Genomic DNA, 72,089 nt, shown 5'->3' with positions numbered 1-72,089 from the left:
AACAGGAACAGCTTTCTTCCTTTTTTTTTTTTTTTTTTAAATCTGTCACTTCATGTAGCAGGAAAAAACAGCATGGAATTGCAAGGAGATCTACTTAAAATAAACAAGCAAATAAACAAACTCAGGCTTCAAAAGACAGTTTGGAAACCTTGGGAAAGATTTGGCTCCTATACTCTCTGTGAAAAGAGAGAGAGATTCCTATTAGTTTGTTCATACTTGAACATGTGAGTATGAAAATAGCACTTAAATCAGAGACACGATTGAGGCAAAGGGGGTTTTGTTTGCTTGTTTGCTTGTTTATACAGTTTTGCTGAGGCTTCAAATACTTTCAAATAAAGAACACTTCAGGTCATTGAATACTATATATACTCCCTCCCACATTTTTTTATTAAGTCACACACACTGAAAGAAACTGCTTGCTGGAATGGAAGACTACTCTTGGCCCACTGCTCTGCAGGACAAACTCCAGATCTCTGAATCTCCAATAGATTTAATAAGACACCTCAGCTCTCTCTTGTCTATTTTCTTTTCCCAGCTGTAAAACTAGAACAGTGCAATTTCATTTGGCAGTCACTATTTACAGTCTAGACAGTAAATTTGAGTGGTCAGGGACTGCCTCATCCTATACATAGTATTAACATGATGGACTTTTACTCTCAGTTGCATTTTGTTTATGCAACAAATAAGTTAAATACTATTATTTCTAAAATAACTTGGGCTGGCCAATAATTTTTAGCAGTTGAACATCTGAAATATTAAAACAAAGAAATGTAACTTCCGATAGTGATGTGGTTACTAGTTATGTGGCTATGGGTGAATCCATTAGGTATGGAGAAATTCTGTGTTGTTAATAACTCTAAATGCCACATATTTCAGACTTAAAATGTTGCTCTGTTGCCTGTCAAACACATCTGCCAGTTTTTACATTGAATTTTATTTTCTCTGCAACCTCAGCAAATGACTTGTATGATAATGCAAATCTGAAAATTGATGCAAATCTGAAAATTGATACAATATGTATATATCATGTACCAACATTTTAGATCACCATTATGTTAGTAATGGTTTATTCATAAGAAAAATGGTGTATTATATCAGTATAAGGATTGGTTGATATATGTATATGCATCAGTATATGTATAGCATGGATAAAACTTTCATTTTCCATCTCAAAGGTCTTTTTATACAGAAAAGTGGTCCATCTAGTTCATAGAGTTCCTGTTCTTCCTGCTTTTTTTCAACGAATCTTTAATCTTAGGCATTAGGATAAGGTTTTACTCACAGCAGATCATCTATGTCTGTCAACTATGGGAGCTCCTTATTTCCATCTGAAGAATGCATCAGTGGCTAATGTCAGCATTAGGATACTGGAATAGATGTATCTACTGTCTTGTTGTATTAGAAAAATTTTAAGTTGGAAAGGTATTTTCCTATTGACTTAAAACATGTAAGAATTATCTAGCAGGGTAAGTAAATAAGTAGATGATGCCTTCTTACCCCACACTCTACTACCTCAGTGACCAGGTCTGACACTCACAGGGATCAGTCCTCATCCAGCTCAGCCTGTTCTGCTCCTGTTCAAGGGCAACATGGACTTGCTAAGAGCAGAGCATTTTCACCTCCACACCCCACATCCAGGCAACAGACACTGTCCTCTATGCTGCACAAACAGTGGTTTAAGAAAAGCGAAACGAGAAAGAAGAAAAACAATTTAGGGAAAGTATGGAAACTATGGAAAAGCTTGAGTTAAAAAAAGAACCTTTGATGCACTGTTTCTGGACACTTGACATAAGACATAACTAGAGAAAATTCACGGGGCAGTGTCTCATTTTTATTTTCTCTTGCGTGGTCTATAAAAGAGTCAGCTTAGTACTAAGCATAGGAAAAATCTGCAGGATAGGAGGAATGAAAGCAGAAAGAAAAAAATCATTTGTCTTGCTGTAGGAGAGATAATGGAGTGCCAAACCTGGGAGGAATAGCCATGTCAATCGGATCACAGATTTTGGAAGCTGAGAGAAGCTATAAACCGAAACCAGTTTGATTGATGGTTGGATAGCTGAAAGCACCTTGTGGCATTAGAAACTATGTAGGAAGTGTTTTAGCTGTTCCACAGTTGCACTTAATCCTGACAAAAAGTGTGATCTTTGTGAAAATTATTCAGAGAGGGTTACATTCATCTGACATTTTATTCAATCCACCAGGTATAATGATGAACTTTTATCCTCTCAGTAAGATAGGTAGAAATAGCAAGCAATTCACCCTAGGAAGGAGGCGTATGCTTGTGGCTATGAAGAAAGAGGGGATCTTGATTTTCAGTTGATGACATTATTCTTCTCATATTTATTCACATAAGGTTCCCCCATCCACTGCCCTTCAGGGGAAGCAACCTTTTCTGTTCTTATATGTCTAACAGGTGAATCTCAGAAGATGGACTGAAGAGTTCAAAAAGACCAAGCTGTCCTGCCCTTTCTTGAGGATGTGCTTCCATCTGGCAGCTGAAGTACAGTAGTTGGATGGGAGAAAGAAGCTGGAATTATTGCTACCCCTGCTGCTTACCGAAATACCTCTCAGAGGCATCAGAAATGAGGATCACTGACTTTTTGTAAAACTCCAGAGAACTAGAGGACTCCTGAAAGGGGGAACTGAGGATTTAGTCCACTGCCCAGAGTGATGTAAGAAGTGCAAATCAGAGCAGGCAAGTTAGCTTGGGTGTCCTACGATTTTATCTCACTGCCTTAGTAGGGGCCATGGCTCTATCTCTTCTCTGAGCAAACTGAGAATTCATTTCTTTCAGACTGTCAGCGTGACTTTGTGCAGAGGACTTGATTCCACACCCAAAATTTTCAGGGAAAAAAACCCACAGAGAGTCTGTACATAAAATCTTTCAAAAATAATAAAAATCGAAGTGTCTTTCTTTCCCCCTCTTTGTTTCCATCTCATATAGACACTTTAATGGGGAGTATTATTTTGAAAATACTGACATATAAATAATTTCATCCTTGAGTTACTCTGAGCTATGAATTGTCTGTGACCTTCCTTCTAGTGCTTTCTTTTGGACGGAGGAGTCTTTCCTCCCTTGCAACTGCTCTCATTGCAGAGGGAACCCCGTCAGATTTCCTGCCTCTCCGTGTCCTCGGCGATCCTTCCCCTGCAGCACTCACTGGAGAGCTCACCCCTGAGACATTCCCATGCTGGTGGGAGTGGAGGAGGGCAGTGCTCTCCAGCTCCACCCTCTTCCAGAGGAAATGTCATGAGAAAATGTTTTCTTGAGGTCTTTCCTGTTAACATGCTATGAGAATGCTTGCTATCAACTGTGCATTTTTATGGCATTTTGACTGGAAATAATGTGAGAATGTTCTTTCTCACATTATTTCCAGTAGAAATACCCTGAGAACATTGTTGTTTGTGATATTTCTACAAAATGTACTTAGAGATTGGATGTGACTAAATTTGCCTTTATAATTGTGGGGTTTTTTCTTTCTTCCAGCTGAAATTTGGTCAGCATCTAATGCCTCTCCATTTTAAACATTTCTTTTATCATTAAGCCTTGTCCAGATTTGTGCCAAATGAAGCCTTTAGCTGAAATAGCTGATTTGTTTCTTTTGTGCCCTAAGACCTATCCAAACTGAATCAAAGGTTAAGAAACCAGATTAAACTCCACAGCAATTACAGTATTTATAGGATTTCCTTCTGAGATGAAGTTGTTTCGACTGCCCTTTCTGTTTCAAAGTGGACCTACAATAGGCCTGAATAAAACTATGGAGGAGTAGAGACCTGGAAGAACAAAGACCACATACTGTAAAAAACCCATTCTAATTAAATCAGAATGAAAACACAAGAATGCCTTTGCTTTCAGAGAAACAAGTAAGTGACCTAGAGAACCTTATGACTCGGCAGTCTACACATTTCTCTTTTAAAAAGCAACTCACATCTTTAAAAAGAAATAAATCCTGGAAAAAATATAAGATGTGACAAGTCAATCATCTATTTATGCCATTTCCTCTGATCCTGATGTTTCTCTCATGAATTATGCACTTTCAGCTGCCACTACTTACATATGTGGGCCCTTGTGGCATGTTTCCCAGGACCAGCATGTGATTACGGATCATAAAAAATGAACATACACATTGCTCCTTCAATAAAGGCTGAGATGCACAATTCCAACTGCTCCATGTTAGAAATCTCTCTTCTATTTGAAAAATAGCAGCTGTTATTAAAAACATCTATAGCTATAATAGCTGCAGCCGTGAAAACTAATCACCATATTTTCATTTTAAATTGCAACAAAGGAATTAAGAAACAGATGCCCATTAAAAATGAAAAAGGTAAAGTAGCCAGGTAAAGAGTTTCTCAATAGCCAGAAGGTGGTGCTACATTGTAATATAGTCACAGGGGGTCAGGTTTGCATCTTTGATAACTTATGTTGTTTGATTCACTTTTTTAAAGTGAAACAGAAGGAGAGATTAAACCATCACAACTGCACTGCGGGGAAGTGTTCAGCAGAGGTAAAATGAAGCGCAGAATTTAGTTCCTGATATATTGAAATCCTGTGGTTGTGGTGATGTAAGACCGAGTCTTTTGGTGAAAACTTTTATCTCTCTGTGTTTCTTCATTGCTGGTTATATTAAACTCTCCTGCTTCCTTAACTCTTCCGTTTCGTCAGGATAGTCAACAACGTAAACCAGAAAAATCCTATCAATCATCCTGTGATGTGTTTCTTTGAAGAAATCTTTCTTCTTGTAGCATTTCACATAATTTTTACTAAGAAACCTTCAGCTTTTTCCTTTTGTTGAATAAAAGACCAGATATTCAGCCCCAAGTAGACACTGTTGACTTTGATGAAATGCTGACAGTTTTTGCCAGCTGAGGTGGTGCAATCACCTTTAACAGCAGAAGAGAGCAGAGCCTCTGTGACATCGTGTATATCTGCGCAGTGGAGAGAGGTGTTGTGTGGAGGTGGAGGGCTGGATCCCAGTGATTTAGCTCAGGTAAAGTAGCACGGGTGCCTTGTCTGCCTGGTTAGACTCCCTCAGCCATGCTGCTCCCCTGATCTGCATGGCTGTTTCTGCAGTACTGTTTTATTTAGGGCCAGGAGTGAATCTTTGAACCAAATATCTGGATTGCCCCCACTTTCTGTGCCTTGCTCTGCATTTTGGAGTAGTCTTGGAAAGCAGGTGCTGGATGACAGTAAATGGGCAGACACACTCCAGCAGCTCACCCAGTGCACTGCAGCTCCAAGGGGCAGTCAGGACACAGGATCCCTCCCCCCCTCCCTCTCCCGAGTGCTGCAGGTTTGGGATGTAGGGCCTCAGCACCAAATGTTTCTTTCCTACAGATTCGCTCCTATTGATCTGCTTTACTGGCTTATGTGGATATAGCTCATGAGTATCTCCGCATAGGCTTGGCGTCATATGGACAATTCCCCCATGTTCTCTGATGAGAAAGATACTCCAATTTGATGTGATTTTTTTTTTTTTTGGTGGAAAAAAAGGTCACTAAGAATCAGGCAGATGCCTCATGGGGATAAAGTTTTGACTGGGAGGAAAATGACCCTGACCATCAGAACAAATCATCTCAGGGACATGGAAAATTATTGCCAAGTAATGCCATCATTGTTGTTGTTTGCATTGCCAAGGCACATTGAAGTCACGGGCCAGCACCCACTTATACTAACTACTAACAAAAACATGATGCATTCCACAGCACGGGAATGACTCTGCATGTCAAAATCTTGCATGGATTAAAGGAGACACTGCAAGTTCATGGAACTGAAATCCATTGAGAATTAATGAGTACGTAGAAACATCTAGTTCAGGAAGGCACTGAGCTGAAAGTAGATGGAGGCTGGGAGAATAGTGAAGGGAATGGTCAGATAGACCTGCCCTCTTCTTACTCTTTTCTATACACCACCTTGACCACTGCTCAGACTGGTCCAGGACAGAAAAAAGAGCTAGTTGCCCATGAGGGCAACAGCCGCCCCTGTACATGAGATGGGCTTAGGGCTGAACACCTTCCTCCTGCTGAGGGGCCTGATGCTTCCTGAGGTGAAGCCTGTGCAGCTGCCCTGCGTTCAGCTGTAGCAGCCTCTGTGCCACTGGGAATCAAAAGAGGATTTGGTCCCCTGAACTTTCAGGAAAAAATTTTCTATTGACTCATTATTAATTGGGGCTAATTTATCCTTGGCATGACCTTTCTGAGTGACGGCTTCTCTCACATCAGCACTGAGCCTGTGGGTATGCAAAGGGTGAGGTATGCTTACGCAGCCATGGCAGCAATGGGGCGATTATCCAAAATGGAAATTACAGAAGCCCTTTTCCACAGGAGATGCCACCTTTGCACTTTGCATACTGTTTATGACAGGCTGTAGGACCTCTGTGGATCCACTGCAGATTTTTTCCCTATATTTATAGGGCCAGAAAGCTGCTTCCAGTTGGGTGGAAACATACCAGTTCTGCTGACTGGAGGGGTTCAGACATGTGCAAAAAAGGACACAGACTTTCTTCCTGGCAGAGAACGAACAGTATTTTCTTTCATATGACAGGATCATGTGGTTTGACCAGCCTTATATAGAATAAGTTCACAAAAACTTTGAGTTCCCATAGAAATAGATATGGCTTCATTTTTGGTATGCAATGCAAAATGATGTTTTTCAATGTAAATACAACTATATATATACATAGTTATACAGTAGCTTTTAAATTCACCAGATGCTTAATGACTGCTTTCAATCAGAAAAGTGGCCCATAGCAGATGGAATATGCCTAACCATTTCCAAAACCATAGAGTTTTATTGTCTTAAATAAAATGCATTTTGAACAATGAGGGGGAAAACTGAAACCTTTTTTAACTTACGTAATGACAAAATACCCAAGCTATTTAAATAAAATATTGTTTAAAACATCTATAGATCTAAGACCTGTACTGGCAGACATCATATTCAGCTTGGGATAAGTGCTCGTGTGAGAGTTTCCTATTGCTGGAAACACAGGCCCATAATGGAAGTGGTGACAGACCTTAAATTAGTGCAGTGCTACTGTACAATAATGTGTATTCTCAGTGCCATATGGTTATGATATGCAGCCGGTTTCCTATGCTGATTATAAATTTGGACTGTCTGGCAGACATTGCAGAAGGGAAAGACATCATTGATCATTTTATCCATCCACTCTGGGTCAATGAAAGATCATTCCTGATAGTCTCAATTTCTATTTTTTAATTATTTGCACTGCTGTAGTGCCCAAATTCCCCAGGCAGGTCAGTGTCCCCTTGTTCTGTGCATTATACATCAGGGTAAGTGTTGCTTGCTTTGAAAATGCAGAACAGCTAATGTGCAGATATAATCAGGGGCAAGCAGGAACTGAAGCTAAGGTGACACCATACTTAATGTAGAGGCTACAAATTCTGAATCTTTGCTGCTTCACTTTTTGTTCTTTTATTGTAACCCAGCTACCTTGGTTTGCTTACCAGGTCACTTTAATTGGCTGAAGTTTCACAAGCATCACAACAGACCTGGTGTGTGGAGAAGCAACTCCCTATGAACAAATGTAGTAGAGGTGTCCCAGAAACAAGGACCATCACAGGGAAACTTGAGTCATGTGTCTGAGAAGCAAACAAGACAGAATATCACAGGAAAAGCAGCAGAAAGGCAATGTTATGGGACAGAAGAGTGTGTAAAAACATATGCAGAGATGTGAAAGACCTCAATGTACAGAAATACTGAAAATTTGTCTATGCCATAAAATGGACCTGTGGTAGAAATCCCACAACTAGTGGAAACTCATGCCGTTAAGTCCAGACTGTATATGTAACACAGCACTGTGCCACAGTGAACTGTCACTGCATTTTCTCAGCACGGCTTATTAGCTTGGGCACAGCACTGTCTGATGTGGGAACAGTGCATCAGATGTGAACTGGCTCAGGTCCAGGCAGCTCAGTGCATCCGTGTATCACACGCCCCACCACACCAGCTCTGGGATTAGCTTGGACAGACCTCACTTGGGTCTGTTTTAATTGGTCCATAAATGATAAGAAGCCCTCATTGCTTCTCTTACCCAACTAATCTCCAGTTTAATAAAGGAAGTTCTTTCTGATGATCAGACAGGTCTTTTCCTTTAAAAAAAAATATTTCATCCCAGTATAAATTAATTGCCTTCCAAAACCAGAACAGAGTCCTTTGAAAAAGAGGCATCCTGGCAAGCCAAGCAACCATGTGTTTTGTTGCCATTTGAGGGGACTTGTGCTGAAATCCCAGCCTCTGCTGCGTTTCTCCTGCTAAGGAAGAAGTACCTCATATCACAAACCAGCAGCCCCTTCAGGCAATTGCCATTTAAAGAGTGGCATTGATGGACTCTGTAAGGAGTCCTATTCAGTGCTCTCTAGCTGGCAGCATGATGTCAGTGATGTGGGCGGCAAACCCCTGAATTTGCTTTGATGGTATTTGTGCTCTTTTTTTTTCATTTTTCACGAATGAGTGATTCATTTCTTTGAAACAATGTGTTTGGAAAGCCTGCCTCGCTAAGGAATTGTCTACGCAGTGGGGGAGGCTTGGAACATTGTACGTCCTCATGGAAGCACCAACAGGGGTTGTGCCAGATCCCCAGTGCAAGAGGTAACAGGGATGCTTGTATCAAAGCCAAAGCTTCATGAATCAAAGGCGCTGACTCTCGAGCACAAGTGCCAGCATTTGGGCAGATAACATAGCCCGTGCCAATTTAGAGTGAGAGGAATGCCCCAGACTAATCCTGTGGATTCAAAGAAACGCAACATAATCAATTTTAAGTATCTCACAGCCCCGAGAGCCTTCTTTTCATTTATAGATGTTAAAGGAAGAAATGAGGGTAATGATGTTGTCTCATTTCCCAAATAAGAAAAAGCAGAAAATTTTTGCACCATTTTCTACCAAAAAATGATGTTACCTTGGGTGGTTTGTTCTAAAATATATCAGGGTGGGTGGGAGCAGCAATGGAAGAAGAAATTGTGGATGTCAAATCACATGCTTTGCAAGTGGATCAAGTACAACTCAAATGCTCATGTGGCAGGTGACCAGAAGCAGATTTTGACCAGTATGAGGGCTGTTGAATAATTCTGTGTCATCTTCAGTAGTAATCACCTGATACTTGATGCTTACTAGCAGGGTGATTCAGACTGCTTAGATTAGGCTGTCTAAGGCAAAACATTATATGCAATGGAGAGAATAAGGCACCCATGAAAAATCATCAAATATCCCACATGCAGAATGGAGCTGGAGGCAGCATTAGATTAAACTCTAGAAGCAGAGTCACATCTGAGCTTCTGTCACTCTATAGATGAAGTTCCTGAATCAGGCTGAAAATTATGTGCCTGTGTTCACTCAGAAAGAAAACATGGAATCCCCTTCTGCTCAGAGGTGTGTAATCAAGCATTTCTCATTCTCTTAAAAAGGTAGCTAAAAAACCAAGTTGACAGCCCAGGTTTTGCATAACATTTTTGTGATTCTAAAGGGGAGTATGAACATAGCTTTGTAGCTTTGGACAAATACAAGGAGCTTAATTAATTTAACTTTGTATTTCATATATAAAATGTTAAGTACTTTGCAACAGCTGATCTCTACCTTACCGAAACAACAGGCTTCCTCTCCTAAGCAGCACTGCAAGGGGAAATCACCACGTGAAAACTGATCGCCTGACTTCACAGCACAACTAGTCTCTGATTCAAATGATTGATCCCAAACAGTAGGACAGAGGACTTCATATTAGAGGAGTCCAATGTCATCATATATCTAATGAGTGTTTCCTTCACTCTTTGCATAACAGCAAACTGCTTAGGTTACTTGTTCAGGAAGTGGAAGACCTGACTCCATCCTCTTCTGAAGTTTGAATCCATAACTCCTACATTACAGAAAAATGCTTTAACCCAACTCTGTGATATTCTGGATTGGACAGTCTTGATGCCTTCTGTTAAGAGTAAGCCACAGGGCAGGGGAGTGTCTTAAATTCAGGTTAATGTTGCTTTATTTCTGTTATGTGTCCTGGATAGAAATGGATGCATATGCACTTTACAGCACAAACACAGAGCCTGACCCAAATCATTATTAAAATGGCCTGTTACAGAAACCTAAAATTCACTAAGTCAGCGGTCAGATTCCATCTCTGCAATACAGGATGAAATCAGTGATTTTACAGAGACACTGAATTGAGTGGACTCTCCAATCACACAAGAGCAGAAAACATCCTGTTCTCCTCCACCCTTCTTCCCTCTCCCAGAAGACAACATATACAAGAAGATGCTATCCACAATTGCTGCAGTGCTCTAGTTTTCTAACTCAGTTTGTCCGTTGGTTTCCTTGAGCTCAGTGGTGCTCAATAAGAATAGAGAAAACACTGTTCTTGTTAAATGTTCAGAAGTAGCTCCCATTTGTCCTGCAGTTATGTACACGCCATATAATGAGTGAAGACAAGGAAATGCTTTGAAATCAGACCCATTTCTTATTTTTGGCTCTGGAACTTGGTATTCCATATGCACTGAGTAGATTTTTTCCTTCTGGTTTTGACAATAAATGCCATTACAAGTCTGAGAAATCTGCCTGGTTGAAAATGTTGTCAAAATGGCACATATAAAAATTGACTTTCTGACAATCATTTTGGTAGGAAATCCCCAGCTGGCCCCCTTTACTTACTTACAAAGTCATTTTGTATTGTCTAATGTGTGGAGGATTGGATTTTTCAGTGCAAATGATATAGATATTATTTTGAGTTACAGGAGAAATATCCTTTCAAGAGGAAATACACCTGGAATCATGCTCTTCCATGTTTTCTTCATAATTTCGATGCAAAAAAAAAGATCAAGTCCTTTGCAGAGCAGAAATTCTGAAAAAAATAAGCAAAAATTGTTGCTTCAGTGATATTGAATGACTATAATGTTAAATATTAAGTATTGAACATTTAATGTTTATATAAACAGTTTATTTTATACCTGTTATCAAATCAAAACAAAAGGACTTTCTTATTAAAAAAAAAAAATATTATGCCAGCATTGCCAGATTCCTGATGAATGTTTTTGTTTTAATGGAACTGCATTTCCTGGTGGAAGTCAGCTTAGCTCAAAAATTTTTAACCAACTTTAGAATTATGCATAAAGGAAAAGACAACTGAGGTTGTGATTTTCAGAGCACTAGTGGAAATGAAAAGCATATGGATTCTATTGAAAATTACTATGATTTGAGTGCCATGCTCCCAGAGGATTCTTTGAAAATCCTGAAGGAATGTGATTTCTCAAACTCAGTATGCATTCACTGCCTATTACTTGTTAAAAACAAAATGTGTCTGAGGTACATGTTTAGGAAACCTTGAAGCACTGTACACTGTCTTTCACTTTTAAGGAGTTATAAAACAATACTTTATTTTTTTTATCCTGCCAGATAGTAGGACTTCCAATACTGTAATAGCTGTTCTTGGTGGCTTTTGGATTTTTGTTATACACTTGTATCTCAAAAAAACCCAACAAAAAAAGCAAATATATTGCTCCAATGTTAAGCAAAGACAAACCACCATCCAAACTAGAAATGCTTTAGGATTTCATTTGAAATCTATGAAATGCTTCGAAATTTTATTTAAAGTCCTGAAAGTGATGTTAAATCATCAAATGAGATTCCCTGCATTAATATAACTGATTGCAATTCATTCTAAACTTCAGTTGTGTCTCCGTGCATACTAACTTCACAAACACAAAACTTCCCACTGCACTTTTATTCACAGACTTGTCAATCAGGTGCTCACCGTTCCTTTAAAGTTTAAGCCTTATTAACCTACACACTGGATTTGACTGATGATAGGCCACAACAAACAAAGAGCACCAACTCTCAGGTTCCAAATCCTGTCATCCTAGTACAGAGGGTCCCTGCAAACCCCCTGGAAGAGATGAAAGGATCACTCAAATGTCTGATTATTCAAACACACAGGCGATGAGGGCACATTGTGGAAAAAAAAAAGTTTGCAAAGTCCCCTGCTGATTGAGATATCTTCTAAAAAAATAAGTTGGTGCTGATCTTTGTACACAGATAGCGTTGGTTTCTAGCACAGGTCTTCATGGGTTATGTGAAATGCACACTGGGAACACCATGTGCAAGATCTGGATTGAACATATATTTGGCAAATACTGTTAAATTGAAATCACCCCATGCCAGTGTTGCCCAGATACGACAGGAAGCCAGTATATTAGCTACTTCAGAGGAACTGAAAATCACCATAATTCTAGCGATAAGAATTTTTATTTCATTCATTTTCATATGCAGTTTCACAGTTTAGGCCTTCAGTATAGGCTTATACTTATGCCCCACTTTGGTAACAGAGATTATTTTATTATGAAAATTTTGCTCGTTAATGGCCTGGCATGTTAGGTAAATGCAGTTCCTGCTGACTAAGCCTCACTTCATTTATCAGGATTTTCATTACTGTTAATTAATATTACAGCATTGCTCAGAGACCCCAGTCAGGCATAGGATTCTACACATAAAAAGTAAAGGTCCTTTCATGTTTTAAAGAACAAATCTAAATAATAGTTATGCATTGTAGAACACAAAGTAGAGGAACTGAGGGGAAGAGAAGTATAATGTTAACAAAGAAATCTGGAAGGTTGTTTTTTTTTTAAAAAAAAAAACACACCAAAACTCTGGACTTTAATATGAGATTGTTCAAGGGAACAAGAAGCAAAAAAGGGCCATCTACAATGAAGACAGACTATAAAATAGAAGCTGACCTCAAGTTTTCCCAAAACCATTCTCTTCTATTTCTGCTTTCTTGCTCTTTTTGATTTCACTTTTCTTCCAAGTAAAGAATAATATCTGTGCAGGATATCAAGAACTGTTGAGCCTGCATGCAAACAGCATTCTGCTTATGACCATGATGGCTTGTTAGCTTCCCACTGAGCTAACCACCAGTTAGTAAAATGTAAATGACATGATAAACAGAGGTGATGAGACAATCAGATCATAAGTACAACAATTTTATACAATACCTTTTGAGAAGGGGGAAACAAATGCAGGTTATAGCTGAATAGTGCAGAGAGCAAGTGTCAACAGTTCCTTTATTCTGTCTACCCAACCAAACTTTTGTTTTTCTGGGGGAAAAAAGGTATAACAAACCGATGGGTGAAATACCTCAGTCACTGAAAAACTAGTTTTCCATCCCAAAGTGACAGATTCAAAATCCAGCTGGCTTTACTGACTTGTCTCAATACATTCAAAAAGATATGTAGAAATGAGGGTGGTAAGAGAAAAACAAGGACAAATATCTCATAAGGATGTGACTTTCTCTTAACAAGTTGAGTATCCCACTTATACAGGATTAGGTCTTCTTTCTGAGCCATATTGGTATAAACCAGATGATTTAAGAATATTATATTTCTTTTTTTTTTTTTTTTTGGTATGGTGCTGTATCAACTCTTGGAGCTACAAAAATGTACGTTTTGCTCTTGTTTTCTGTTGTCATTGCATGTTTGACCATTTCTTTAGAAAATGATAACACTAAGATTTTCAAGTGTTTTCTGTGTCAGCTACGTCTTAATAGTTCTATCCTTTAATAAGATTCCTGCCCATTCAATAAGCATGTTAAATAAGGGGTAAATGTATGAATAAACTTGTTCTTATATGATTCAGAAGCTCACAGCAGAAAAGCAACCAAGCATATACAAGTAATACGCTGTTCCTCTGGGAATACAATACTTGTACCGTAGCTTTGGCTTTATGTTGCAGTGTTGGACCGAGCCTGAGAGATGAATGTAAAAGATAAAGAAGCATTGTAAGGTCAGTGACTGAGCTCCTCTTTTTGCTAATCGGCTTCCCTTGTTATCCATCTAATTTACTAGAAGGTTAACCTTTTCACTACTGCTAGAAACTAGCTACAATTTTCTATGAAATGGCCATGGTAACAAATTAAACTTACTACTGTTCATATAGATCTGTAACAGTAAACGACACTGTTAAAAAAAAAAAAAAAAAAAACCAAACAGCAACTCAGCAGAATTTTTCACTCCAAAGAGCATTCAAATGCAAATGGGTTTACATGAAAAGAGGTACCAGGCCTTCATAGGTAAAATATTTCATGGAGACAGAGAGCTTCCAAGGCCATGGAAAGAATGCCAGTGTCACATATTAATTAAGAAAGTATTTAAGATGGGCTGACCTGGAATTTTGCTAGGGAACATATTCCTGTTATAAAAACATTTTCTTTTAAACTAAAACTTTACATGAAGACTTAAAAAAACCCTGCTCCAGAAGAATTTTAAACATTAAATGCATAGAATATTGTATTTCAATATTTTTTAAATGTAAAGATTCATTTTCCAGGTTGAAATTATCACAAAAGTCAGAAAAAAAAAAAAAAAGAATAGTTATAGATAAGTGAATGAAAACTCATTATGTATCCACCAGCTTTTATGAGGTTTTTTCTTTCTTCTTGGATCAAGACAAACACATAACTTTGTTGAAAAAAATTTTGAAGTGCAAAAGTTAGTTTCTTTTTTAAGCTATATTCTGTATCCCAAGAGTACGAATGAAAGAAAAATTTGAATCAGGATGGGTAATCCAAAGCTCAAGGTTTTTGTCTGTAAACTGGAAGATGGAGGTTGAGTGTTTGGTTCCAACACAAGCTGTTTGTGTGCCTTTGGCCCAGACACTTCATTCCATGTTCATCTGTCCTAAATTCAAGGAAGCTGTTAAGTATCTAGATCTCCGACAGCATTATTTGTCGGCTAGAAGCACATACAAGGAATTAGCACTTCTGTTCTAGAGCATTCACAGAGGAATGTAATGGGGCAGATGGCTACATACTCCTTAAGAAGTGCTGGTCCTAGGAGAAGAATTGGTATTAAGTTACAATTCGGGACTTTGAAGAGGCTGACAAGGAATAAATGTCCCCAGAAGGACCACATTCATTATATATACCCTGGCTATGGCTAATTTACTTAGGCAGCACAAACTGCAATCACTCTGCATTACAATTTCTTGTATTAAGAAAAGAAAAGTGCTGTATAAAGGGCATCCTTTACTCAAAAGTTCACTGATCATCCCAGTGATTAGTGGGACTCTCCCGGTATCTCCTGCCACAAAGGATCAGTCTAGGGATTAATATCCTAATTAATGCAGAGACTATAGTGATGGAAGGGAAGGATGGAAGTACCCTAATTCAGAAAAAGTCTGGGAGAAATGTCTAAACTTTGCCTTTCTTAAAATATATGTATCAATGCAGAATATTAGGGAGGAGAACATATGAAAACATTCAAACTATTGGAGGAGCGGAGCTGCAAGTGAAAACAAGAGAATTCAGACCAACAATGATTACATGGCATATTAAGCAAATTCAGCTCTAAAGGGGAAGCAATTGATGCAATGGCATCAAATACCAAAGAATAAGAAAACCTCAGTGGCAGTTCCAGGCTGAAAACTGAACTTTCAATGTTCTAAAAATGTGATCTTTACACTAATAAAGATAATAAGACTTCTTAAATCCAAAATATATCTTTTCTAGGAAAACCTCCAGGGACAAAGTCTGTGTGTCATATTCTGTCTCAGTAGTAAAAGAAGAAAGTTGAGAATTTTTCTGAAAATAGTAGCAAACCATTGGATTTTAGACATAACATTGACTTGTCTTGCATCGTCAGTCCATATGCCTTCACCTTCTCTTTGTCCTTTAGTTCTTACTATAATACAAATAATGTTAGCTGCATCTTTGAAAATCTTTATTCTTTAGGCCAGGTTTGCTTTTAATTATTCTTCTTAGAATATTATAAAATAGTGGTGAAAAGAAATGAACTATTCTGTCCTTTAATTGCAAGAGCAATTTTTAGGCATTTCAATAGGCTTATTATTTTCGAAACACAATTAACTATTAAGATTATAAAATACAGAAGAAAAAAAAATAAAACAAAAAACTATTTGTAAGTTCTGTATCAAGTCAAGAAGATCCTTAGGTAGAGGAAATAGGACAGGTTTCAAGAGAGACAAAAGGGAAGGATAGAAAGACATTGCAGGAAAGTGTTCAGAAGCTTCAGTTTAAGAGTTTAGCATTTGATAAACTCTCCCACACACTCCAGGGCTTCACAAACCTTTGTACATTCTGAGTGCACACACTTTTAATCAAGAAATCGTTTTGTGGTCTTTGCATAGTCAAAAATTTGCACCAGTTTTGAACTTTTAATTTTAGGATTCCAAAGTGCAACATTTAAGGATAGGTTTTCATTCTAACCTCAGTATGTATTGCAGGTGCTTGACATCTCTAAGTACTGCGACTCATCATCTCAGTTTGGATCCCCAACAGTTTAGCCTTACTATTTTGACTTAATGTTGGCATTTATTATAATCATGGATAATTATGTATAATTATAATTAAGCTCTAATCCTCCTCAATTACACTGACATAAATTAGGCATAAGGCATAATTTAATCAAAATTAATGGACTTGTGCCAGTGTAGAGCTGACACAAGGATAAACCCAGATCTTGTATCTTCTTATGAAGTATAGCATTCTAAATATGCCAGAGTAAACCTGTCTTATAGGTGACTATTGTTCAATTACATGAAATATTTGTTATTCATTGACTGTCATTGTTAACAAAAAGGGAAAAATGAATTAATTCAGAAAATAAAGCAAAAATTGCAAAGGAAGCACTGAAATCTGAAAGAATTTCAAATCTTTTACATAAGAAAAAACATTCGTAAGATCATAAGGATGTCTATAAGGATTACTTTTGTTAAAAAAAAAAAAATCAAAGGAAAATTCATTCCCTTGGGCGTTTTAAATGTATGTGATAGAAATGCTCACATCCAGATGCTAACTTTTCTAACTGACCAAGAGTGGCCTTAGAGAGGCTGGTTGGGGAAATGATCCTTTACAAAACATGGGATACAAAGCTTATGTTGTTGAAAGGAGAAGCATGTAATCAGCTAAAGAATTCCTGAGAAAGACCAAGGGCAGCAGATACTGAAACCTTGAACTTCCTTGCTTCAATGCATTTTTTGCATGCTTCCTGAAGAAAGGAGCAACCAAGTGAATTTATTAACTTTTAACTTAATTAGGTAGATGCCAAAAAAAATGTTCATTCTTGGAGTAGTCTATTTAGACATTGCAGCCTTCAAAAAAATTGTAGCTCCACTCTAGGGCTCCAGTGGAGATTTTTTTAAGAGGCTACGTGAACCTTTTTGTCTTCTAAATATAACACAAGAAAAGTTTCAAATGAGAATATTAAGTGCACAATTGCATTGAGAACACATCTAAGGCCACAGGCAGTGTGGTGTATATATGTGTGTATGTTTAATTGAGACATTCCATGGAAATCTAAAATAAACCTTTACAAAATAATATAACAATCAGTTCCTGTGAAATCTGATCTATCTATCTATCTATCTAGTTATATATACAAACATACTTTTTTTTCTAACTATGATCCCTATTTATTGCTCTCTGTGATCTTGTATATAACCTAACTCTACCTTTCCCAAGCAACACTCTGGCAAATCTATATTTTAATTTAGTTATGGTCTCCCTTGGCTTACTTGTATAAAACTTATTTCTTTTTAATTTTAGTTGGCTCTTATTGTGAAATTATTGATAAAACAAAAAAGGGACATTATTTTAAACTTCTCTCCCAGTTTATGCTCATAAACAATTGCTAACAGAAGCAAAAGCCCCTGAATGTCTACTGTCTTTATTTAGAATTGTGCAAATGTACTCAGATTCCCAGTTTCCCCCTAAGCTACGACCTCTGTTTCACATGGTTTCTTCTGTGTCAATCAACAAAGATGAGGAGACTGGTGCAGTCTCCGGCAATGGAAACTCAGTGCTGGCATTCCAGCCTGACAGCAGCCATGAACTGTGCATGACTGTGTACAGGGCTAAGAAAGAAAACACTATTTTAGGAACCACTTTTACAGCAAAAAACAAGCTATAGGTGCATAACAATCACTGTATGCTAAACCATAATCAGATAAATTTTATTCACTGGGTTGATTTAGAGTATCAGCATTGCAAAGTAGGTTGAAACAAGTTCTACTGACAGAAAGTGCCTAATTCACTAGCTACTGCTAGTGAATTCATTGGACTACTTCCAAATAAATTAAAATGTGTTTGAATTAAGAACAGACTAATTACAGTAAAGCCACCAGACTTCCTCAAAGCCAAGGCCTAGAACTCCGAGGCAAAATTTTTAAATAATAATTTCATTTTTATAATAGATTCTTAAATCCATTCACAGGTATTCTCTGTTGCATCCCTTTTGAGGCATAAATATTATACAAGGATCAAGAAACAAATGAAGGACCTATATCACAGTACTTGGATAATAATAAAAAAAACCAACTGTAGTATCTCCCATGTTATCAGAACTGTTGGTAAAGTGTGGGTTTTTTATTATCATTCATGGTGGGTGCTACAGTCTTGGCACCAGTCTTGTATCTCCACTAGCAAAACCTACTCTTTGCTATCAGTGTTGCAGTCCTATTAATATTGTCACCAGCTGTATATTCAGTCCCTGAATCAATAGCTTTAATCATCTCTATGGTTGCCCTTTTATTCATATCTATTGATTACAGTACCACAGTATAAAACAGCAGCGAATGAAATGACAGAGGACTATTGAAAAAACAAAAAACTAAACAAAACCAAGAAACCTTTGAAATTGAATAATTCCTCCAAAATGCTATCTCTGAAAAATTTTGATACACCAGGCATTGCAGGCAATTCAATTATTTGTCTAGAGGCCTTGGTAAAGTTTTATATAAACTATATTTCAGTAAAGTAAAAATTAATTTCATTTTAGTGAAAACTCATATACATGATGATTTTTATTAACCATGGAAAAAAACCAGCAGATAGTAACTGAAAAGTTGAATGAGGTTAACCAGCATAATTGACGGATGGCTTCTGCTCACTTTTTTCTGTCACCAAACTGTTAAGATGCTCAAATACCTCCTTGGTTATTTTTAAACATAATTACTTAACATATCTGAAATCCTTCAGTAGACTACCCATCTGACTAGAACCACATGATTGTGCATCACTTAAACAATTCCTGAGTTATTCTACAGAGATTATCCTGACTTTGGACTTAGGATCACAAAAGTAGAACATACTCATGTGTTCATTTACTCCTTTGTTTAACTCCTTTTTTTTAAGTTAACTAACTCCTTTGTTTTAGTCCTGGGGACTGGGGGAGGCCCTTTGCTCCAGCTCCTTACTGTCCAGTTAGGAGAAAATCCTGAGGACATGACAAAAATTTTAATTTTCTGCTTCTGTAAGCATTACAATACTATCCTCGGGGAGGGAAATAATCGATAATGAAAAAAAACAAACAGGAAAGACGTTACATTGCAAGGATGAGTCTCAGAGCTTTGATAAGATCTGGATTACCTTTGGGCTAGGAGAACTTCTACAGTAATCCTTGCTTAAGGCTATGTCTGAGCAAATATGAGTCTGTTAGCAATTTCACATGGGTGTCAGGAAATACTAGGTTCAAACGCTTAGAATTTACCTAGGAAAGCTAGCAGTTTCGATAGAATAAAAGATTTTAAGAAGGAGATACATGCACATGCATAGAGCTTACAGATGATATCCCTTGCAAAGGAAAGTGAAAGAATGAAATCTATTCTGATGTTCTGGAAGTCAAAACAGCTTCCTGCATGTGATTCATCCATCTCTGTTACATTGCACAGAACTGGATCAAAACAAGCTTTCATTTTTTTTTCCAGATTGAAATGTGGGCGTCAGGGGGCTAAAAGAACAGTTTTCTCTCTTTTTTTTCCTCAAACATTTTTTCCCCCTCTTCTTTGGAAACATAATGCTGTCAGCTGTCCCTGCCATCTTCCAATTTCAAGTACTCTCTCTCCATCTGTGTTCATACTTTTTTTTTTAACTCTTAATCAGGTCCTGCCTTGTCTTTGTATAGGAATTCATCATCATATGGCACCAATTCAGACCTGTAACATGAATAAAGGTTGGTATTTATCATACCTGCTGTAAAGGAAGTGCCTTTAAAAGGAAAGGGAGCATGTAATTCCCTGCCCTTCGCTTTCTCCTCAACCTTTCACCTTTTAATCAGTAGCCATAACCCAAGGAGATCTCACAATGGAAAGTTAATTATGAGGTCATGAAGATGAAAGCATCTGACTTGCATTTTCTTAAGGTACTTTACTTTTAAATTATGCCTGATTTACCTGCATAAAAGGAAAGGAAGTTCCCAAAGATTATTCTAAATAGACCAGACTTTCAGATGCCAGCATTTCCAAGTGGAAATGGAAATGCAATCCTGTCAAAATGTCCTTTGAATATTTCTTATGAAGGAGTCTTGCATTTACCAATATGACCTGACTCACAAATTGGAGATATGTTAATGGGCATGAGGCCATGGAGCACTCAAGGGCAATACTCCATGGAGACTCCACAGCTGTAAGACCTGTGTGTAACTAGCAAATAGCAAGACGTCTGGATGCATTTTCCTAGGAAACTCAGAAAACCACAGAATTTAAGCATTTGTATCTATCAGCTTTGAGAATCCAGTATGTACTGTTAAGAACTGCAGGCAGAAGTGCTGGCAGAACATTGTCCCATTCTATGCTGAAAATTCCACTTATTCTGTCTTAATAATTGTATACGTTGAAGGCAGCAGGAATAATTGCAGAAAAAATATTAGTTTGCTTTATAGCATCTCGTATTCAGGATAGAAAGATGGAAAGTTTGCCCGTTGTATCAATGGCTGTAAATAGTAATAACACATATTTAAAATAGTCTTTCATTACATAAGAATGAAGATACTCTGTTCAGATAGTGGTTAAGGCTAAAACTGCAGAGAGAATCAAATTGTTAAACAATGTGTTAATTTTAGAGCTATCCAAACTGAATTATCAGACTATTGAATACATGGTATCCACCTGACCTGAGCCCTATCAAAGTTGAATGTATCGTCTTTGAGAAACGAGGACTGCTAGAGAGAAAGAGGGGCTCCGTCAGACAAGAGGAGGCAAGAGCACCTTTGCCAATGGGCCTGTTAATCTAGAGAGAAGACTTGTCAGCGCATGATGGCCAAAGCATGAGGAGAAGTGGAGGCAGGGAATAGAGAGAGGCTACATGGGGGCCACTCACACTTACCTGGGGAAAGCAGCATGACTGGAGAGCCATGTCCTCTGCACCCAACACATGAACACTGGAAAGGACAATGTCCTTTCCTTCTTGAGGATTTGACATTTTCTATAGGAAACAGTGTCTTTTCATTGAGTTTTCGTATGAATTACTGACTAAGAAACAGACCATATTTCCCTCTTTGGTCATAAATAGTAGAGAGATACCAGCTTTCTATGTTGTTATTATTGGCTCCACTGTTCTTCTCCTAATACTGCTTTAAATTATGTCTACTTGGCTATTAATACTTCTTAAGTTGTTTTTGTTTCCCCTAAGGAATGAACAAAACATTTTCTTTGGACTTTTCATGACAGTTAATGGTAGAGGATGAATGGAAAAAGAGAGGTTATAATTTGAGTTGGCAAAAGATTAATTATATATTGCTTCTGCTGAAATAGGACTTAATTCCAAGAACTGAAATCAGCAGTTAGTAGAAATCTCAGCTCTTCCAGGATCAAGCCCAGAGTGTCTACATTTGATAAAGTAATAGTCTTTTAGCAAGTTTTTTAACACGAACAAGAAAATGTTTTGTGAAAAATTTTTTTTCCTTATAATGCTATAAACCATGAGGTCAGCTGCAATAAATAAATGAAAAGAAGCACAAAGCTTAAACAAGAGTCTCATGTCTCTGGCATTTCCTTGAAATGCCTTGAAATTGTCATTTGATAGCACTACCTCATATCCCCCTTCTGTAAAATGCAGATGCTGAGTGTATGTGTGTGTTCAGAGAACTGTATCTAAAATGCTATATGAGAATCACGGAAGATCTGAACTAATAAAAGGATGAAACAACTGCACAAAAACAATCCCAATCTTGTTAATATAATTTGCTGTATGATATTACCGGTCCATGAAGAAACAGAATGATGAAACTCCTTTTTCTTACAATATTATCAGTACAGCTGTGACAAGAAGCCCTCTGGATACCATTCACACAGGCTTCTTGTTCACATTTTCAGATAAAGGGAGTTTCTGATAGGTTTTGAAGCTAGGCATGATTATTCAAACCAGAGTTTGCATGAATAAGCAATAGTGAGTTTTTAATCTATACAGCTGGTAATCCATGCCTGTATCCCTCCAAACAGAAACAAGCCTCTTAAGTTCACCATGGAACTTGGATGTTTAGTAATTTAATAGGCTTAAGCTTTATTCCTTCAAGGTAATTGTGCAGATACCTTTAATAAAATACACTCAACATTGCCAGCAAACATTCTAGGTAAATGAACACAAGAAATGTTAGATGCAACTTTATTATACTGTTAATCCTTGCTGGAAGGCTTCCTGGACTGTTTGAGGGTAGCGTTAGTAGTGATGATAAACTAATTTGCCATGGCTCTTAAGTTCATGTTATCTTTTCTTATCAGCCTAAGGCTAGGTCAGGAAAAAAAAATTGGAAACATTTGCCAGAGATGGCAAAGTGGGTAATTCCAATGGCATTGCAGAGTGTCAATCCATCCATGTCTCCATAACGGATAGTTTAATGGTCCATTTAATTCTTCAAAGCAATTGAATTTCCACCTATATCCTGATAAGGTGATATACCACGGTAGGGTTGCCAGAATTTATTTTTTTTATATGCAAGGCAAGTTTTTCACAGTCTAACTTCTCCAACACAGATTGAGCTAAGAGCAACAAATTACTTGAGATTTTTCCTTTCAGGTTTTCAAAATCAAATAACATCTAAAATGGTGGGGGTTGTTGATTTGACTTGTTTGTTTGGGTTTTTTAATTGTCTCAAGCTAGTAAGGCTCAAAACTATAAATACATTGTGGAGTAAGACATAAAGAAAAACATTGCAAATCACCAGCTCTTTTAGGAACAATTACTTTCTAAACTAAACATATAGTTATGTTAGAATGTATGTTCAACTCAGTGATAGTGAGGCTGGTAAGTAAATCTCATTACCTTCACCCTGTGGTGTTTGCTATACCCAGGACCTCTCATATCTTCCACTGTTTGTACTGGTCTGCAAGATAAAGGATCCTGAGCCTTCTGCTGCCTTCTATTTCTCCTTTCTAGGTCACTTCACAAATTCTGCTCATGCTCATACTGTCCTTGTGAAGTCAGTCCGTTGCTTGGCTGTAGCTGCCTTGATTCTTCTACTGTATTTAAGCCAGGTCACCTTCCATGAAATCAAATGTACCAGATTACAAACTACCAAAAATGAATGAAACAAAACTTCTAGATGAGGTTCTTGAGTCTTCTGCCAATTTATAGTTCCCACACAGTCCTTTCATTCCTGTTGGATTTGCATCTATTGCGTGTCAGGATAACATACTTCCCATAGGCTGTGATATTTATTTCACAATTATCTTCACTTATTTATGTTCAAGTGCAGGACCAGGTGAATATAGTTTCCAAAAACAGATGACAGACAATTTCCAAAAGATTTAACATAAAATATTATATTGAGCAGAATTGGTACAACTGCAATAATTGCAGATAGACCTGCCAGAATGTTGTTGTCCTATGTGAAAGCAGAAGGACTCTTTTCTATGTAAAACTTCTATAATGAATGCTTTTGTTTACATGACCTTCAGCTGAAGTACAGTTAATAAATATTCACTGCATTTTATCAATCAGCACAAAATTATAAGATTGTGTGCAATAACTTTGAAAATACTCAAATATATTATCTTATATATGTTGTTACATATTTTTAAATTGTATAATATCTGATTAAAATCACACCAGTAATGGTACAGTAATAGCAGTCCATGAATATAAAAAACCTTTCCCAGATGAAGATACACTAAGAGAATGATGTTATTTTAAAGAAAAAATTACATTGCACTCAAAAGTTGACAGTGGTGAAATTGAAAATAAAGTTACTTTCAAGTCAATATATATGAAAGATTTTTTAAAATGTTTTTAAGATCTGTAATTAGCAGTTAAATTATTTTTGAAACCTGGTCAGAAAGGCATCCTTCACACCTCAGTGTTGGCTCAGCAGAACTTTATTCAACCTGTGACTTATTGTTTTCAATAAAAGTAAGAGGTCAGACCCATAGAATCATAGATTCATAGAATCATTTTGGTTGGAAAAGACCTTTAAGATTATCAAGTCCAACCATTAACCTAATGTTGCCAAGTCCACCACTAAACCATGTCCCTAAGCACCACATCTACACGTCTTTTAAATACCTCCAAGGATGGAGAATCAACCACTTCCCTGGGCAGCCTGTTCCAATGCTTGATAACCCTTTTGATGAAGAAATTTTTCTTAATATCCAATCTGAACCTCCCCTGGTGCAACTTGAGGCCATTTCCTCTTGTCCTATTGCTTGTTACTTGGCAGAAGAGACTGACCCCCACCTCGCTACAGCCTCCTTTCAGGTACTTGTAGAGAGCAATAAGGTCTCCCCTCAGCCTCCTCTTCACCAGGCTAAACAGCCCCAGCTCCCTCAGCTGCTCCTCATAAGACTTGTGCTCTAGACCCTTCACCAGCTTCATTGCCCTTCTTTGGTCACGCTCCAGCACCTCAGTGTCCTTCTTGTACTGAGGGGTCCAAAACTGAACACAGTACTCAAGGTGTACTCACCAGTGCTGAGTACAAGGGGACGATCTCTTCCCTAGTCCTGCTGGCCACACTGTTTCTGATGCAACCCAGGATACTATTGGCCTTCTTGGCCACCTGAGCACACTGATGGCTCATGTTCAGGCGGCTGTCAACCAACACCCCCAGGTCCTTTTACGCCAGGCAGCTCTCCAGCCACTCTTCCCCAAGCCTGTAGTGTTGCATGGGGTTGTTGTGACCCAAGTGCAGGACCCGGCACTGAGCCTTGTTGACCCTCATACTGTTGGCCTCATCCCATCGATCCAGCCTGTGCAGGTCCCTCTGTAAGGCACTCCTACCCCCCAGCAGATCAACACTTCCACCCAACTTGGTGTCATCTGCAAACTTACTGAGGGTGCACTCGATCCCCTCATCCAGATCGTTGATAAAGACATTAAACAGAACTGGCCCCAGTACTGAGCCCTGGGGAACACCACTTGTGACTGGCCACCACCTGGATTTGATTCCATTCACCACCACTCTTTGGGCCTGGCCATCCAGCCAGTTTTTTACCCAGCGAACAATACATCTGTCCAAGCTGTGAGCAGTCAGTTTCTCTAGGAGAATGCTGTGGGAAAAGGTGTCAAAGGCCTTACTAAAGTCTAGGTAGACACCACCCACAGCCTTTCCCGCATCCACTAAGCGGGTCACCTTGTCATAGAAGGAGATCAGATTAGCCAAGCAGGACCTGCCTTTCATAAACCCATGCTGACTGGGCCTGATCACCTGGTTGTCCGGTAGGTGCCACGTGATGGCACTCAGGACGATGTGCTCCATAACCTTCCCCAGTACCAAGGTCAGACTGACAGGCCTGTAGTTCATTGGATCCTCCTTCCAGCCCTTCTTGTAGATGGGCGTCACGTTTGCTAACCTCCAGTCAACTGGGACCTCCCCTGTTAGCCAGGACTGCTGATAAAGGATTGAAAGTGGCTTGGTGAGCACTTCCGCTGGCTCCCTCAGTACCCTTGGGTAGATCCCATCCGGCCCTTAGGCTTGTGTGTGTCTACATGGAGTAGCAGGTCACTAACCTTTTTCCCTTGGATTATGGGGGCTTCATTCTTCTCCCCATCCCTGTCTTCCAGCTCAGGGGGCTGGGTACCCCGAGAACAATTGGTCTTATTATTAAAGACTGAGGCAAAGAAGGCATTAAGTACCTCATCCTTTGTCACTATATTTCTCCCCACATCCAATAAAGGATGGAGATTCTCCGTAGCTCGCCTTTTGTTGCTAATGTATTTATAGAAATATTTTTGTTGTCTTTTACAGCAGTAGCCAGATTAAATTCTAGTTGGGCTTTGGCCCTTCCAGTTTTCTCCTTTCATAACCTCATGACATCCTTGTAGTCCTCCTGAGTCACCTGCCCCTTCTTCCAAAGGCCGTAAACTCTCCTTTTTTTCCTGACTTCCAGGCAAAGCTCTCTGTTCAGCCAGGTCGGTCTTCTTCCCCACCAGCTCATCTTTTGGCACATGGGAATGGCGTGCTCCTGCATCGTTAAGATTTCCTTCTTGAAGAATGTCCAGCCTTCCTGGACTCCTTTGCCCCTCAGGACTGCCTTCCAAGGGGCTCTGTCAACCAGGCTCCTAAACAGGTCAAAGTCGACCCTCTGGAAGTCCAAGGTGGTAGTTCTGCTGACCCTCCTCCTTACTTCTCTGAGAATCGGAAAGTCTGTCATTTCATGATCATCATGCCCAAGACAGCCTCCAAACATCACATCACACACAAGTACTTCTCTTCTCTGTTGGCAAACAAACCCATATTAACACCTTGAAAATGTACCAAAGTGAGATCATCACCCAAGTATGTTGTATATCCTTCTCCTGAGATACTAATGAGGGTTAATATTTTAGGGAAAAAGAATGGTAAAAATATTTAGATTTTCACAAACAAGATTTTATGATAGTAAAAATAGTCTGGCTTGCCATTGTGGAGCATCATTCCCTGTGGCTCTGGTATTGGTTACTATTGAAAAATAATATCATTCTGAAAGAAAGGAAATACATATCAAGCCTGCTGAGAAACAGTGACCAAACCAACAAGAATTTTGCCTTTAAGTGGACTGGGATTTTTTCAGTGATGCATTAGTTTCCTTCATTTAGCACCTTGCTCCAAACTTCTGCAACTGCTTTCTTTCTCCTCTCAGAAGAATATGCCTTGAACTGTTCCATTAAAAAAGAAAAGGGAAAAGCAAAGGCAAAAACATAACTCAAAATCCTGTATGAACACATCTTAAACATTAATATTAGAAATCTGAATTATATAAACATATATATGTTAATATATATAACACTATATAATAAGACATACATTTATAAAATGCAGAAAGTGTAGTTTAAAACCAGTGAAATCTGGATTTGGATCTGCTTTCTTTGGCTTAATCCAAATTTTTGTGTTAGAATTGATAAGCAACTAACACCGTTAGAATAAGAACAGGAAATTAAATATAGAAAAATATCATCGTTAAAGACCTATGAATTGTTTTTATTTGTTTGCTTTGATCAAAGAACATTTTCTTGTCTAGATGTCAGACTGGCAGTTTTCTTTCCTAAAGATAATGCTCTGGCTTACAGTAGTTTCACCTTAAATATAGTATTCAGTGGAAGAGCTAGTGTGAATGTTACCCCATCATTTTCTTATTTTTTGAGTGCAGCCAAGGAAATATGAGACTAAATTTTGTGGAAATCTTGATGCCTTGTAGAAGGCATACTGAGAATGATTTGTGAAGAAATACTGCAGTGGTATTTTTTTGGTTAACTTGAGTGTTACTTAGTTCAAAGGAAAGTATCATTAGCTCCTTACTTCTCATATTGGAGTTTTCATTCAGAAGCTATGTGGTACTTTAAAAAGTAAGCTGCAAAAACTTTGGAGTTTTACATTAAAGTTAGTACCTAAATATGTTTTCAAACTTCTTCATGTTCAAATGTACAAATTGCTGGACTGCGATATGAGTAAATTCAGTACTTCCTGCCCTTCAGAAGGATATCTAATCCTGATGGCAAGACTCCTGTATCCATTGAAGACCACATCCCAAGGCCGCCTGTCTTTCTGGAAGGTTTTCTCTACTGCCTGTAAGGCCTTTGGCAGGAATCACTGGATGAAGTCCTGAGGCCTGTGCTACACAGGAAGTCAGATGAGATGGTCTTAAAAGTCATGACAGTTTAAGTCTGGAAGCATGTTAGACTTAAGTCTTTTTAGAGAATGTTGGCTTTGAGTTGGAAAATCAAAAACCTCATTGCCCTTGCCACCTACTCTCCCCAGCACTTCAACAAGCCTATATGACTTTCAGATAAGGTTTGGGATGGTTTGATGCTTTGGAAAAAAAATTCGCTTCATCCTTAGTTTATTTGTAACTTAAGTATACCCTACCAATAGTGAAAATGAAGACCTTATTTTGGGGGGTTCTCTACCCAAAGTTAATAAGTGAAATGAACGCAGATCTTCTCAGAGCTCAATAGGGAATAGCTCCTGCATTCAACAAATACTGGGGGTAACAGGGAACAAGCACTCTTAATGTGCTACAACGACAGGAGAGCTAGGGACTTACTCATGTTTCATTGTGGAGTCTCCACCAGGATTAGAGAACTTTGTTCCTTTAATTAATACAAGGCAAAACTTTTACTCCATGGCTTCTCATCCTCTTCTGTCCTTTTTTTTTTCTTTTTAACGTTAGTTCTTTAACAAATCCCTCTTTTCAGGGACCAAAAGCTGATATGTTCTGGGGAAATGCCAGCAAGATGTTAAAGATTGGCACAACTAGCTACTGTCATTCTATCAAGACAATAGGATTTGAGCGAAAGGGGTAGAGTTCTCCATGCAGAATTTAGCTGCTTAATCCTCTCTTGTGGGCTGGCACAAAATCAACAAAAGAAAGAAACCAAATTACCCAGCTCTGCTTTGGCAGATTTAGCCACTGTCAGCAGGCCAGAAGTTAATTCCCTCATATTCTTGTTTGCCACCAACTACGGCAGGCCTTGCTGAGCCAGGTTTCCTGTGTAAATCTGTCAGCTGAAATGATGCACAGCATGAAGAAGGAGAGAAAGGACATGCAAAGAGTGTGGTCCTTTCGCCAAATCAAGTCCCCAGAAGTCAAGGACTGGCACTGGAACTACCTCTTTGCCTTCAGCCTGAGTGACGTTTTTGACACAAGATGAGAAAGATTTATAGTTTCTTAAACTGCCATCACACATACACACACCCCTTTCTTGCCAATAAGCAAGGATTGTTGTTACATTAGGCTCTGTGTGTGGGAGCCTGTTTCCCTTCTGGCACTCTGCACAAGCTTCCAGCTGCTTAGCATCTTTCTGAGACTCAACAGTGTGTAGGGTATGATATGTTAATAATGAGGACTACATAGTCATCAAGGCCAGTAAAACTGCAGTGAGGGTAGGAAATGCATCATCAGTTTGCTCTGTCACAAATACTTACTGACTAGTCACAGCGTATGGTGCCTTTTATTGTGTGCCCAAACTAAGCTCTTGGGTGGATAATGTGACATAGGGGAAATCAGGCTGTTGTGTGTCATTCATTATTCTCCTCTTTCCTTATGTCGTGGTTTAACCCGGCAGGCAGCTAAACACCACACAGCCGTTTGCTCACAGCCATCCCCCCAGTGGGACAGGGGAGAGAATCGGAAAAAAAAGTAAAACTCGTGGGCTGAGATAAGGACAATTTAATAGGACAAAAAAAGAAGGGAAGATAATAATAAAAGAATATACATAACAAGTGAGGCACAATGCAATTGCTCACCACTCACTGACCGATGCCCAGCCAGTTCCCAAGCAGCAACCACGCCCCCCGCCAGCCAACTGCCCCCAGTTTTTGGGTTCAGTATGACATCATACAGTATGGAATATCCCTTTGGCCAGTTTGGGTCAGCTGTGCTGGCTGTGTCCCCTCTCAGCTTCTTCTGCACCTCCAGCCTCCTCACTGGCAGGGCAGTCTAAGAAGCTGGAAAGTCCTTGACTTAGTGTAAGCACTGCTCAGCAACAACTAAAACATCAGTGTGTTATCAACCTTATTCTCATCCTAAATCCAAAACATGGTACTATACCAGCTACTAAGAAGAAAATTAACTCTATCCCAGCTGAAACCAGGACAATATCCATCCCTTATTCTGTACCATCTACATCACGCCCAGGTCCCCCACTTTCCAATACAACCCAATTAATCACCACTACCTTTCCTGTCTTTTGATATATACACACACATATCATTCCCTAAGTCTATGGGCCATCCCTCTAAATTGTCCGTTGTATTCATTTAGTCCATGACTTTGGGCTCCATCTGTCATAACAGTCCTTCAGGGCAGGAGAGTTGGTGTGTGGTGGTGGATTGTTGCAAGCTGAAGCCAGTTCTGGTTCCATCACCGCTGCACTTGTCTGGTTCTATCATCACTGCACTTTGCTCAGTTTCATCAAAATTCATTCTTCATTAATTTGGGTGATTCTTACTGTAATACCATTGATATGGCATATAGCAACCATAGTAGTGATGACATACAGTATTCTATAGCAATTAACATCATATAATTCAAATCATTGGCTATTCTCACCCCAAATCAAATCCCCTTGAGGTACACATCAAACTTCCCCATCCTTCCGCATTATCCACCAAGCGCACCCAGGTCCTTGAGCAAAAGCAATCTTAAAGATGGCTTTGCCTTTGCCCGAGGTAGGAATAACCCACACTGTCTTCCCCAGTATATTTCTTATGTGCACTACAGGGACTTTATCCCATCCTACAGTACTTAAGAGTTTTGACTGGGCAGGACCAGATTGACTGACAGATCCCTTAGTACTGACTAACCAGGTGGCTTTTGCTAAATGTGCATCCCAATTTTTGAACATCCCAGCACCCATTGTTCTCAGTGTAGTCTTTAACAGTCCATTGTATCATTCAATTTTCCCAGAGGCTGGTGCACGATAGGGGATGTGATATACCCACTCAGTGCCATGCTCTTTGGCCTGGGTGCCTATGAGGTGGTTTTGGAAACGAGTCCTGTTGTCTGACTCAGTTCTTTCTGGGGTGCTGTGTCGCCATAAGACTTGTTTTTCAAAGCCCAGGGTAGTATTCTGGGCAGTGGCATGGGGCATGGGATATATTTCCAGCCATCCAGTGGTTGCTTCCACCATGGTGAGCACATGGCACTTGCCTTGGCGGGTTTGTGGGAGTGTGATATAATCAATCTCCCCATATTTATATTTCAGCCATCATAGAATCATAGAATCATAGAATATCCTGAGTTGGAAGGGACCCACAAGGATCATCGAGTCCAACTCCTGTCCCTGCATAGCACAACCCCCAAAATCACACCATATGTCTGAGGGCGTTGTCCAAATGCTTCTTGAATGTTGTCAGGCTTGGCGCCATGACTACCTCCTGGAGGAGCTTGTTCCAGTGCTCCACCTGCCTCTGGGTGAAGAAGCTGTTCCTAATGTCCAGCCTAAACCTCCCCTGGCATATCTTCCTGCCATTCCCTTGGGTCCTATCATAGGTCGTCAGGGAGAAGAGATCAGCACCTGCCCCTCCTCCTTCCCTTGTGAGGAAGCTGTAGACCACAATGAGGTCTTCCCTCAGTCTCCTCTTCTCCAGGCTGAACAGACCAAGTGACTTCAGCCGCTCCTTGTACGGGTTCCCCTTCTAAACCCTTCACCATCTTCGTGGCTCTCCTTTGGACACTCTCTAGTAGCTTTGCGTCCTTTTTGTACTGTGGTGCCCAAAACTGCACACAGTACTCAAGATGAGTCCTCCATACCAGAGAGGTTTTAACTGCTTGACTTGTTTGATCGCAGCGCATGTTTCACATTCATGGATAACCTGTGCAATACTGTCCGTGGTCAAGTCCACCTCTTGATCACAAGCCCATCTATGTTGCATCTCTTCCTTGGTGGTGTGAGGTGTCATGGGCCCACTGAGCTAGAAATAATTCACCCTTATATTCCCAGTCCAGATCCACCTGAGCCACTTCAGTCTTAGCAGCCTGATCCACCTGCTGATTGTTTTGATATTCTTCAGTTGCCTGACTCAGGTACATAAGCATTTCGTAACGTACTTTTACAACCAGGTTTTCTACCCGGGCAGCAATATCTGGCCACAATGAGGCAGCCCATATGAGTTTGCCTCTGTGCTGCCACTTGATCTGCTTCCATTTCTGTAGTCGCCCCCACAGGGCATTTGCTAACATCCACGAGTCAGTATAGAGATTCCACCTCCAATGCTTTCCCACAAGATGACAGGATCCATCAGTGAACAGGGCATATTGCTTCTCATTTTCTGATAGTTTAGTATACAGTGGGGGCTCTTCAGCATGCGTCACCTCCTCCTCTGGCGATATTCTGAAATCTTTGCCTTCTGGATAGTCCATGATCATTTCCAAGATTCGTGGGCAACTGGGGTTTGCTGTTCAAGCCTGTTGTGTGATTAGTGCGACCTACTTACTCTGTGTAGCATCAGTTGCATGATGCGTACAGGTGATCCTCCCTTTGAACATCCAGCCCAGCACTGGCAGTCAGGATGCCAGGAGGAGCTGTGCTTCAGTACCAACCACTTCCAAAGCAGCTCAAACCCCTTCATATGCTGTCAATTTCTCTTTTTCTGTTGAAGCATAGCAGGCCTCGGATCCTCTGTATCCCTGACTCCAAAACCCCAAGGGTCAACCTCCAGTGTCCCCTTGTGCTTTCTGCCAGAGGCTCCAGGTATGGCCATTCTCCCCCAGCTGCAGTGTAGAGCACATTTTTTATGTCTTGTCCTGCCCAGACTGGCCCAAGGACTACTGCATGGACTTGCTAGAGAGGGCTTGCAATCAGACTGTAATTTGGAATACGCATTCTCCAAAACTCCACAACGTCTAAGAAAGCTAGTGTTTCCTTTTTGCTAGTTGGTGGAGACATAGCTCTTATTTTGTTGATCACATCCATTGGGATCTGAAAAAGTCCATCTTGACATTTCATTTCTAAAAACTGCATCTCCTGTGTAGGTCCCTTGACTTTACTTTGTTTTATGGCAAAGCTGGCCTCCAGCGGGATTTGGACTATTTTCTTCCCTCTCTCAAAAACCTCTTCTGCTGTATTGCCCCCTACAATGATGTCATCAATGTGTTGCAGGTGTTCTAGAGCCTCACCCTGTTCCAAGTGCAGTCTGAATCAATCCATGGCAAAAGGTAGAGCTGTGTTTCCACCCCTGGGGCAGTTGAGTCCAGGTGTACTGGACACCCCTCCAAGTGAAAGCAAACTGTGGCCTGCACTCTGCTGCCAAAGGGATTGAGAAAAATGCATTAGCAATATGAATTGTGGCATACCACTTGGCTGCCTTTGACTCCAGTTTGCATTGAAGTTCTAGCATGTCTGGCATGGCAGCACTCAGTGGCGGTATGACTTCATTCAGGCCCTGATAGTCTACTGCTAATCTCCACTCTTGTCGTGATTTAACCCCGGCTAGCAACTAAGCACCACCCAGCCGCTCACTCACTCCCCCACCGGTGGGATGGGGAAGAGAATTGGAAGGGCAAAAGGAGAAAACTCGTGAGTTGAGATAAGAACAGTTTAATAACTAAAGTAAAGTAAAAAATAGAACAGTAGTAATAGTAATAATAACAATAATAATAAAAACAAATAATAATAATACAATAGTAATACAAAGCAAGTGATACACTGTACAATTGCTCACCGCCTGTCGACAGATGCCCAGCATGTCCCCCATGCAGCGATGGTTGCCCCCCAGACAACTCCCCCAGCTTATATACTGAGCATGATGTCACATGGTATGGAATAGCCCTTTGGCCAGTTTGGGTCAGCTGTCCTGGCTGTGCCCCCTCCCAGCTTCTTGTGCCCCTGGCAGAGCACGGGAAGCTGAAAAGTCCTTGACCAGTGTGAGCGCCACTTAGCAACTACTTAGCACTGCTTAGCAAGAACCAAAGCATCAGTGTGTTATTGACACTGTTCTCATCCTAAACCCAAAACACAGCACCATACTGGCTACCAAGACGAAAATTAACTCTATCCCAGCTGAAACCAGGACAACTCTCCATTAGACTTCCACACTGGCCATATGGAACTGTTAAAGGATGAGCAAGTCTTGCTGATCAGTCCTTGGCTCTCTGTTTGACAAATCAGCTTATGGATGGGAATCAGGGAGTCTCGGTGCAATATTGCCGCCGGCGCACTGTTGTGGTAGGGATTGGCACCTGTTGTTCTTCGGTGCTCAGCAGCCCCACAACAGAAGCATCCCTCAAGAGACTGGGCAAGGTAGACAGCTGTTTAATTTCCTCCAAAGCAGCTATACCAAAAGGCCACTGGTACCCTTTTGGATCCTTGAAATACCCTCTCCTGAGGTAGTCTATGCCAAGGATGCACAGAGCCTCTGGGCCAGTCACAATGGGGTGCTTCTGCCACTTATTCCCAGTTAGGCTCATTTCGGCCTCCAATACAGTTAGCTGTTGGGATTCCCTTGTCACTCCAGAAATACAGATGGATTCTACCCCTTTACAGCTTGATGGCATAAGGTTACACTGTGCACCAGTGTCCACTAAAGCCTTATACTCCTGTGGGTCTGATGTGCCAGGCCATTGAATCTGCACGGTCCAATAAACCTGGTTGTCCCCTTCCTCCACCTGGCTGGAGGCAGGGCCCCTCTAGTCTTGGTCATAGTATTCGTTACTCATTTCTTGTAAATGCAAATCAAAAGTCCCTTTATTAAGATCGGAAGTAGAATCAGCTCTTCTACTCTGTCTGGGGAATTGCCCTCTGGAAACTGGAGCAGCAATTTTCCTGGAAGAACTCCCTTTTGTGATTGTTTTTCCTTGCAACTCACGTACCTGTGCCTCTAGGGTCGAGGTAGATTTTCAGTCCCACTTCCTCATATCCTCTCTGAGGTCACACAGGTAAAATCACAGCGTGGCCCGTGGTGTGTATCCATTATATTCTTTCTCATGAGCAGAGGGGCGCTTACTCCTAATAGCTGAGATGCTGGTCCATACAGGTGGGGAGTAGGACATATCGTCTTTGAGTTACTGGAATTCCCAGGACAGTTTCTCCACAGCTGAGATGCAGGCCCATAGGGAGGAAGAGAGACTTTCTTCGTATTGCCAGAGTTGGCCAGCCAATTCATCCACTGTTTGTCCCTCTCCGTCTTTCCAGGTCATTACTGCTGATGAGTTGGCATATGACGATGGTGTGCTCCAGACAAACTTCTGCCACATGGGTCGTGTGCACTTGATTTCATCTGGATCTTTGGATAACTGCTGGTTGTCCAGGTCATCATAAATCACCTCCACCATGGCTAATTCCCTCAGTGTACTTAGTGACTTAGTGTAAGCACTGCTCAGCAACAACTAAAACATCAGTGTGTTATCAACCTTATTCTCATCCTAAATCCAAAACATGGTACTATACCAGCTACTAAGAAGAAAGTTAACTCTATCCCAGCTGAAACCAGGGCACCTTAGAAATCAAGTAGCAACACTATTGTGAAAGGAAGTAAGTCAGGTGAAAAATATTTGGGGCAACATGAAAAACAACTCAAATCACACAGCTTTTGGGACCTCATTATGAACTCCAAAATGGATATTGTTTTATGAAAATTTTTACTGAAGGATTTTTTTTTTTTTTAAAGCAAAGACAGTCTTGCTAGTTAAAGTGAAAAGATCAGGTAGAAAAATGCAATCTACTTACAAGTGAAGGAATATAGACCTTTTTATAAAAGGTAATGGTTTTCACATGAAAATCACAAATGCCCAGGGATTTCACATAGTCTTAGTGTGAAAATGAACATTTCCTTAAAGCACTTAATGAAACATGTTTGACAGAATGAGTAATCCTGCAAAAATGTAGATCTGTGTGTGAAATTCTCAGATAGTGAAATTATGTGTTAACAGTTCTGGTTGCCTTTTTTTCTGCACTGGAAGCAATTTCCACTTATATTGGACCAGTATATGGTATATATGGTGTACTGTGATAACAGTGTATGTCTGTAATGAAAGCAGTGTTATTTAGTGAGTTTTATTTAAGTTCTGGTAAGTAAGTGTTAAATGATTGTGCAGTACAATTAGAAAAAAAAAATTTTTTTGCCTGTGTTGAGGCAAATTTTTAGATACTCATCTCAAACACATTTATTGATTGTAACAATTGGATGAAATGAAAGGATAGATGAAGCATTGTTCTCTTAATATCTGGGTTCCTTTTTTGACTTCAGCAAGCTACTTCTAGCTATAATCATATCACCTTATATAAGTGCCAGACTTGGTAATTATGGCTACTGAACCTAAACAGTAATGAACAATTTCATACTATTCATGAACACCAAATTTTGACACAATCAACGGAGAAAACTTGTTGCAAGTCCTAAATTAAATAGCGCAAAAAGAGCCTCTCATCTATTTTGTTATTTCTCGCTCTAACCCAAGACAGATGTTCATGTTATTAAAAACATTATGGAAATATTTAATGGAAAATTACCAACACTCCCAAGCAGGTTAACCTGGATAAAACCTAGGATGTTACCTAACAGAGACAAGTGCAAGATGACATGCGGAAATAATCCACTGCATAAATACAGGTTAGGGAAGAGTTAATAGATGAGGTTCCTGTTGTGTAGGAAAGGATGCAATCTATCACTGTTCATGTCACAATTTTTTGTAACAGCCTTTCAGCACCAAAACTGGATTTTGGAGAGAGTTTAAAAGGGAAGGAAAAGGGGCCAGATCCAACTTTGGTCTCACCTCTAAATCTAAGCCCTTAATTGAAACACCTGATACAGAAGTGAAATCACCGTGCACTTCTTTTGTAGCTAAGGGAGAGAAAGCAGCACTTCCAGAAGAAGATAAATGATTTTGATCAGACTTTGGAGATCTTCCCTAGCTATCTCAATCAAGTGCCTAAATTTGCATGGAATGGATCCAGGTCTAAGTGTCTATGGAAATTTATTTTTAGAAAGCCTGTGGCCTTGTTAGTTGCCTAAGAGATTTAGGCTTATTTTTGAACTGTGCTTCTGAACTCACTGGTGAGCATTCTACCGAAACTTGTTCAAGTCCCGTAGAGGAGACACGGCAGGCATTTTCAAGACATTGGACATGTTTATCTTATGCCTATGACTGCAAAGAGATTTCAGTGACGGAAGACAACAAGCTAACTCAGGAATTAGAAACAATAAAGCTGCAATGCTGCAGTGTTGTACTTGCTGAGATGGCGAGCTTATTATGCAGAGAGCCCGAAGATGCACAGTCTTAGCAATAGCATAGGTGGCACTTTTCTGCATCTTGCAAATGATATGACACACACAAGTCTATGGGGCTGGATGGGATCTACCCGAGGGTACTGAGGGAGCCAGCGGAAGTGCTCACCAAGCCACTTTCAATCCTTTATCAGCAGTCCTGGCTAACTGGGGAGGTCCCAGTTGACTGGAGGTTAGCAAACGTGACGCCCATCTACAAGAAGGGCTGGAAGGAGGATCCAATGAACTACAGGCCTGTCAGTCTGACCTTGGTACTGGGGAAGGTTATGGAGCACATCGTCCTGAGTGCCATCACGTGGCACCTACCGGACAACCAGGTGATCAGGCCCAGTCAGCATGGGTTTATGAAAGGCAGGTCCTGCTTGGCTAATCTGATCTCCTTCTATGACAAGGTGACCCGCTTAGTGGATGCGGGAAAGGCTGTGGGTGGTGTCTACCTAGACTTTAGTAAGGCCTTTGACACCTTTTCCCACAGCATTCTCCTAGAGAAACTGACTGCTCACAGCTTGGACAGATGTATTGTTCGCTGGGTAAAAAACTGGCTGGATGGCCAGGCCCAAAGAGTGGTGGTGAATGGAATCAAATCCAGGTGGTGGCCAGTCACAAGTGGTGTTCCCCAGGGCTCAGTACTGGGGCCAGTTCTGTTTAATGTCTTTATCAACGATCTGGATGAGGGGATCGAGTGCACCCTCAGTAAGTTTGCAGATGACACCAAGTTGGGTGGAAGTGTTGATCTGCTGGGGGGTAGGAGTGCCTTACAGAGGGACCTGCACAGGCTGGATCGATGGGATGAGGCCAACAGTATGAGGGTCAACAAGGCTCAGTGCCGGGTCCTGCACTTGGGTCACAACAACCCCATGCAACACTACAGGCTTGGGGAAGAGTGGCTGGAGAGCTGCCTGGCGTAAAAGGACCTGGGGGTGTTGGTTGACAGCCGCCTGAACATGAGCCATCAGTGTGCTCAGGTGGCCAAGAAGGCCAATAGTATCCTGGGTTGCATCAGAAACAGTGTGGCCAGCAGGACTAGGGAAGAGATCGTCCCCTTGTACTCAGCACTGGTGAGTACACCTTGAGTACTGTGTTCAGTTTTGGACCCCTCAGTACAAGAAGGACGCTGAGGTGCTGGAGCGTGACCAAAGAAGGGCAATGAAGCTGGTGAAGGGTCTAGAGCACAAGTCTTATGAGGAGCAGCTGAGGGAGCTGGGGCTGTTTAGCCTGGTGAAGAGGAGGCTGAGGGGAGACCTTATTGCTCTCTACAACTACCTGAAAGGAGGCTGTAGCGAGGTGGGGGTCAGTCTCTTCTGCCAAGTAACAAGCAATAGGACAAGAGGAAATGGCCTCAAGTTGCACCAGGGGAGGTTCAGATTGGATATTAAGAAAAATTTCTTCATCAAAAGGGTTATCAAGCATTGGAACAGGCTGCCCAGGGAAGTGGTTGCTTCTCCATCCTTGGAGGTATTTAAAAGACGTGTAGATGTGGTGCTTAGGGACATGGTTTAGTGGTGGACTTGGCAACGTTAGGTTAATGGTTGGACTTGATAATCTTAAAGGTCTTTTCCAACCTAAACAATTCTATGATTCTATGATATGTAATGCTGGGGAGATGCAGGTGTGTCTTTTGCACTTTCCTACCTGATGTAAACAGACTTAACAGCTCGAGAGCTAGTCCAAAGGAAAAACGTTCAATATAAATCCACTCTACAGAAAAGATCATGGTAGTCCCTTGAGCCTTTTATCTGTGGACATACCTGTACAGCTCACCCAGTTGGTATTCATGCTTAACAAAGAGTTGGGCGGGTGGTGTGTTGTGTGTGGAAACTTAGTCTGGACATTTTATTGTAAATTTGACATAGATTAAGAAATGTTTCAGAAAAGCAAAGCAAAGCTGCTTCTGTCTGGAGGGATGCCTGTACTCTCATGGTCTAGTCAATAGGAGTGCATGGGTGTAACTGAGAGCAAGTTTTGGCTCACATGGTTTGAAATCTACTTGAACTCTTAAAAAAATAGGTTTTAAAAAGGGTTTCCTTCCTGTCAGCAAAAAGCTGCAGACATCAGAGGAGCAGAGTCAACCACATGTGTGTTTCTTTTCATGCTTCCTAATCAGATGTAACGATTGCTCACACTGTATAGATATTTTTTATTCAAGGATATGCATTCCTGCGTCTTAGAATCCTGCCAAGTGTAAAAGCAAACAGAACAAGCCACACATGAGGTGATGTATGCCCTTAGGTTTTCCTGACTGACTAGGGGAATCTAACAGAGTTCCTCTTCCATCCTGGCTGTTGTAAAGTTCTCAAGAGAAACCACAGCTGGCCTGTGTCCAGTAATCATCCTTTTTTTGGGCTGGTAAGTTATTTTTCTGAGAGTGCAGAAGAACAGCATCAGAAGGAAATGCACTTACTATAACAGCTCTGTAGAAAACCTAACAAAGGTGTCATAGCGAATGACTTAATCCACTATGCATGATGCTGTTATCAACAGTGATTCTCCAGTCTGCGATAGGGGAAGAAGGGGAGAAATGAAAATGTATATTAATAAACTGAAGTGCTGAGGAATTATCAAAATTTTTACATAATAAGCTCTTAATTAGAGTCCACTTTTTTCAGGTCTGCCTATACTACAGGTACCACAGTTTTCACAGATGTAGCTGAGCTAGTTCAGGTATTACCACTGAATAGTAACAGCAATACAAAACTTAGTAGGAATGAAGTGCCTGAATTTCCACCCAATTTTTCAAGTCAATTTTTCAGATGTATGAAGCTCTATGGTATTACAGACAGACTGGTAACATTACTCAAAGTAGATCATTAAAACCTTACTTAATTAGATATGTCTACACGATCTGCAGTGATTATATACCCTACACATCTGTATGTCCTAATACTGTGCCTTTAGACAGCTTGTACCTTTGGTTTCTTAAGAAATCTAAAGAAATATCTAAATTCACTACTGGGCTGAGAGTCAGGAGAGCTGGAATTTATTTGGATCCTTTTTTACTCGTCTATGATCTTAAATACATCATTTCCCTCCATCTTTCCTCTTCTCTGTTAACTATCTTTGAAGAAGAAAGGTTGGTGCAGACACTGTTTTCCAGAAAATATTTGTACAATGCCTAATAAAATTGGTCTTAATGTTGGCAACTTCAAATCAGCTTTTCGAGTTTAAGTCCTGCTTCTGACCGGGACTGTGCACATTGTTTCCCTGCTGCACACCCCCCCACCACCAAAACAGCATAAAGAAATTAATTTCATTCAGGCCTATGATTAATGTCAAAACTGTATTAGTCATAACCTCTGCATCAGGAAGCACAACTGTAATACAAATACTTTTCTTCAAAGTGGTGGGAAAAGGCTTCTCATGATTAATATTACGTTAAACTTTTTCTGCATGCTTTAGTTTTGAGTGTCTTTGTAGCTCCATTCATTCCAAATAATTAAGAGTGAGTGGTGATGGGCAGACAAAATGACATCAGGTGTCTGAAATGAGAAGACTGAGCTTGTGACATCACTAAAATTTTTCTCTGCTTTTGATTTTGAAGACATATGAAGCCAGCAGTTCAGGAAGATCAAATCCATTCTTCCTTTAGGAACATATTAAAGTTGTCTGTTCTAAGTGTTTGACCTGGCAAAACTAGGTAAGGAAAAAAATTGCTACAATTTATAGCTGTGATTATATGACCTGGAAAATAAATAACTAAAGAAAATCTAGGTTAGCAGCATGAGCTATTTTTAACCTGAAATGGAATAAAACTTATTTTAGAAAAATGAAAACTTTATGGTCAAAGAGTGTCAGCTTCAGTACAGCCTCACTTTACTGAACTATAACATTCTTCTGCCTTTGAGCAGTGGATCCTACCTTGCCTTCATGTGTTGGTTAGCTTTATTGAGATTGCCTGAAGCCACTGAAATACCAGTTGTTTAAGTAAGCACAATGAATATAGTTCCCAAAATTATGCCACCCGACACTGAACTGATTTCCTAAAGAGGAGACACTACAGATAGGTGTCTATCTAATACAGCCACATCATCCTGCTAAACAAAATGTACCCAGGGCTGTTCATAGCTGTGGAAGCCAACTGGCATGGAGTAGTCTGTGTACATAGTAACAAATTCCACTAGCAGCCAAACTGCCCATTGGGAACAGTTCCTGCCCATATTAAATTGCAAACTGTGCCCAGGAATTTTTGGGGAGAGTGTTAGCTGGCTGAGATCAAAATCATGCCAGGGACCATCCTGATAATTTCACAGTCTCGATCATTGAGTACCAGTACCCCGGGACATTTCTTGGCAATGTTTAATTTATGAGTATAGATGTAGCCCAGGAGGTGTGCAGCTTATCTGAGATTTCTTTATAAAGAAGAGGAAATAGGCTTGTTTAGGATGCAATTCATCCTACACTTTCAAATATAGTCATGTAAAACAGGTCTAATGAATCAAGCCCTGAAGGTGTTTATTCCTTTTCATTGTCTGTAAAGTGAACTTAGAGAGACTTACTAAGCTATAGAAGAGAATATTATAGACATCTAAAGGGATAAATCTTCCTCGTGTGATTAGAGCAACTAGTTAGTGATGAGACACAGCCAGCAAACATCTTTACTTTTCCAGTATATGAGGCTACCAACTTGGATGCAGCTTCATTCAGGTACAGAATCCAGATCCACTCCTAGTTTTCAGATATCAAAAAGCTTCTGTATAAATCAGTTTGTGCTTATTTACGTGTGCAGTACAGGTTTTTCAGGAATCTGAAACAAGCTGTTCTTCTTGCAATTGTGGTATGAAATAATTAGACACATGGAAGTAAGAACCTGCGTGATGATGAGCTAAAGTAGAAAAGTAGGAACATAAGATCAGAAGAGCACTTTCATGATATTAAGACCAGGCCCCTCCAGTACAGGCAAATCACAGACATTACAAAATCCCTTTCTAAATATTTACCTGTATGAGTAGATATTTGTTCCTGTACTCTTACTGAACGATTGAGTCAGATAACTTCACTTCTCTGGTTCTTACAAAGCTTCTTCCAACTTGCAGACTAAATTTATGCTTGACTAGTCTGTCTTTATTTGTTCTTGTGCCAAGTTTGCCATTTATCTTAAATAATCATTTTACTTCCCTGCTGTTTGCCTCCATGGCATCCTTGTAGAGATAAATCTTATCATCTCTCAGTCTTCATTTCAGTGAGCTATACCAATGAAGGTCTTCTGGTCTACTACCTGTGTCTAGTCTACCTTCTATGTGTCTGTTCCAGCAGCCTTTCTTGAACACAGCTTTCAAAAACTGTACAGTTAAAATTTCTCTAATTCCTTGCAAAATTATTTCAGCTTATTATTTCTTTCAGCTGGAAATAAGCCACCAAATACATCTGTTGTCATTTGTTTTTTCTACAGAGATATCACACTGAGTCTGGAGGTTATCCTGGTGCTTATTCTGTTCCTTTATTTGAACATAATGAGATCTTTGAGTTTTTCTCACGTCTGAGGTGTGGTTGCTTCCATCTTTTTTGCATTAGATGAGGGCCTTTGCCCCATGTTCAACTTCTTCACAATTTTTGAGACCTGAGGCAAAAAAAAATCATATTATTTTGAACAATCCTTTATTATCTTTAGTCACACTCTCATCTTTTTAGCCAAATCTCTTGCTTTTAATTATTTCCAAGTCATAAGGTTTGTTTGTTTATTTGTTCAGGTTTTTATTCTTTATGGTTTCACTACTTAATCCTCATATCTTTTTGGAAGATATTATTCATTCATCCATTGATTAGCTGGTTTTTCTCTGGAAGTTCTTTCTTTCACTTGGGATAAAACATCAAGGTAATTTCTGATCCTTTAAGGATATCTGACCCTTTCTTCACATTTCACTCACTGAGTTCTGAAATTTAGTAATAAGTTTTATAAGTTCTAAGCTTTGTTTGTGAATGTTCTGTTATAAAACTGAAAATGTTAGTTATTGACTTACTTTTGTTTATCTGTTAATGTAATTTAAATTGAGTAAGTTCATGAGGACTTTACCTAAGGTTATTTTCTACAGCTATTGGACTACTACTTATGGTAAGATAATATCTTTTTCAAGGTTCCTTTACACTTTGGCAAAGTTCTGCATTAGCTGTTGCGACTATGCAATTATTAGTAGAATATGTTTTCTAAATTTATCTGTGAAGTAAAATACCATAATGACTTACTTCTTACCAATATTTATCTTCCTGACAGTAATAAATCTATTCCCATTCAAATCCCACCTCGGGAGCCTACAGCATAACTGTAGTAATGAGAACCTGTCCTTGCATTGAAGGAAAATCTGTCAAACTTGAGATATTTTGACATAAACACTTAAGGTTCAGTGAACAAGCATACTTCTATAAAACTTTGTTTCATCAGGAATTTTTCTGACCAGCTCCACATGCATCCCCCAGATAGATGATATAAACTTTAATCAAACACAGATCTTACAAACGACAACCAGACAAACTACCAAGCAACTGAGAAAAAAAGACTTGCTCCTCCTTCCAAAGAACACGTCCCATGCTAATTCCAGTGCTTTCTGCTCTTTGCTCGCTGGTTCCTTTAAATTGCTGAAAACATTTGGTAAAGAGGGAAACTCTGTGGAGCCCAACTATAAAAAGTCAGTGACAGGCCCTTTTCTATTTTGAGAGCTTCCACAGAAGGAAACCATATTAAAAGGCTAGAACAGAAGGTAATTTGAGAGTATATGACTGCTGATAGTCAGGCAGCAGTTTAATACATACAAATAGTTCTGCTAAAGTGATCTAAAGTAGAAGGCAGGTGCATGTATTTATACATGTATGTACTTATACATACACATATGTAGATACGTATATGAAGGATAAAGAATCAGGACTTAGGAGCTTGAATGAAGTAATGTGTCAGTATTTTTCCAACTGCCAAAACAATAAGCCTACAAGATGTGACCTGACTTGATATGAGAAGCATGACCTTATTGGCTAGCTCAGTAAATGAGAGATCAGGAGTAATCCCTGTTACTAAGACTCTGTGGTGTTCATTGTGTGTCTACATTGCTTAGAACTAGCTCTTTCACATCCATGACACTTCTCTTAGTATATCCTCTGGACTTCAATGTGGTGTTTCTTATACAAAGACACAATTATGAATTTTCTGTGTTTTCTTGGTCAAAATATACAAAATAATGGGAAACGTGTGTAGCAGCTGCCAAAATGATGTTTTCATGGCATGAAACAGGATATGTGTCGTACTGGCTGGGGTGACATAAGGGCACATAGGAGATGACTGATATTGCTTTGAGATTGCAAAGCTTACCAGGAAAATTCTGAATGACGTTGCAATAAAGAAAGAGTGAACCTGGTTCAGGTTCATACATATTGACTCTGCTTCAGGGGGCGGGTTCCAAAGTGGCAACACTCATGTTATTGCAACCAACTGGGGAATAAACCAGAGCAACGAGAGCAGTGACAAATGTTCCTTAGCTGCCTCCCAAGATGAGAACCAGAAGACTAACCACCTCAAGTGTGTGTATACCAATGCATGCTGCCTGGAAAACAAACAGGAGGAAATGGAGCTCTGCACCGAGTCAGAAAGTTATAATATCATAGGAATAACTGAAACATGGTGGGACAACTCACATGACTGGAAGATCGCGACGAATGACTATAAGCTGTTTCGTAAAGACAGGCAGGGAAGAAGAGGAGGAGGAGTCGTGCCCTATGTTAAGGAGAACCTTGAATGTATAGAAGTCAGCTACGGCAATTGTGGAAGCCCTATCGAATGCCTCTGGATCAAGATCAGAAGGGTCGTCTCCAAGGGGCATCTTACAGTAGGCACCTGTTACTGACCTCCAAACCAAGACAATAACTCCAACGAAGCAGTATTTGGGTCACTTAAGCAAGTTTTGGGTCAACAAAACCTCGTTCTTATGTGTGACTTCAACTACCCAGACATTTGTTGGAAGAACAATACAGCAGCTCACATGTCATCCATCAAGTTCCTGGAATGCGTAGAGGACTGCTTCCTCATACAAATGTTAGATGTGCCAATCAGGAATGAGGCACTACTGGACTTGCTACTCACAAACCAAGAAAACCTGCTTTGTAATTTCTCGATTAGTGACTGCCTTGGCTGCAGTGATCACAATATTGTGGAGCTGAGGATCCTGATGAGCATGCTGAAGGTTAGTACTAAGACAAAGGTTTTAGATTTTAGAAGAGCAAACTTCAGCTCGCTCAGAGCTCAGTTGGAAGGGATCCCGTAGGAAGCTTCCATGGAGGATAAAGGAGGTAGCAGATGCTGGGAGTTTTTCAAGAATGCTCTCCTGGAAGTACAAAAACAGTTCATCCCACTTAAAGGTAAGGGAAATAGGCAGAGTAAGAGACCCCCTTGGCTTAACTGTGAGCTTCTGAGTCTGCCCAAAATCAAAAGAGAAGCGTACCAGAGATGGAAAAAAGCAGACAAATACCTGTTGAGAACTACAAGAGCATTGCCGGGGTGTGCAGAGATGCAGTTAGAAAAGCAAAAGCTCAGCTCAGATTGAAATTGCCCAGAGACGTCAAAAACTACAAGAAAGGATTCTTTAGGTATGTAAACAACCAGCAGAAACAGAAGGAGATGTGAATTAGTCACCAACAACATTGAAAAGGCAGAGATTCTCAACACTTTCTTCACCTTTGTCTTTACCAGCAGTGTTCAGCCCCAGCTGGGCCTTGGGAACAAAAATCCAGGTTGATGCAAACACAGACCCATCGTCAGTGAAGGAAGAGTTGTTCTGTGAACTACTACAGCAGCTTGACCCCTAGAAATCGATGGGTCCTGATAATATCCACCTGAGGTTCTTAAGAGAGCTGGCTGACGTCGTTGCGAGGCCACTCTCCATAATCTTTGAGAAGTTGTGGAGATTGGGGGACATTCTAGAAGACTTGAAGAAAGCTCATGTCACCCCTATTTACAAGGGCTTAAAGGAGGATCCAGGAAATTATAGGCCCATCAGTCTTACTTCAGTCCCTGGTAAAGTTATGGAATGAATCCTCCTGGGGGCTATCACAAGTCAAATGAAGGATGCGATTGGGAAAAGCCAGCATGGATTCACCAAGGGTATATCGTGCTTGACAAACCCGATCTCCTTCTGTGACAAAGTAACCTGCTTGGTTGATGTGGGGTGAGAGGTGGACATTGTCTACCTGGATTTCTCCAAGGCTTGTGATACTGTTTCCCACAGACTCCTCCTAGAGAAACTGATGCTTTACAGTCTAGACAAGTGGTCTGTGCGGTGGGTGGGGAACTGGCTGACAGGGTGCACTGAGAAGGTGGTGATAAACATCTCTTTTTCAAACTGACCACTTGTAACTCATGGGGTTCCCCAGGGATCGATATTGGGCCCAATGCTGTTTAAAACCTTCATAAGTGATCTGGATAACAGGATCAAGTGTACCCTGATGAAGTTTGCTGATGATACCAAACTGAGTGGGGAAGTAGACACTTTGGAAGGGAGAGCCACCCTGTAGGAAGATGTGGGTAGGCTGGTGGAGTGGGTTAACAAGAACCTCATGAAGTTCAGCAAGGGCAAGTGTAAGGTCTTGCACCTGGGAAAACATCATCCAGGAGTGCAGCACAGGCTGGGATCTACCCGGCTGGGGGACAGCTCTGTGGAAAGGGACCTGGGGGTCCTGGTGGACAACAAGCTCAATATGAGCAAACAGTGTGCTGCTGTGGCAAAGAAAGCCAATAGGATGCTGGGTTGCATCAACAAGGGCATCACCAGCAGAGATAAAGAAGTCATCACCCCACTTTACTCAGTGCTTGTCAGGCCACACCTGGAATACTGTGTTCAGTTTTGGTCCCTGCTATACAAAAAGATGTGGACAGGCTGGAGAGGGTCCAGAGAAGGGCCACAAAGCTGACAAAGGACTGAGAAGCCTGACGTATGAGGAAAGGCTGAGAGAACTGGGTTTGTTCAGCTTTGGGAAAAGAAGGCTTAGGGGAGACCTTATCACCATGTTCCAGTATTTAAAGGGTGGCTACAAAGAAGATGGAGACTCCTTTTTTACAAGGAGTCACATGGAAAAGATGAGGGGTAGTGAATACAAGTTACTCCTGGGAACATTCCAACTGGATACAAGAGGAAAATTTTTCACAATGAGAACAATCAGTCGTTGGAATAAGCTCCTCAGGGAAGTTGTGGATTCCCCAACATTGGACACTTTTTAAGATTCAGCTGGACAGGGTGCTGGGCCATCTTGTCTAGGCCATGCTTTTGCCAAGAAAGGTTAGACCAGAAGATCCTTGAGGTCCCTTCCAACCTGGTATTCTATGATTCTATGATATTGCCTTTTAATTTAAGAGTGCTTCTTTACATTTCTGAAACCTTGTGCAGGCTTGGATCAGTCAACACCAGAGCAAGATAACAGTCAAACAGTGTAGACTATCAAGTGTCGAAGACTTTAGGCTGTGCACTGATACTGCTGTTTAGTAAAGCAGCATACCCCTTGGCTGTCTGGTAGCTCAGGTGTTTCTACTTCTACATCTCACTCCCTTTCATTAAAAATCTCACTCCACTTCATGAGGCAGACTTGTTCTACATCTTTTAAAACTGTAAGACTCAGCCTAAACTAGGTCCTCAGTCTAAAGAAACTGTTTCAGGGCTGGAATAAGCATGTCAATTTGGGCACATTTTTGCTTAAACTGATGAGTCTAGACTTAGTTCCAAGCCAGGAATGGCCCTGTGGAAGAGGTCTCTGTCTAAGCTGAGATCACAAACTATATTAACACTTTAGAGTGGCACTTCTTTATGCTTCTAAGTAGACAGTAATACATTTCTGTTGTTGACTGACAATTGACAAATATTATTTTCTGTAGCTGTATTCTACACTTTCATGAGAAATAATGAAGGTCATGGCATTTGGGAGAGGTTCTTAATGACTGGAAGACAACAAATGTCCCTCCTATCTTCTAGAAAGACAAAAAGGATGATTTGGGGACCAACGAGTGGATCAACTTCACCTCAGTCCATGGAAAGCTGATGGAGCAAATAATTCTGAAAATCATTTCCAAACATATGAACGACTAGAATATGGCTGAAACTAGTCATCATGGATTTAAGAAGGGAGAAACTTGCTTGACCAAAGTGATAGCTTTCTGTGATGAGATGACTAGCTTGCTGGATGATGGAAGAGCAGTGGATGTTTACCTCAACTTTAGTAAGGCTTTCAATCCTGTCTCCCATCACGTCATTTACAAACTGATGAAGTACGGACCAGAGAAATGGACAGCAAGGCGAACAAAATATTGTATCCCTTAAGTATTTCCTTGATAAGAAGGAAATTATAGGTCAAGATGCTGAGCAACCTAATGTAACTTCAAGGTTGGCCTTTCAGGGCATTGGTTCAAAATACTTTCAGAGGTTGCGTCTAACTGAAATTATTCTTTACTTCTATGGTATAATGCTAATACTATGCAAGGGTATAGGCAAAAATAGAGAATATAACTTTCACCGGTGTGTCACCAGTTCTAATCTAACATGGGCCAACACTGAGTGAAAAATTCTGTCAAATAATGATTGTTTTGTGGGTTGAGAGTTGGAGAAGGGACCTTTTTTCACATGTGCTTCAGATGACAGAGATTCAGCAAGACTGCACCACAGGAAAACAATGGCTCTTGGTATTTGTATTCTAAAATGTTAGTGGAGTTCACAAGTACAAGCTTGATTATGAGCTGAACTGTTGCCTTATTCAAACTTGGGTCTTTTGTCTTTGCTAGCTGTGTAGGTCCTGGGCATAGTATGGAAACCTTCAATTTCCAGTTGTGTCTACGATCCTTTATCACAGCTTATTCATTAGAGAGTCTTGTGAATTTGGAGGCAAAAGCTATTGTTCCTAATACTTTACATGTATTTTTAAGCAGATCAATGACTGCAAGGCACCCCCTGGGAGAGTATATGTGTGTTTAAGACATTACATACACGCTTTTTGGAAGAGGATGGCTATATTCTAATATTGGTTGCAAAACCATAAATCCAAAATAATCTCTAATGGCTTTGTTGGATATATTTTGGCTAAAAGAAAGGAGAATGGGAGTTGAAAATTTTTGTTGCTTTCAAAATTAAAAAAATATCCTGGTGTAACTATTTATATACTGTTAAATCATAGTTTATGAATATCATGAATCTCTTCTTAAAGATTAGTAAAATCAAGCCATCCTGCTTGAATTAGGGAATAAATCACATTTTAATTCTTACCCTGATAGCAGTAGTTTTTCCTTTTACTCACTTCTGTCACAGTTCTTGGCTGTAGAGTAGTAGTTCATATATTTGAGACCAGAATGAACCAGGTTCTCATTATTTATTATTTCTACTCAGTTAAGATTGGATTTTTTGTAAGAAGGAATCACATTACTGAACCACATAATAAATGATATGACTACTCTAGGTTTTTTAGAGAGCAGGATAGCTACCTTCTAGTAGCACAGGTGCCAAAAATCAGCTCGTGGACTGTTCTTGAGTAGTAAGTACAGTGAAGATCTCCCAGGACCAAGAGATGAAAACTGTGACCTCATGAGGCAGGTATCTGTGAGAGACATCAGCTCTTCCTGACTTTGAAAGTCAGAGAGGTGAGCTAAGGCTAATAAGGATATTGGAGATAAACTTCCTTCAGACACACCAACTACAGCTCTGCCAGTAAATGAAATGGTGCCAGGGCCTAGGCATCAGAACTTGCTAGTTTACATGATTAAATTGGTGGAATGGTCCCCAGCAAGGTTTTGGCCTTGGTAAACTAGCACTTACAGTTTGGAAGGCCAGGAACAATTCCCAAAACACAGTTTGGGCTTACAGTGGTAAAAATTGCTTAATACTATGGACATGACCAGATAATTTCTGTTGGCTTCTGGACACCCTGCTGTTTATTTCATTGTTCATTGTTTTGTTTGCTAACAGAGATGTAGGCAGTGTCTCTCATCTTCTGGTAACCTTCTGGCAATCTTCTGGTAACCTCTGGTAACCAAATCTGAAGTTTTGGCTCAGATTGCTTGCTCTGGCTTTCCACAATTTTGAAAATTTCTTTGCCATTTGTATTTTTACACTCTCTAGTGCACCCTCCAGCTCCTCCATCATCTCCCTACCTGGTGAATCCTGGGAGTATAACTTTAGTTGCTTACACTCTCCTCCCATTTTCCTATTGTGATATTTAAAAAAAAAATGTAATCCCAGTGGCCAGTATCACAATTTTAGGAATGCAAAGAATAATTTTTTCTACAAACAATAAAATAAAGGCTTCCTCAGTTTAGACCTGGCATCCACCTGAAACCAAATATGTCTTCAGTAGCTTCAGTTGTATTCTGAGTTGAGGGTTTTGGTGGAAAAAAAAAAAACATAAAACAAACTAGAAATGTGTCTGGATAGCTCTTTGCTGAGTGATTTTCTGACATGCTATGTATATATACATATATATATTTTTCTATAGCATTATATCTATGTCAAATTGATAATATCTGTCTTTTATGTTTGCCAGGTTAAATATCGGTCCTGGTAACAGTTACCTATTCAGAACTCAGTTATCATGTTGTTTATGCACATAATTCCCATTGTTTTCCATAGGCATCACATGACCCAAAACAACAGGATAATTATGTTCCTGGATTAACTCCACTGATTGTAATGAAATTACCCCAGATTTACACTGGCATAACTCAGAACAGAAGCTGACCTCACAGTCTTTATACAAGCTGTGTCTTAACCCAGTAGGATTTTGGTCAATCCTTTTCAAATATAAAAAATGCCCTTTATAATAAAAGTCATAAGACTTTAGAGCATGACCCTCAGCTTTAACAATTCAGAAGCTCCCAGGGTCCTTTCCCTCTTTAAAGAATGAGGATAAATTCTGACAGCTGAATAAATATAAAGGTCTAGTGTCAGTCTGAGGAAACAGGTTTTCATTTTGGCACAGATGACTTTGGTTCACAGGTTCTCAGTGGAAAGGGAAATCAGTGTCTACTTAACACAGGATTATTTGTTATTCAGAACAGCCTATGGACAGAGAGAAATAATCCCTGCCCTACACTTACTACAGTACTAAACAGGCAGCAACAGAATAGAAAACATTTTCATACCAAATGCAAAATGACAGATTCACCTCCTCCTACACTTTCTTTTTTTCTCTTCGTTAACCTCCCCCACACACTTATACAGCATTATACCTTCCCTTATGCTGCCAAGTTAGCTCAGCTCACTTGGCTGGTATAAGGTTGCAAGACAGTTTCTGTGTCACTGAGTACCTGTTAGTGATTTCTATGTAAATGTGACTTTTCTTACCCTGGAGGTTTTTTGGGGTTTTTAAATAGGACTGTAAACATAGAAATAATTCTACAACCATTGCCTTAGTCTTTAGTCAGTGTTTAAATATACATTTGATATTATCTTTTCTATTAAAACTCCCCACTTTACATTATATTCAAGCAGCTGATATTTACTTTCACCATAAAGACATAGCAGCTGACACTTTCTGCAAAAAAACTCTGTCTTTTTCTCTTATGGAAGCATATGAGAGGGAAAGATGGGTCTGAAACCCTAATGTTGAAGGAGGCCCTTCTTTTTTATGGATATTTTATTTTATAGTGGGCATGTGCTATCTTTCTTCTCCTCTCTATCTCTATTTTAACAGAGAATAGTGAGACAACCCTCCAACTGAGGGTCTTAAAGCTTGTCAAGGCATTTGCTGCAGGACTGTGTCAGAGAACAGGGCTTTTAAATTTTTTATTTTCTTCAGCATGTTTTGCTGTCTAGCTTAGACATCAACCTGTTCATGTCCTCTTGTCATGAATGACATTGTTCACCTAACTGTATCCAGGATTAAGTATTTTATTTGGCTCTGTGGTTTCTGCCTCTGTTTGGGTTATCTAATATTTAGGTGCTGCACTGCTTTGTGTGGCAGTGTCTAAAACCTGGGCATAGCTGCTATTATAAAATAAGCATTAATGATGGAGCTGTTGTAAGTGCACGGTTGCCTTCCTGTACAGTTTACAGATCCTGCAGTCACATATGCAAACATGCATCTTGAGGCACGCAGCCAAAAATCTACCTAATGTAGACTGTAGTAAATAATTCAGAATAACTCATTTATTTCAGAAAAGAGCCATGATGTGGCCATGAACAATATGAAACAGAGACAGGCAGGATTCACTGAATACATTATTTTCTACTGATTCAGCTCCAGCCAGCAGACATCATTCCTTATTTGCATTACGACAGAAAAATTAATATGAGTACAGTCACTCTTTCTTGTATCTTAAAGTCTTTAGACCATGAAAAATATCTAGGAATGTGTGTGTTCTTTCCCACAACAGATGCTAAATAACAGCTTGTAAGTAAAAAAAGTGTTATCAAAGTCAGCGGTTCAAAAAAAGCATGTGATTTTTTCCTTTGAAGACATTTAATGTATAACAGAGGATTAAAAATTATAAAGAAGGAGGGTTAAGCTATATATCAATCACAACTTTGATTATGCAGCAAACAAAGACTAGCAAATGTTGACCTGATACAGAACATTTTGAGCTAATAATATCTCTTTGCCTCCAAAACTTTAAAAAGTATGATTTAAAGGATATCAATGGCCATAGGATTCCTTCCACTGAGCTACGATAGTCCAGAACAGCTTCTAAATCACCAGCAATGGTCCGGTAAAGCAGGACGATTCAACTTGGCTGTAAGTCAACCGGCGGGCTTCCCAGTAGATCCATAGCCACCCACAGCTGGAGAATAACTGAAAGAAGGGTTCATGGCTAATGTTAATGGGACAAACAAGCAGAGTAATAGGAAAGAAATAATTGTTTACACATGTTGAAACGCGTGTATTATATGTTCAGTGTCCACATATGGTACATTTGTGCCATAGAAAATAATCAGGTACATTTTACTGCCAGGCTGCGTGAATGCCCAGAATCACTAAGACCTCCATGAAGTCCTCACTGTTTTTTTTCCATTACTGGTCCTCACATTTCAGGTAATACAATTCCACATCTCTGTTACTTTAGATGGTCCTGTGGGACCATTGTATGCAAACAGAGGCCAGGATGGGCCTCAGATTCAGTAAGATGATTGAGACTCCAGCAAACTAACATCTGTCCTTTAACAGGGATGGCAGTTTACATCCTCATTTAATCCCTGAAACAGGGTAAGCACAATAGCAAGAATTAGGTTTTGCTATAAAACACACCGGTAAAACTATATCATAAACAGAAAGGAAATGTAAAATTTATTGAGAAACTAAGAAAAATATTCTGGCTTACTCTGATATTTTTAGCTAGATTTTTTTCAAAGACTTAGGTTAATGAAAGCAAATAATTTATCTTTGTTTCTGTTTGTTTTTGCCATTAACTTTTAAACATCCTGAGCAACGTCAATCAGTCTGACAGAGGAATAGAAGTTTTACAAAGCTCTTAAAACATCTGTGAAAACAGGGTCAAAAAGAGCCCCAGAAGTCCCTTTCAGTGCCCTGATGGCAAAAGAAGTAGCAGCAGAAGTTCATAATCTAGCAGATATCAGATACCCAACTGCAAGTGCCCAGCCACTGGGAAATTTCAAACAGAGCTTACAATGAACAATAAGACACAAATCCCATAGGAGGCTGTGCTTCATTCAACCAAGATGAGCAAGTAGTTTGTGAAGATATTTGTGTTTTGTTTTGTTTTTTTTTTCTTTTTGATATCAACAAAACCACGTTCACAGTCACATGTAGCATAATTTTATTTAAATTTTATTTAAGACACCCTAAGCTTTAAGAGTTCAAATGATGAGCTGTCATATGACCAGTATAGTGTCTTGAATTTTGATCTTTTGCAATTTCTTTTCCTTTATCACTTGATGACCTTTTTGTTGTTGTTTTCTAAAGTGCACATTTACTAAATTACTGATATTTTATGACAGATTCACTGAGATTTTTGTAGTGTACTTGATTCATGTTATGGACTAAGTAGATAAACCGCTAGAGAATATGTTTACTGGAAATTATATTTAACGATTTAAGTATGTCAAGGGAAAACATATAATAATAAAATAAATGGCAAAGTAGCTCCTACTTACAAACTCTTTACAAATAGTGCGAACCACAATCATGAAGACCAAAGTAAGGCTTTTGGTCTTTTTACACGTCATTGGTATTTTATCAGCTACGGTGCAGGATCTAGAACAGCACAACACAGCTCTGCAGTTCAGGTCAAGAAGTGAGCATTAGTTGATGCAAATGGTCTTCACCCAAAATGCTGATAAAGCACTTACTAAAACATACATGTACCATGCAGACCCAATCCTGCTATTCTAAATCAACCAGAACTTTACTTTTGTTTAATTGCTTAAGAATTAAGTATTAATAATCTTAAATTTCATGGGAAATTTCACTCAAAACAAGGATTATAGGATTGGGCTAAAATTTTTTTTATTACTTTTTTTTTAAAAAGGGCAATTAAAAAAACCCCTGTGTCTAATTGCTCTAAAGGGAACCATATATTTGGACCCTGAGAAAAATAGGATTGAAGCTTAGTTTTAAAACATTAGTCTCCCAAATTTATGACATAAGGAATTCGAGGAATTCAAAAAAATTTCCAATGGAATGTACACAGATAAATTTGGGGTTTTTTTAAAAAAGAAGCTGTTCTGTCATATAAATTGCAAAGTGCACTAACATAATAGCCATGACATGTAATTCTGAATTGCTATGAAATTCTTTCATAATATTTAACAAATAGTTTCTCATCATTTCTAGCCAAGCTGGAGGTATCTTTGAAAAGAGTTTGTTTAGAATGAGCTAAAAGGCATCTCACCACCACCCACTACTACTTTCTTAGCTACTATTGTATTTTTATATGGGATTGCATTGTGTGATCCAGAAATCTACAAGATGCCTAAAGTCACCACAGTGTCTTCCAGAGCACAATGGTATACCTACTGCAACAAGTAATTAATCTTGGGCTCAAGATTTCCTGATGGGAGCCTATTGACCCCAGCACAATAGATGAAAGTATTTTATCCTGTGTGTTCCCTTACTGACCCCTTGTCACCTTTTTTCATGCACTGTCTGCACTCATACCAAACTGAAGAATTTGTCCTTCACTCTGATATTTGGGGCCTGCTTGACCCTCTCTTGCTCCGTGGGAGCAGATTTCTTGATTTTGCTTAAGAAGATTATTTGGTAAGAAAAGTCTGCCAAAGTTCTACCATATACTGCAACAAACATGAATGAGCACAGATGTTAAGCACACTGGGCTTTACTCACACCCCTGTTTCCACCAGTTTTTAACAGTGAGCCATGGCATGCAGTGAAGCTGCATCCCGTCTCTATTTCCACTGGGAGGGAGTCTGGGGAACCACTGGGCACACTCGGGACTGACTGTGTGGAGGGGCCTCAGTACAGGTGCTCACAAATCACTGCCACAGTCCTTCTGGGATGGCTAATGCAAGCTTGGAAAATGAGCCTTTGAGCTGTCTGGCAGGCTAAATACTCATAAGAGTGGATGGGAAAATAGTAGATTGTACCACAGCCCATCCTTCTGTATTAACACCTGTACCTGAGTCACCTCCAAACTGGCCCAGAGGGTGTTCCTATAGGCAGTTAACATATGGACAATTTTGGCCATGAGTCCACTCTTGGGGCTAATGGATATAACAAGGTTAAAAAAGCTATATGTAGTGTAGATGTCTGAAGTGAACCTGATTTTTAGAAAACAGCTGCTCAGAGTGTTCTTGAATTCAGGTCTCTTTGGGGTGTCTCAGACTGCAGAGCCAGGAATGGAGATACTGAAACTCATTGCTGGTTCCTGAGCACTGATAGAATATTTTGTCTCCCAGAGACTTACAGTTAAAGAAGGTGGGCAGTAGCTTACAGACCCTGCTTAGCTGGTGCAAGGAACATGTAACTACTGCCATTTTCAGCTCTCAGGACACAGTGCAAAAGCTAAAGTTGGATCTAAGTTTAAAGAGCTGTTTCAGCCTCTCTCCTGTAGCTGCAATTACCCTCTGCTGGGAAAGCTGTGCCGTAAATCTTCAGGGTCTCCTGACACTCTCAGTAACAGCAGACTTCCAACTGTTACCCACAAGACACTTCAAAGGCCATCTTGGATAAATATGTGAAAACTGTCCTAAACTCTTACAGTAACTGTAGACCCAGAGCGAATATCCCCTCCCCCATTCCCACCCATCAGGCTTCCATCTACTGTAATTGCTTCATCTCCTTGCTCCTCTGTATCTGTCATTGAGAATACTTTCCAATGCAACCTATCCACTCCCCCCCACAGGCTTGAAAGAGGGTGAAAAAGAAAACAGTGACAAATGTTTCCCCTGCAGATAATCATATTGTCACTAGAGCCTTTAAGCTACTCCAGTGTCTTCCATATTCAATTAATAAATGACCTTGGGCCCAGATCCTCACTTCGTTAAATTAAAATAACATTCCTGTTATCAATGGTAATCCTCTCGTTTAGCCCAGCCGCATGTCTGGATTGCCAGAACTCAGAGGAAGTTTGCCACTGAGAACTTAAAATCTGGATCTCCTTACTTACGAAAGATTTTACTCTCTTAAACAGTCCAATACTATCTACCAAATAAGAGTAATATAAGCAGAAGGCTGAAAAGACAGTTATCTATAATAATGCAGCTTGGGTAATCTGACTGAACAAAATAAAGTGCTGCAATCCTGGTTTGCAAGTGACTTACATCCTGCTGTGAAAGGGCGGTGACTAGCAGGTGACGTGCAGGGCAAGGGGAGCGCAGGAGATGTCGTGACTCCAAATGACTGCCCAGGTGTGCTGAGAAAACGAATCCTGCTTTTGTTGTCCTTTCTCAGGTCGCAACAAGCGAGTGAGCAAGTGGGAAATTATTGATTGCATTCTGCTGTCATCTCTGGAAAAAACATGGGCGAGAGCAGATGCACGGGTGAGTCCAAGAAGCTTTAGGAAACAGAGACAGTGACACATGGCTGTGGAGGAAGTTGAGGCATGTGAATACGGAAAAAGATTAGGTAGATATTCATAGAAATGTATAAACAAGTTAAAACCTTCCTCTGATGCTTTTTGGTAAATTTAAAGAACACGGAGAAGGGGTGCTGAGTGTAGAGAAGATGGGGGAGGTGTGGGCAGGTAGGAGTGCTGAGGAGAGATGGCAGTGGGAGGGGGGCAAATATTTAGTTTGCTTCAGGGCCCAAAACAGCTCTTGTAAGGTCCTGCACACTTATGTACATTGATCCATGCATGTGTGGTCAGAAAAGATGTATAAAACATGAAGTTTTATATTTCACATGTATCTTTTTCAGACTTCAAAGCCAGCACTGTGAAGCACCTGTGTCCTCCTTCCATAAATTTACCCAATAGTCTCTTTTAAATTGAATTTGGTCCTTTTTTGCTCTTTTTCTCCTTGGCTGAAAGGCTACCAACTTCCCTGTCCAACCAGTCAGCCTCTGTCTGGAGCAGACATTGGATGAGGACTTAGATATTTCCTTTGAGTAACTTGTGTATTTACACAATGTTCATGGGGCTTATTCGCCCCAAGGAGTGGCAACAAATACCATGAAACATTTGCAGTATGATCAGGTAAGGCTTGGCCTCTGGAGGCAGCTGTCTTAACATACTGTGTTTCTGCAAAGCTCATGCAATACTAATTGTTTGGCAGATAGTTTAAGACCCTGACCCAGACCATGAGTTTCACAGGTGGAATTCTCCAAAGATGAGGTTATTCACAGAGATGCCAGGGGCCTGTGGGTGGGTGGTCTTACATGTCCACTGACATGCTGCATTCAACCTGCCAGCAACACAAAGGAAACATAGCAGTTCTCCTAAGAGACAAATGCAAAGCATACAATGATTTTATAGACACAGTTATTCTGTGGCATCTTTGGGTCACCTAAGAGGAATTTCATCCTTAGCACTCACATATCACCAGTGCCAAACACAAAGACGCTTCTCGTTTGCAACACTAAATGATGTAACGTCACTCACAAATGTAAAGCAAGGGGTATTACTTAATATTTATAACATTATCTAGTGTACACATACTATATTTTCCTTCCAAATGCTTTGTGCTTTTTTTTGCCCTTTTTTTAATCAATGTCAAGTGGATAGTGACATGATAAATATTCAGTGAGGGTAGATAACAACCTTGATATATCTGAGGTACCTGATTCTGTCTAAATTATCTCATTCTTTTGTGCTTTTTCTTTTTTTTTTTTTTCCGCTGGGCAGCTTGCTCCTAATATGAATTTGAATATGAACTGAGTACTTGTCAAGTTTTTGCACCACTGTATGAAAGAGTAATAGGTTATATTTATTTACTACTTTTCTGCTGCAATTACATGTAACAGCTCTCTTTCTGCTACGGACTGAAGATGATCTTTGTTTTCTAACAGCATCACAGAACTCTTTTAACAAATTATTCCTGGAGTCACTGTTCATAAATAATAACATCTTTTCTTAGTTGAATTGTATTTTAAGCCAAGATTATGTTCATGTTATATAGACATTTACGGTTGATCATCTCTCAAGGAATTAAACTTTTCTAATCCTCCCTAAAATATTTTACTCATCTATAAAATGCTTCAGGAAAATGTTTCAGACATAAGTTAGTTTGCACTGTGGCAAAAGCTGGTTTTGCGTATGTTTGAGCAGCAAAAGAAATTTATTCAGCTGGATAATAAATAACATAAGAACAGTTAGAAGACTATTGTTTGCAACATTCTGCTTGCAAAAGATGTATTTATCTCAGACTCAAGAGTGGTCATCCAGGCAGATTTAACCACTCAAACTCTTCCGCCTGTACTTTAAAGAACGTTCTGGTTTACATGCCCATGCAAGAGGATATGAAGAGTAATGACTTTCACTTACTGCCTTATGTAGGCTGGTCTGGCTGCAGAAAGTTCTAGTGTAACTGATGTCCTCATCAAGCACAGGAAGGATAGCAGGAGCGAGGCTAAGCCTCAACCCCCTTCCCTACATGTGGACATGCCCAGGACAAGTTCCCCCAGAGCCATTCTGCTGCCAGCTCAAGGCCAGCAATAAATGTCAGGCTCCTGGTGGTAGAGGTAGGCAGTGAAGAATCATAACTCCTACCTTGTCTGTGCTCACTTAGAAGTCACTTTTGATTCCTATGTCAAAAAGAGTAGTCCCAATATCCTGCCTGCACAGAGTACTTCTTCCAAGCCATTAGGGAAAAATACACCTAGTATCTGACAATGGAGGCTGCCAGTCTGCAGGGAAGAAATCTGTTTTTACTCTGAGAGTACAAGTTCCTGGTCCTCAGTCATATTAGAAAGAATTTTAGGAAGAATGTTAGGATCAAAATAGCTTCTCATATGGGAACGAGTCAAGAAAGACTTTAACTTTTGGAGCTAGGGTAAGATAAGCTCATCATTAATAATTTTGGAATGGAGATGTAGAGAAAAATGGAAAAAAACATGAGTGCTTTATTCAATTTTTCTATTTCTAGTGTTCTTGAACATTTCAGCAGCAGCTGAAAGAAGATCTACCTGAATCAGAATATTTATTATATATTTTTTCTCATAGATTGAATGTAGCTTTTCCTTACTTTTTAGCTCAGATAAAACTTAATCTGATTCTGACAAAGTAAATGGATGCTACAGATATTCAAAATACTGTACTACTGAAGTTGATGTGCTTCAGTGGAAGTGAGATCAGACAATATAGAACATTTTTACAGATTTTTAAAGGTATCTGACATTGATATGACTTTGTGCAGAGTTATAACACTGCAAGAGGAGCTTTATGAACTGATCTTAAAAAAATCTTTCCAATATAAAATCAAGACCAGTTCTCATGCATTTTTCAAGGAAACTTCTTTTCTTAATATCCCTCAGAAAAAAAGCCCAACTTATCAAATGCAAATCTAAAGAGATGGAGTTTTCTAATGTTCATCACTGCCTTTAGTGATTCTTAAAAATTATATTTTTTTCTGAGAAAAACGTAGCTAATTTGTTTCTCAGTTCATATTAAAGTAAAAGATGAGCAGTGACCGTTTCCTGATTTATAGATTTAGTGACTCCAAGTGACTGTCTGAAATTTATGTTTATTTTTTCAAGAGCTGAATCACCTTGATTTTGAGGCTTTAAATTTTTCTTTGACTAAAAGTCATACTAATGCACCATTAGGCTCCTGAAAGTTGCTAATTTAGGTGATCACAACAAACTAGAGAGTTCTTATGACTGTGACTCCAGTGTTCATTGATGGGAAGAAAGTGAGCAGGAGTCACTTTCTAGCCTTGAAAAAATGAGGATGAAAATGTTGGTTAGTGAGTGCTCAATACCAAGCATGTACTGCTCTCCTAGTCACTTCTCCAAAGCAAAACGCGGGGTTTGGTGGATTCCTGAATTTATGCAGTCTGTGTTGCTGCTGATCTCTGCAAATAGTCCAACCAAAGCTAGGTAAAAAATTGGTTGGAATTTCTGGGAGGGGAACTTATTTATTCTTGTACTATATTCACTGACCAATTACTATTTTTTCCAATTATGAAATAGTTGATTGAAAGTTTGCCACAGGAATCTATAATTAGATCCTATTAGAATCTATAATTAGATACCTGATAAGTTTTGGGTCATATATCTGGTCATTTAAATATCATGGTATACTTAATTTTACCATGTTAGACTTTAAACCTTTCTTTAACCAGAAGTTACATTAACTCTACAGTCTTCAGTGTTGTTAATCTGAGTAACCACAGCAGGGAAAGAGTGGCCATGCCTGTGACTGGTTGGTGCTTCTCATTCCCTGCTGCATTGGTGGAGCCTGATCAGCTGTAATCAACTGTCTTTAGTGTGTTCTTTCTCTCTCTCTCTCTCTCTGGGGTACCTTTTCCACCTGTAATGTTTTTTCTTAACTCTGGACCATGGTAGCTGTCTGTGAAGAGAGTATGCAAGCTATGTATTTTATAGTGCCTATCATTGCCCTACATTTATTAACTGGCATCTTCATACTTTAGTTCAATAACAGTTCACTTGATAGGAAGAAATCTAGGAAAGGAGGGAGGCAGTGTGAAGAACTGAGACACTAGGAGCATCAGGCAGGGGAACAAGCTAGCTGCATCCAAGCTAATCTTGGGTAACAAAATATAGGGGAGTGTGATGCAAATATATCCATGTGGGCAACATGTCACATGAGGTTTTTTTTAACTTGGATGTCACGTCACATCTAAGAGATGTTGATAAATTCTCTCAGTGGTTCACTGCACCATATGGGCTTACTGGTTCCAAACTTCAAGGATCTCTTCTTTCAATTTCATGGTGTATACTTAATTAGAGAGAGAAAACATGTTGGAGAGAAGGATGATAACAAGTTAATATTATGCCTATACTATCCATGGATAGCGATAGCCAAGTTTTAGCTAAGCTGCAAGTTTTGGTTATCATCAGACTACACTTAATTTTTCCTCTCCATGATATTTACTCCCTAGTGTAGTTAGAGAGTAATTGAAATTACTTTGGCTTTTGTCTTTCAGTCTTCTCTCAGAAGTAAAGAAGATATTCTCTGCACTTATTCTAATTCTATTTTGTCTTTTTGACTTTGGATAGCCAGAGCTACATAGAATATTCCAGGTGATATTTTACTACCACTCTTTAAACTGACATAATTCCAATTCTATGCTGAAAAAAACCTTTACTAGGATGATTCATAACTATCACTTGCTTTCAACTCACAGTACAATTCTTATCAGTCTTTAAGGTCAGATTCATCACAGCTGAAATTAGCTTTGCAGACATGAGAATTAGAACAGTCATAATATTATCCTTAAATTAACAATAGTGGGGCTGATTCAGATGAAAGGTGGGTGATTGTTCCTTATCTCTGAGCCTCAACTGGATATCTGAAATTCAATGAACTGAATCTGAATTTACAATTCATCCATTTTTGAGTCAACAAGTTGAACTAGCACAACTCCTGTATTTTGTGCCAAATTTGTTACCAAAAATATTCAGTGACATCATTAATATCATTGCCAAGGATAACCATAGGAAAATTTTGTTAATAATTCTTTCAGTATGAACTATGGTTATATAGCCTTGAGAAGTTGCCTTAATTTTACTACAGTGCTTCTGTTAATACAAATCTTTTTGCTTGTAACTAACACAATGGAGCCATACTTGTATGACATTTTATTATGATGTGCTTCACTGAAATTGTGTATTTAGAAGTTCTGTTTTCTCATCCAAAAATATAAGGTTGCATTATACCTAAGATAAGAGTGTTAGCTTTTTTCAGGATCAGGCTACACTTTAGATATGCAAATACATCTGTGACCCGTATCTTCTACTCATTTTAATTATATCATTACAATAATAGAAGGTGTGAACAAAAGTCCTTTACATGTCTTTAGAAAACTCAGCACATATCTAACTGTCTTTAAAAGATGCAATCAGCCTGATGATTTTTGTTAATATTAACAATAATATTAAGTAGTAATGATAACAGCAATCATAATAACTCACATGTAATAAGGATATACACATGATCTTTGTGTCAAGAGGAGCATGAGGACAATTCAATTGATGTTTGCAAAGAATCTTGGATCAGTCCAGATTATATAATAGGAGTATTATTTTTTGACAGCCAATGTATTTTGTAATTGTTGATGATTTTTAAGATATAGAAGAAGAGGATACTAATCTGCTTAAACTAGCATTAATCTTGCCCAAAAAGAGTAGTATTTTAAATTAATAAATCCATCTTTCATTAATACTATATTAATTTAGGGAAAAAAAATAATCCTGAGGTTCTTTTATTTAAGAATGCCAGCTGCATAATTTAATGACAAAAACTAGAATAAGAAATGAAATATGTTTGCTCACCATTACTATTAAGGAACACTTCTCCAGTATATTTCTCCGTTTGAAGATTTTCTGTCACAGAATTCAGAGTACAGTTAACCTCTCACGGTCTATAACTGCACACTTGAATAAATCAAAATTAAGCCTAATTCATTTTTAACCCCACACTCAGCAACAGTAATGATTGAGTATTTGTGACAAAACTGCAGAAGGGAGCTCGTACTTTAAGGGTCCAAACATTGCCTGTGTTGAAGAAAATGGAAAGCTGAGGTGACCTGATCTGCCTCTGCCCATTAGGGACTTTTTGATAGTCATTGTCTTCAAGAAAAATAATTGCTTCCCAAGAATGCTCAGCTAAATCATTTTATTAGTGTGAACTGGATTAAGGTTATAGGAAGGTCCCTCTTACTTCTTACCCAATAATATCTGACCATGCATATCAAAGAGTGGAGGAGGCAAATTATTCATTATTTCACCAGCATAATGAAAGCATAAGGGAGGTTTAAAAGGACGCTATCTGCAGCAGGAAACTGTCAAAGAACGTGGGAACACAGCCCTCCTGCATTTTTGTTTCAGCTCCGTTGATCAGAAGATTGAAAGGCCTGCTCTACCTACAGGGGTCCTCTGTTCAGGCCCCACAGTGCAATTATAATCCGTCCTCACCTCCTTTAGAATGACAGGCCAAAAACAAAGCCCAGAGCTTTTGTACAGCTTAGCATTCCTAAGAAACACAAATCTTCATTTCTTTCTTTCTTTTTTTTAACTCTTAAGAATTAATTAAAATTGCTCTTATATAATATTGAGGGTTAAAACAGCTTAAAATTATCTAATACTTTTTAAGGTTGGAATTTTTTTATAGAGCATGTAGAAGGATCAGTTGCTAACTGCCACAAGGTAGAGCAGCTCTGCTTTTGTCTTCGCGCTGCCTGCAGGAAAAAGGAGTCCAGTTGGCAGTATTTTGCATGAGGCTGTTTAATTTCATTTTTTCTGCCATTGTTCCTGTTGTTTACACATTTTAGTGACAGAAATTTGCAAGTAGTTAGATCTTCAATGGTTCTTGCAGTTAATCTTGTTGTTGAATCTCTGCTTTTCAAAGGATATCTGAACAAAAGCCATGCACCTCCACAACTAACATGTATACTAGATCACTGTAAAAGCATCAAATGGTAGGAACTGTGATGGCCTAAGTATATTAAAAGATGCAGAATCTATATAAAAACCCAGCATTTTTAGTAGCTTCTAACAGCAGACTATTTTGGAGGCAACAAAGACATTTCCAATTTTAAAACAACAGCAGCAAACTATTAAACGTGCTAAACATACTAGCTGTTTTATCTTCCTTCAGTTGGCCCACCACATCATTGTGGTTATCTGAGGAATGCTGTAGATTGCATGGTTATAACAGCTTGGAAAATTCTGTGTTTAACATTAAATCTTCAGGCTCCATTGCCTTACCCAGCGTAAACCAGCACCAAGCAGGCTAAAGTTAACTGTCAGGTTACATTGCAGAATGAGCACACAGAATGCATTTGGCAAGCAAATCTCACATCATGTGTGTGACCTTTAAATGCGTATATTTGCAGAAGGTTAGACAAGATTCCAGGCTGCTTGAAAGCTTTAGAGGGTGAGATCAATACAGGATGCCACAGTGTAGTCTAGCTATGCATGTGAAAGTCTGCTTTGAAAATGCAAAACCAGGTGATAATAAAAACGATGGTAATGGCATGAATTTGTTTCACTGTTCTCATCCTCTGATTTCTTATTTTCCATCTGGGACAACCTAGAATTATTTTTCAGCTGATTTGGGGTTTTTTTTGTGCCTTTAAAATGTGGCACAGCTACAATGTCAGGGGTGAAATCTGGCTTCCAAGAATACAAATGCATTCACAGGTCAGGCAATATCACAACTGTTCTGATACTTACTGTAAGTTCACACTCTTCTTGTATCACTTAACATTTTACTATTAACATTATTTAGTAATTGCTTTACAAATTTTTTCTTTTTAATTAGGAAAGGAATTCTCAACATGTGTTAAATTGACTGGTGAAAGACCCTTTGCAAGCATTTAGGAAGATAGAATTTTAGTGAAAGCACACTTAAAAAGGGAACTATTTTAGTATCCCTTTCAAGGTTTATTTTGCTGTCAGGAAGGTGTAAGGCAATGTAGATGAGAATCAGGCCTCTCATTCACTAAGCCACTTCTTTTTGGTTTGTTATATGTTGATTTCCTTTGTTTGAAAGGGACGAAGGCATGTTATTTTATTCTTTTTCACATATGGTTTATCTCTTTGCCCTTTAAGTGACACCAGTTGGATCGTTCATGTAAGATACCCAGGAGCCTGAGGACAGAAGGGAACCAAGCAGTGAATAGCCAGTGGGGGAATATCAAAAGCCAAATGCTTGGTTTGTCATTCATTACCTATGCTATTACCTTCGGAAATACTACGGCATGGGGAATCAACTTCTGGAGCAATAGATGTATTCAGGGACTTGGTGGAACATCTGTCCCTGATATATTTCTGCATCAGAACCTGAGAAATAATCCAAAGTGATTCTCTGCACTGGCCAGTGGAGTCCCACCAGTGATGCATTTGTGGGAAAATGTTCAGAAATGTGGCTTTCTTCAAACATGTAGAAAACCTGTTCTTTGGGATGAGGCATTAGCTATCTCCTGCTATATTTTAGCAATAATATTTAGCAGATAGAACCTTTTATTTGCTTTTACTTTAAATAATTCTGCAAATTTGTATGTCAGAATGGATGCAGTGCTTGACTGACCTTCAATTAACTGGTGCAAACCTATCCCTCTCTGGCACCCCACAAACCTCTTTGATAATCTTTGATAATGTGCAGGACCTATCAGACTCCAAAGACTTGGCATGCCTTAACACCAAATGAAGGCTCAAATGAGATCAATCTATCTTGAGGAAGTATATAACTCACTGAGCTCCACCTTCCAAGTGAATGTGGAGGTCTACTTGGAAATCCAGGAGTTTTAACTGAAGCTGGACTTCTCTATAATTTGCATATAATTCTGCAGCGCTTCAGGTCAAAGCTGGCTAAATGAGCCGATAACATGGTAACTGCAGATTTATTTCTACAGTTGTTAATGAAATAATTGTGAAAATTTCTAGCCATTTCCATTCCAGATTTCAATTCTACTACCTAACATCCATTAAAGAGTTTAATTCACTGCAAAAACCTACTTACAAATAGTGTTTATGAGGAAAAAAAAAAGCCTGTGGACACTATTTGTTCCTGTTAGACCTACTAGAATTAATAATTATTTTGTAATGTTTTCACACATGGTTTTTTGTTGTTTTGTTTTGTTGTTTTTTTTTTCTTTAATAGGAAATATAACTAAGGAGCTTTTAAGAAATTCTGAAACACCTAAAAGAACTGTGACAGATTTTTCAATTTGAGCAAATACACCATGGCCATAGTAAGCAGTCTTCATGGTTTTAGCTCTGCTGCCATCAAAATATTGCCTAAGAAGAATGTATAGTCTGAAAACGTCAGTTTGAGTCAGCATTTCCACTAATAATTTCTTTAATAGTGTTTTTCTACAACAATGTTCCTCCAATCAAATGCTTACATTTTCCAGGAAACACTTACTTTTAAAATAAACAAAAGCATAGATATGTGAAGTTATCTTACATTTTATTTCTCCCTTTTGTACAGTGTCATCTTCCAAGTATAGTTCCTGCAGAATGACTTTTCAGATACAAAACCTCTCACAGTTTTAACTTTAAAACAGAATGGTAATGTCATCCTTTCCCTGTAAACTGAGGGAATCACAAGAACAAAGCAGTACCATTGATCCCACAGCTGAAGGCTGAAAGCCAGAAGGGACAGCCATCAGTAATGCTCTAGAAGTATCTGGCTGTTCTTCCTAATGCAAGGAAATTGCCTTGCACTGCATTTGAATAGAAATACATCATTCAGAGTTGGTGGACTATTGGTAAGAAAGTAGGCATTTGGGGACTAAACTGAGATCTTCCTGAACACTCTTTGTTCCCCAGCTGTTTCAGATCTGAACTCCCTCTCTTTTTTTTTTTAATTTACTGAGTTCATATTAGAAAGTTCATTGGGTTTATGGTAGATTTCAGGAGCTGGATAAACCAAAAGCTAATTTGCTCCATTACACCTCTTTGCCACCAAAAGACCAGGCTCTCTGTGTGTCCATGCACACCCATGTTCTCAAAGGGAAGACTCGGTTTCTAATAATATTTAGATTGCTCAGGTCAATCCCAGCTCAGCCAAGTCAGCCAACTGTTCCAGCTACTGTGGCTATACCACCACTCCCCAGAAGGCCATAACTCCAGTGGCCTCCAGGCATCTAGAATCTCTTCTGTCTCCCTAGTCTGAACTTTTCTTTATATAATAGCAAAGATATATTCTTACTCTTACCTCTTCCATTGTCCCTAAAGATAGGAAAACTCAAGATCTGATGATCTGAGCAAGATGTGAATAGATTTTCTCCTGTAAGAGCTCTAATGTTGTAATTAGCAAGAAGATCCTCTTTCATTTTTTTCCTAAGATGCCTTGCATCTGAGAAGTCTTACAGAAAGATTCAGAGACTGATGAAACTACCATCAGCCTGTGCAAATTGTTATAGCTCCAACCACAGCTAGCTGCGGATAACGCCCACTTTATGCAAGCATTTCTGAGACATTCCAATTCCAATTAATGCAAATGTTAATCCATTTCTTTCCATCCATATATGCTGGGGTGGGAGGGTTGCATGTGTATTCTGAGCATTGTTTTTCACAACCTACTGGAAAGTAACTGACAGTCCAAATTTTTTCCTGTGCTTCAAAGCTTTGTCCTGAATACAGAGATTTACTCTGACTGAATGCTTTCAATATCTATTTGTTATCTTTGTCTCTTTTCATCTGCGAAAACTATGATTTGAAATTATTTCTTTACCTATTTAAATATGACTGAAAATGAGTTTTTATTTGTCCGTTAGTTAAAAGTTATTAATCTGGACATGTTCTCATCACAAATCACTTTCAAGTGTGAATACATTAATGAAAGAAGTGAGCCAGAGGGCATCTAAATTAGGTGATGAATGTATCTAAAAATGCAAATAAAAATATTTCCTAGATTTTCAGTTTATTTTATTTCAGCACTCTCTTTTGGGCTTCTAACTTACAGTTAGTTTTACTTTCAGAACGGAGACAAAGAATGCAAAAAATACAAGACATGGATTATTCACAAGTCTTTTTTGGCAAAACAACATAAGAAGGGACTACTGTCAGAGTTACAGAGTTTATTCTTCTCAGCCTAGAGCTAGGAGTACTTGAGTTGACATTCAGCTTTTTAGGCAAAAGCAGTGTCAACTCATTTCAGCACTAAACGTGCCAGACTTGTTGAGATAGTTTCTTGAGGGTCACTCCGAAGATCAAAGTTTTCCATCAAATTTGCAAATGTTGGCTAGCCATGGCCAGAAGATGCATTCTGGATGCATGTGCACCAGCACACCCAGGGCCTGGCATACCTGATATACCACTGGGGCAGTTTAAACAAGTTCTCATAATCAAGATATGTACTTGAAAAGTGAAGTTACAGAGCGTGATGTGCTTATGCCATGTGTCCTGGAGCCTGTCAGCTGTGACGGAGACATATTCTTCAGCTTCTGTGCTGTGAAATGCATACCTTTATGGTTCTGAAAAGGTCCCTGATCTGTACAAAGACTAAAAATACCATGGTACTGTTGCTGTTATTTTGAAAAACCTGAGCTATTGGTTTGGAAGGGAGAAGAGTTTTCTCCCCAAAATTTACCTTCTTTCTTCAGATCTTCTGCAGAAGGTAAAGAGGTTTCTGAAATCCTGCTTGGGTTGACTGGGTTGAATTAGAAGTTCCTGATGTGTAATGTCAGTAAAAAAATGTAAGATTCAGCTGCAGCTAACGTTCAAGGGGGGAAACTGCTTCTGCTGAGAAGTATAAGCATGCTGTTATAGAGCATGTAATGCATGGTAATATATTATATAGAGATTATGCTGAAGACAGTGATTCTAAGGCATACCAGTCAATGAAGTTGCAAAATATTACTGCTTAGTGAAAACATCCTAAGCATTTCTGTTTAATTGTTACAGTCATGGAGTTAATACCAAGCAATTGCAGTCATGTAGTTGCTTTTAGTACCTTTTTCTGAAACATTTTCACAATGGTAATTTGTTGCTTAGAGAATCAGGAAGTACATTAGGGCTTTTGTTCAAATACATATTTTGAGATCAGACATGTTAGTACATGCAGGGAACATCGACAGTTTTTATTAAGCTTTAGCAAGGCTCTTCCCCTCTGGCAAGAGTTTCCCCTGCCTGTTGATTTTATGGACAGAGGAAATGACACATTAACTGGTTGTAACCTGTCAGAGGAAGGACAGCTGTAGTAACAGCATGGTGAAATTTTGGAGATGGAGTGAAATAAAACTTCAGATCAAAAATTTAAATTTGGTACAAGTTTTTAAAGTGGAGTTCACTCAGCATGTTGAGAAGCAAAACAGTGGATTCACTGTTTCTTAGCCCTTTTGAAGTTATGTTGACAGTTTCCATGTAAAAGTAACTTAAAAGGATACCTCAAAGATATCTGTTTGAAATCATGCCCTGCTTTACTTTTGCCCACACCAACTGAAGCAAATATAAATGAAGACATCTGCTTTGTAGCATCAGATTTCTATTGCAGTGCCAGCAGTAGAAGCCAGGTTTCATGCCCATACTAACAGAAAATAAAACTAGAGAAGAGTTACAGCAGCACATCAGATCTCTTAACTCCTTTGTAGAGGTGAAGATGGACAGGGAAGATTTGTGGCCAGGGCCTTGGGGAAGCACTATAGGATGTCTTGTTTAGATCTATGAGGTAAAATCCACTACTGTAACCTGTACGAAAGGCATCACAAAAGTTACTGCATCCTCCCACTGCCACAGATGTATCATCTGTCCATACAGGAATGAGTCAAATCCACTGTTTGAAAAATGCTTTTTATGCTTCTTTTCAAATAGGTAAACATTATGAAAATATTTCCTTTAATACCAGCTTCTCTGAAAACATTCTACTTTAACATTATAAAGAAGACACTTCCAGTGCATGAGTTCTTCTCCCCACAGGCACTCTTTGGACTATCAGAGGAACTCTGTAAACTCTAGGGTAATATCCATAACAACACATGGCTTGTTATATCGTGCAGCTTAATCAACCATAAAATGATTCCAATTTGAATATGTTCTATTTTAATTGGCAATTGTGTTGGTATCTGTGCTTACAAATAGAAGTCAGAATAGTCATGTTAACTTCTGTCATGCTGCTCTGCAGACTAATTTGAGCTATCTTAACAAAGGATTTTGATTATTCCAAAGTTAAAAGAATTGTTTAGGTGTGAATATAATATTAGAATAAGGGTTTCTGGTTTTGATACCAGAAGTAGCAAAGGAAAAGGAATAAAATTAGGTGAAAGTGGAAAACCAAGAAAACATTTTAAATTTCGGTTGTTTTCCTCTTCAGGCAAGTTGACAAATGCAACTGAAGGTATTATCTGACTTTATACCTGATTATTCTTTGAGAAGGAAACTGGATTGGATGACCTCCTCAGGTCCCTTCTAATCTGAATTATCCCACCTTTAAAAATGCCAAAACCAAAAAAATGCCACAAAAATTCCAGTTCTTCAGTCTAATTCTGTTTTCTGATCATTAACTCTGACATGATACGGAATCTCTCATTTTCATTATTATTAACATAACTGTACTATATGTCACATTTTTTATGACGTTATACTTAGTACATTTAAAGAAGACACAACACAACTTAAAATTCTTTATCTGTTACATTCCTCTTCAAGATGTTTCTTACTCTAGAGGAGAGGGTGAACTTCAGGACAGACATGTATGGAGACTCTCTGTCTGTCCTCTACAGCCTTTGCTTTTCCTTTCATCAAAGAGAAATTTCCTTCATTACAATGATGCAGGATCACCCAAACCACCAAACTACAAAGGAAAACACTTGACATTTGATACCCCTGATTAAAAGTGTAAGACTTCTCTTGCACAATTAACCTCATTTTCCAACCTAATATTTTGGAGTGAATGCAAGAAAAATGTTAATGTAGACGGTGTGAAAATCATTCTGACTATTTACCAGGTGCTCTTTACTTTTCACTACTTTATCACCAGCTGTTATATTGTCTTGATGGCTATGATACAAAAACAGAGATTAAAAAAAAGAGAGGAGAAAAAGGAGCAATTAATCCCCCACATGCATTATTATCATTTCATGGCTTATAACAGCAGTAATCGGAATCAAGTCAGCCATCTCCTGACTTGACATTGTTTTCTGTAAAGAATAAAGATATACTCTGTTGCATTCTAATTAGGGAAAGAAATCTTGGGCTATCTTTGTGAAAAATGCTTTTTTAGGGCATGGAAGTCAGGTGCTTCTTGAACTCTTCTTTGCCTTCAAGCAGAAGCCTGGGAAGGTTGGAACAGCCGGGCACCAGCACACGGTAAGGAACACGGGGAACATGGTAAGTCAGCCAACGTTGCAATTTTGGCTCTAAACCAGCAAGGGTACAAAAGTAGGGTGAACTTTAAACACAGGTAGCAACATACAGAGTAGTAAAACAAAGGATCATTGCATTCAGGCAACACCGTCAAATAAGAACCTTTACAGAAAAATCATCTGGATTTACAAGGTAACAGTTATCTTTCTTTTACATATTTAAATCAGGGTACAAAACTGAGAACTGGGATGCCACTGCCCCTTCAGCTTCCTCTGAGTATTTCAGAACTCCATAGACCCACTCCTTTTCTGCAACACAGAATGAGGCCCTTGCTGTGTAAACCAAAGTAGCTCCACTCAATTTTTGGAACTCCACTGGTAGAACTTTTTATTTACACTACCTATCCCTATTGTCTCTTCAGATTAGCTTCCATATAATCTGTTTTTATACCTCTTTAATTATAAAGAGGATCACTTTCAGAGCAAAGTCTCACAGTTCTTTCATGAAAAAAGGTACTACATAAAAAGGTTTTTAGAGCTGGCAGATTACCCAACAATAAACAAATAAACGGCTTCAGCAGTGTAAGGATACAATATCCTCAAAGTGCACCCTTGCATGCATACACGTGCCCACACAGATCTCTTGCCTGCAGCTTCACAGATTCATGCTGTCATCACAAAATGTATTAGCAGAAAATGGATTTATTTCTAAGTACAATAAGACAAATTGCCCATTCAGGTACAAGTTATAGTTACTACACTTTGTGTAGACAAACTCATTTATGAGAGCTGAGCATCCAATCTTCTTTCTTCAAAAACAAGTAGTGGAACTAGCTTTTCCAATTCTGAATAATAATAACAATCAAAGTAACAATAAAGACATACGTC

The sequence above is a fragment of the Nipponia nippon genome, unplaced genomic scaffold (assembly GCF_047370975.1).
Source record: "Nipponia nippon isolate SJK-2023a ecotype South Korea unplaced genomic scaffold, ASM4737097v1 scaffold_4, whole genome shotgun sequence".
In the NCBI taxonomy this organism is placed as follows: domain Eukaryota; kingdom Metazoa; phylum Chordata; class Aves; order Pelecaniformes; family Threskiornithidae; genus Nipponia; species Nipponia nippon.
The sequence above is the reverse complement of the archived record's forward strand: the minus strand, read 5'-3'. Positions refer to the sequence as shown.